The sequence below is a fragment of the Talpa occidentalis genome, unplaced genomic scaffold (assembly GCF_014898055.3).
Source record: "Talpa occidentalis isolate TD23 unplaced genomic scaffold, MPIMG_talOcc4v2.1 talOcc4.8, whole genome shotgun sequence".
NCBI lineage: Eukaryota > Metazoa > Chordata > Mammalia > Eulipotyphla > Talpidae > Talpa > Talpa occidentalis.
The window spans coordinates 109,701,441-109,772,870 of record NW_023605194.1 but is presented as its reverse complement, the minus strand read 5'-3'; the positions used below and the strand labels follow the sequence as shown (position 1 = coordinate 109,772,870).

Here is a 71,430-nt window from a genome sequence, read left to right as displayed (position 1 = left end):
GGGGCAGGAAGGATAGCATCTGGCCCCATGCCAGTCTGTGAGTTCACTCTCTTTTTCTCCCCTCCCTTTTTTTTACTCCTAGTGTAAATAAATTCTGTCACTGTTTCTCTCCATGAGTCTGCTTCTGAATCACGTCCTATGTTCTAAAGTGTGGAGGTGAGGACCCACCAACTGGGTCAACCTATTGCATGGATTTGCTCTGTTTCAGGAACAGGACCGAGAAAAACGAGTCAATGTTTTTCCTTCCAATGTTTTTCCTGGATTATGCCATTTATCATCAACACTTTGTCCAGTTCATTCCTCCTTATCCTCCTACTTTAAATGTCACTTCTTGTATCTTTGGTAATGTCCTTTTCCCTGATACTTTCCCTTTCCCTTGAGCTTTTTACAGTTTATAATTATATATTATCTGAATATTGATTGGATTGATAGTTTTCTCCTAACTAGATTGGGATTTACTTAATCAATAAGTATTCTTTGAACACTTACTATATATTGAGTATCCAAATAATTAGAGATATTTGATGAATAAGTGAGTGAATGCTGTGAGAATTGTATTTCCAGGCCCTCGAGGCTAATGATATCTCCAGAAGAAAAATGAAGATAACGGTATCATGTTTTGTTTTGTTTTGTTTTTTACAAGATGACCTGATATCCCTGGAGAGCAGTTTTGTTTATTAGCTAAAGAGACATTCTTCAAGTGCGTTTAAATGTAGGACCCAAGAAAATCTTAGAAATTGTAGAATAGAAAAAATCTAGATAGGAGTGTGTGGTCTGTAGGTCATATTTGGATGGAACTTATGAAAGAATTGAACAAATTCTTCAGGTCTAAGAGATATTAAGACAATTTAAGTTCTTATTAAGCCTGAAGTCACAGTATTTATAGTTAAAAAATTATTTTCTTATAACCTGGGCTAGACAAGCCAATCTTTATCTTCCATTATTGTGAAGAAATATGAGGGATTTGAGATCTTAGCTTATTTGCAAGATAATGAGTTGGGGCTGCCACAACTTCATGAATGTTGGCAGAAAACATGAGATACTTGGGTCCAAGACAAAAAACTTCATTGCTCTCAGCACTGCAATAAACGTGAACATCACCAAATTGGTGCCAATTATCCTTACTCCCAAGTCTTATGGGACTGCATCATTCATTGCAATAGGCCCAGATAGACATCTACACATGCAGCAGGTTGCATTACGGGGCGGGGGGGTCCCTGGGCTTAGGGAACTTGAACCTTTTATATTAAGTAGTAAGCATGTGCAATCTTTGCTCAGGAGAGAAACACTGTATCATGCAAGGCTGTAAGAAAATCCACATTTGCTCTGGAAGGAGATATATCTTTATCTTCCTCGATTGTTGTACAAACATCCTTGGAAAGACAGTCTGAAATAAAGGCAGTTCATACTTGTTTTCTCATTGCCTAAAGATAGGCAGAAATGCAACAGATCAATAGAGAATTGTCTTTCAACAATACCAACCTCTGGTTTTAGACTCTCTTGGCTTCTAGAGAATTTCCCCATCAGTATGCCACTCTGTTGGCTATTCTGAGTAATCTGACTGACAGATGCTGAGACCGATACACAGAATTTGTCTCATATACCATTTATGAGGCTACTGTGGAGTTACCACAATTGAGGCCACTAATAACAGAATTCCAAGCATCAGTATGAGGTCAATCTACAGGAATGACTTCAGCCCTGCCCACAGAGTTTAGGGCCAATGAACTTAACAAATCTCATAACCCATCAGGGTCTACCTTAAAAAGCCAGGTGACTTTCTCTTTATGTTTTTATATTGACCTTTCCACTTAGCTATGGCATTTCTCCAGATATGGCAGGATGTATTAGTGATTGCACTGACTCCTTCTTGGCCCACAAGAAGGAAGTCTAGGGTAATTCTATCATCCCTAACAATCCTGGCCAGTCACTTGAAGTTGACCTAAGTGCCTTCCAGGCTAGTATCATTGATCATTTCAGTCAAGGTCAAGGGCAAATTTTATATCTTCTTTTCTAATTGGATGTCTCTTATGTCCTATCATAATGATAATGGCCTGCAAAAATGTGCATAAATAATGAGATATCTATCCGGGAAGCAACCTTGAGTAATCAAGGGTAGCCTCACTTTGGAAAGATCTCTGCCATCATCTGAAAGCTACATGGTCTACTCATGACATTTGGGAGTGTTTAACTCCCAAATCTCTTGTAATCACTCCCTCCCAATCCCCCTCATATTTTTGAGAGGGGGAATGCCTGGCCTCCATACAGACAGTACAGTCTTGGGAATGTACATGGTGCTCTGGAAAGAAAATTTTGCTTACAATTGCCAGATACCCCAAGTGGCACTTCACTCAATGGGGAGGGACAGGTTGATGGTGCCTCTAATATGAACTCTTAGCCGTCTGGTAAGCCTTAGAATTCCCAGTTCAGTTAAAATAATTGAGTCCAGTGCTTGTTTTTGGATAAAAGACATCTATATGTTTATATCTGTAGATACACAAATAAATAATCAGTGATAAATATGACCCAGCTAGGCTTGCTTTTTTAAAAATTTAATCTATCAAATACTCTTGAGCATCTGTGGAGATAATCATATGATTTTTAGCCTTCTTTGTAGTAATATGGGAAATCACACTCAAGTTTTCTAAATAATGAAAATTTTTTTCACATTCTTGAAACAAACCTCAGTTGCCTATTGTATATTATTATTTCATCATGCTGCTGGATTCTGTTCAATAAAATTTTATTTAGGATATTTTATTGATATTCATAAATGAATTTTGTCTGTATTTTCTACATGAATCATTATTAGTCTTTGCTGTTATACACCCTTCATTTAAAGGAAACTTTTCTTCTAAATTCTGTGAACAGTCTCAATCTCATAGGAATTGACTTTCTTTAGAAAGTCACATAAATTGGGCCTCCCTGGTGGCACAGGCGGTTGAGCACCACACTGTGAAGCTATCCGCAGCCTCTGCAGCGCTGGCCGGTTCAATCCCGCTGGCCTCCGAGCCACCCACATGGAGAGCAGACCTCTCCTGTCTCGCCCACTGCTCCCCTCAGCAGTGTATTTTGTCAGTCTGCCTGTTCTGTTTCCCGCTCTTTCTCTGGTGAATCCTCTCACCCTCCCGCACATCTGGCCTGTACCCCAGTTCTTGTGTAAATGAATAAATGAATCTTTAAAAAAAAAAGTCACATAAATTGCTCTGTGAAATTATCTGACGACATTGTTTTAAGGTGGGATGAGTTGGTCTTTGACAGTTTTGTCTATATTTTTAATAATAAATTCATCTGGGTAGATATTGTTCCTAGAATTACTTTCAGAAAATATGCTTTTTCTGTGTAACTGTGTGTGTGAACACATATACATATTTTTATAATGCATTATACCACTTAGCCTCAAAAGTGCCCTTCTTTTTATTTGTTTAACCCTTTGTACTCCTAATTCATCATGTCTAATAACAAGATTATGATCCTTACCTTTTCCTTTGCATTTTCATGGCATAATTTTGGCCATCTTTTTATTTTTAGCCTTTGAGTTCTTAAAAGAGTTAGATTTTCATTGTGATCCAATTTGACAATTTTTTCCTTTTACAGATGGATTTAAAATATTTATATGTGTGTCTGGGTTGTTATGATTCCTATTTTTATGACTTTAAACATTTTCCCATTATTTGGATTCTATGTTTCGTTTGCCTCTGTGTTTCTCTAGTTGTTCTAATAATTTGGAAGACTTGTATTTTTATTCTAGTAGTTACCTTAATAAATAAAACTATAAAACACTCTACATCTTATATTTCTTTAGGTGGAAATAAAAATTAAAATAGTATAAAAAAGAATGTGGTCTGTTTATAGTATTTGGAATTTATTAAAGTTTTCTTCCCGGTCTGCTACATAATAAATTAAAAATACTCAATAGGGATTTGGAAAGAATGCATAATTCTGTATGTTGGATTGCTTGTTAATTGTGTGTGATTTAAATTCTCTATAATGTTACCCTTCCTGCCTCTGACTCATATCCCCTCTTTCTTAAGATAGCCAATGTCAACAGTTTCTTCTGCATTCTTCCAGAAAGGTTATATATGGATTTAAGATCATCTACATAAATATCCTTTTAAATATATAAAATTACATTATTTTATAAAACTTGTGTTATTTTAAATTTAATACAATTTTATGGAGAAGTATTCATAGCCACACATGTTGATGGACCTTGTGGTGAATAGTTCTTTATTTTTTAAAAAAAAGAACTATTTAAACAGTCTTTCCCCTCTTTCTTTGTAGTTAGATTTATTTTGGATATATTTTGTCCTTAACAACTAGTTTTCTTGCATAATGATTAGAGAATGTGGCTGTATATAATATCTGGAGTTTATTGAGATTTTCCTCATGGCCTGGTACATAATAAGATGTTTAAATGTTCCAGAGGGAATTGGAAAGAATGTGTAGTTTTTGTATCTTGACTTACTCGTTAATGTTTGTGATTCAAATTCTCTCTATGCTACAGGTTCTGACTACTCCCCCTGCCCAGTGTTGAGAGATGTGTCCCCCACAGTGACTGTGGTTTTGACACCTCTCCTTGCATTTTAAACTTTTTGGCCTTTACATATATTTTGATCACTGTTGTCTAGTAGAGGGTAATTCTTGGATTTTTTTTTAATCTTCTTTGTGTATTGTATTTTAATAATCAATATAAAAATCTCACACCAAACTAATGATTTGGCATTAAAATCTATATTTATGACAAAAATTTTGATGTGCCATTTAGTTTACATTTGATTATCTTTCCTGCTTTCTATTTTCAACCAGTGACAGTTTGCTGTAAATATGTTTCATAGAACTGACATGGAGCTGGAGCTAAACACCATGAGAATTCTATGGCATGTATAATGGAATTTTTGGGGGTCTCCAAGACTCAGACCTAAATCTTGGCTCCAACACCTAGTGGCAATGTGATTAATGATTGTGCAAATGATTAATTTCTCCAAGACTTGGTTTCCTCATCTGTAAAACAGAACAACTAAATAATATCAGCTAATACACTATATTGCAAAATATTGACCCTCAAATGAGAAGGAAAAGTTGTGTGACATCTCACAGGAGGCAATAAACTCAGACCAGGACGAGGGAGGGGCTTGTGTGCCTCATTGTTCTTGTGATGATCCAGCCTCCTCCACTGATGTGTCTCACCTTGAGTTGCTATTTCCAGAAAGACCTGCCTTGAATTGTTCTGTCCCTAAATCTAGAATCGCAGACCTTTTGGAGGGTTTCCGAACCACATCACTAAAGCCGGAGAAGCAGCACATCCTTCGGGAAGGGGGACGAGGTGCCAAGAGACAGCACTGCACTTGCAAGAAGAAGTGAAGACCTGGGAGAAGCCCCGCAAAGCACCGCCCCCACAGGAGTGTTCCATAAATGCCAGCGTTCACTGCTTGAGAGTCTGTGCTTCATGTCATCACTCTTTCACTTAAGTAAGGTGTCTGCTCGGCTAAGAGGACTGTCTTTCCCTAACCTAGTCATGAAGTGGGAAAGGCTGTAATTATAACATTTACTGTCATACTGGATGGCTATCATTTAGCAAGGAGATGATCCTTTAAGAAATAAATCTTTTGATACTTTTTTGAAAAGATATATGGATTTTTATGTTCACTGTAATACTATTCACGGTAGCCAAGCTATAGAAACAATCCAAGTGTCTGATGATGGATGATTGGATAAAGATTTCTCTCTCTCTCTCTCTCTCTCTCTCTCTCACACACACACACACACACACACACACACACACACGAATACTACTCAGCCATAAAAAGATGAAATCTTGCCATTTGTGATAACGTGGATGGATCTTAATGGGATTATGCTAGGCAAAATAAGCCAGGAGGAAGAAAACAAATACTGTATGATTTCACTCGTAATGTGCAATATAAAGATGAAAAAGGAGAAATGAATAAACGAAACCAAGCCACACTCTTAGATTCTGATAATAGAATGGTGGTTCCCAGAGGGAAGGAAGGAGGAGGGAGTGAGCAGGGGGACAGTTGGGGGCTGGATGTGGTGGTGGGCGTGGCGAGATGCATGCACTTGCTGAGGTGAGAAAATGTATCCCCGGAACCGATACAGCTCTCTAATACTGCATCGACAAAAAAAAAAAGCCTTTTGACTTCATTGAGCTTTAAAAACTGGACCCTCAAATCACTTCACCGCATCCAGAAGGACAAAACCCCTGGACCAGTTTGCAAGATCTAAGCTATACCTGAGAGGTCCTGCTGTAAATCTCCCTCCCTCCAAGGACCCTCCTCCCCTTGGCAGAGGGCAGGGCTGATGCTGAGGTTGTGAGCTGGTGTGGGGAGGCTCCTCTATACACATGGCCCCCCATGGGGGTGGTGAGGCTCCTCTCAGCCCCATGTGGGTCTAGGTAGCAGTCCTAGGTGTCTTCTTAGAAAGGAGGGCCATCTGATATTTAGCATGTCCCATGAAACCCTTGAAAGTCAAGCCTCGTCATCTCGTTCTTTGGCGATGACCAGAGCTGTATACAAGTGCTTGGATAAGCTCCAAGTCACCAGAGTTTGGAGACCAGGAACAGTGGGTTGCAGGCATTAGCCTTTAAAAGTGTGAGCATGAAAGCAGAAGCAGCTGAGGTTAAAAGTAGTGAGGGCTGAGGCTTCTATTTATATTAAGTAATGATAATTAGCAATAATATTACCTATGATACCACATTAAACCTTGGTATAAAAATTAGTAGCCAGTCTGCACACTCCCAGACCCACCTGGGACTTGACTCTTGCTAGCCTCAGGGGATGGCTCCTTATATGTTTGTTTTTTTTCTTTCCTTCTATTTATCAGCTTCTCATTCTCACAGAATTGGAGGTTGCATATCTGAGGACTCAGCATTGTGAAGGAAACGCCACTGAATGAGTACATGATGGGGGGCCACCCCCTGGCAGAAATGGGGAGCCTAAGAGGTAAGCAGGGCAGCACCCGATGTCTGAGCAACATTTGGGATGTCAGAAGAAAATGTGAATTAGAATGGAAAGGTTAGGAGGCAGGATCAATGAACAGATTACATGAGGAAAACAGATGCGCGAAATGACCTGCTTCCCCAAACGCTGACCTTTTTCATTAGCCATGAGGAGAAAATGCTTGAGAAATTCCCTGTGTCACTCCCACTCACCCACAACTTTACAAAGCTCCTGTGAATAGGACTGTTGTGTGTCGAGGTCCTCAGTGACCATTTAGAAAGTTGATTGGAAGGATCAAAATGTATGTGGTTTGAATCCATGATAAGGACCCATTCACAGGTATAAGTCATTCTAATGAGCACTACTGGGAATAAGGACACACGTTTTTATGCAAGAAGCTCAGAATACATCCAACACTAGAAGTAGAAGCATTAAACCCAAATGATTTTGCTTACTTTTCAATAGATGCAGCCCAATCAACACACGGCTTCCTGTTCTTTCAGGACCATCTCCAAGTAGGGTACAAAGGGTTTTCTTTGGGTTTTTGTTTCTGAATTCAATGCTTCCCATTTGGTTTTAAGTGAATAATCAGAGCCTTTTGGTTGGAGGAAAATAATTATTTCCAATAATTTAAACTTAGCTGAGGCTAAGAAGCTTTTGGTTTGATTCTCATTATCTTATCCTGATTTTGTTCCTTTTAGGTTGACTTTTTAAAAATACTCTACAAAAAAAGAGGTAGGGAGAAGCTAAAAGTGACTGAGACATGATCCCATTTACTTTGACCATATATAACTCCTCGTCTTGCCCTCCTGACTCAAATGTTAGAAAAACATGAAGCAGTTGACAATGAGCAAGGGAGAAGTGACATAAAATTGGGCTTCAAGCCGGGCTGCTTCCCTTCTATTCCTGTCTATTCCTGTTTCTGGTCTACTCTGCACAGAAGTTCAATTGTTAATAAAATGGAGTCGGTTCCAAAGCTGAGGGAGACTAAACTTCCACGTTCCGGTACAATGTCAATCAATTCAAATGATGAAACAATTCAAACGGTGTTTGAAGTTGTCAAGAAGTACTTTCTTGAAGTTCAACCAAAGGTACTTTATATTGACTTTGTATGTTGTGCTGGACCGATGGCTCCATTGGGTACTGAGTTCCTCTCCCCTGTGGGAGGTCTGTGAGTCTCCACTGAATTCCGCATCTTGAGCACCCAGCATCCCTGTCACTAGTGTATGATTTCTTCCTCTTCCTTTTCTCCTGGGCTGTTTCTCCCCAGGTCACGTGAAGAAAGTCATAGCCAACCGCACAGGGACACCTGGGTCGGCGCATGTGACATGCATCCAGCTCCCTCCTTGAAGACTTCTAATATGGTCAGGCTTCTTGCTGCTGAGCTAAAATCGGTTGTTAGCAAGCTGTCCTTTCAAGAGCGGGATTCTTCTGTTCCAAATAAGGAATTGACAAAAGGCCAGGGGGTGATGCTCCGCTCCCCGTGTCTGGCCTGTGGGGCGAGCTCACCGTGCAGCTAGCTGACCCCACGGGGAGGCTGGACATCGGGGACGAGCAGGAAGAGTCGTCCTCCAGGCAGGGAGTAGTCACCTGCTCCCACCCTCAGCAGCTCTGCTGTGATTAACCTGGGGGCCCTACCACGCTGTGGCTCTGATTTCTGCATCTCCCTGAAGTCCTCAAGTAGAAATTGCTCTAATCAAGGAACTGCTTGGATGAACAAACTTCTTGTACCCCAGTTGGCAGATACTTGCTATTTCATTTGAAAGTCAATAAACTTGCCCCTTCCTGCTCCTTCTCAGACCCACACCTTCCTTGCTTTTTTTCAGTTCTTTGGGACATTTAAAAATAAATCCCACTCTGCACTGCAACGGTGACACTGACATCCTCTGCTCCTTCTCCCTGGCACAGGAACTCAGCACAAGGACTATTTTGATATTTCTGGGCTGAAATCCTTCTCCTACCCAGATCTGATGTGCACCCTGGTTCTCTAGCATGTCTGTACTTATACCCACCAATTAGTGTGGCGGGATGCCCACTTCAACAAGGTGCAGAGCCAATTTCAACAAGGCAACGTGCCAGCCCAATCCCGCTCAGACAGGGGCTGAAGCAGCGTGCCCACGAAGAGCCTTCCTGGTGCACAGTGCTGCCAAAGTCGAGCCTCTTGTTTCACCCCAGGGGACTGTCGCCGTGGCAATCTTTAATCACCAGCCATCATTTTCACTCTGCTTTTCTTGTAGGAAAGAAATTAGTGTTACAGCAGTCTGTGGAATCGGGATTCTTCTTCTCCATGGAAAAATTCCCCCGTACAAAGAGAAGGCACTAACATGGGGATTCGGAGCACGAGGCCCGGCGGGTACAGTGAGCCATGGAAAAAGTCCTTCCTCCACAGACAGGGAAGAGGCCTGCGGAGCAGCCCGCCCTGTGTGCCGGTGTCAGGACCAAGGGGAGGTGACTCTGGAGGTGCTAGAGAAGAGAGGTTCACGACAGGCAAAGCTCACTTTATTGCGCTCTGCTTGACTTGCTTCTCAGGTGCTGTGTCTGGACAAGCTGAAGGTGTGTGGCCACCGGCCTGCAGCAAGCCTGGGCGCCATTTTCCAACAGTGCACGCTCACTCTGTTTCCTCACGCATGGGCCCATTTTATGAAGGAATGCACCTTGTTTCTCTAGATATAATTTAGTGCACACTTAATGGACCATAGTACAGGACCAGCATCACTTGTCTGTGCCCTGGGAATCGAAGCATTGACGTGGCTCATGCACTTCATGGCGGCATGTGGAGCTGAGCTCCCATGAAGCCGGGGGTGTGCCTGTGTTGCAAGAATACCATAGTGTCACCCTTGGCCAAGAACCTTCCCTGTTTAGTTCATGGATAAAGGTCTTTTGTGAATTAAGGAAGGAAGGTGTGAATGATAGGAGCAAAGGGAGAAGTAAAATACAGGAATGGGATGAAGAAGACGACCTCTCCTTAGCTTAAATCCCATATAAATGAAAGAAACCGCGAAGCTTTGCTCTGGATTAAATAAAAATAAATTAAATTAAGCTGCCTATTTAAAAGCTGCCCCCCAGTGCTCTTTGGTGGCAGGTGTGATGTGTTGGTTACAGCTGGTGGGCTGCGCCACTTTTCCTAAATCATAGTGTTATAAACCAATGTTACCTCAATACCAAAGAGTATCTTGTTTTCTTCTATATCTTTAGGCCCTATCACAGTGCCTGATGCTCAATAAATGTTTATTGAATTAATAAATAAATGTTACTGGCCAGAAACTAAAGGGGAAAAAAAAAAAAACAAAAACAGACTGTCCTCAAGGTGAAACGAACTTTTTCAGCAGTGAAAACAATTCAGGGAAGCCTCCTGGGTCCATCTAGATGCAAATAAACAAGGGTAACAATATTCATAGTGTTTTCTTTTAATGGGTAGGTTTGATTTCTGGATATTTTTAAGTTTAATTCTATTTTCCTATTTGTTCCCTAATAAAAGCACCCTAGCTCTGTTTTAATAAGAAAAAATGCAAAAATAAAAACTTCAGTTATAGAAAAATCAGATAGCAAAGTATGAAAACAAAACAAGTCCTAGCCAAAGGTGTCTGGGAGATGTGAGCAAGTTCACTAGGTGTTTTAGCAAAGATAGGCAGTCCAGTAAAAGGACGAGGGGCAAGAAGGAGGAACGGCTGGCGAAATTTTAGAAGACGCTTTGGAGCTTGGCCTGCTGTCCGGTCCTGTCGTCAAGCAGAGATAACGAGCCTCATTCTCAGAGATGAAAGAAAATTGTAGACTTGGGGGAGCCGACCTTCCTCAATGGTATTTTTGGTTGAACTCAGTAAGTGTCAGCTACGGCTACCCTGGTGCCCTAGGAACTGCCAGAGCCACAGTTGTGGGTGTGGCTGGTGCCCCAGGGCCCTGATGGCCTGTGCTCACCCCTGAGTCAAGGGCACTGCCCTGCAAGCAGGCTGCCCAAGGCCGGAGGACGTAGCAGGGATTTTGTCCCTGGTTGTTAAACACAGGCATTATTGAAAAACTGAGCTCATCAACTTGCAATTCAAGAAATGATATAAAAAGCAAAAGCAATAAATACTCAAACCTTATTAGTTCCTAATGATTTCACTGAAGACTTCTTTGCCTCCACTGTGTCTGTCTGGTGAAGCCGTGAGGTGAGAATGTGCTGTCAGCTGTCCCTTCAAGCCTCTGTGTTCAGTGACATCATGTTGCAGCTTGAAATTAGCCATCATGAAAATGTTCACCACAAAAATCAGCACATTCTAGAAATTTTGGGCTTTTATTTCTTTTTTCCCAAAATGCCAGTGGTGAAGAAGCATCAGCACACCACTGTGTGAAATGTCCAAAAGCCAAGTTTCCGTGTTCTGTAATAAAGGGGACAGCAGCCTCTGCATTGTTCTGCTTTTGACATTTTTCTGCTGTGTTTTCCCAAAGGTGAGCTCTACTTTGGAGGTCCAGAGTCTCAGGAAATTTCTAGAGGCGGTGAGAAAGGGCCTTATGGGTCTTTCCCTCTCTCCCAAGGACCAGGGTACAAGTGTGATGTTGGAGGTAGTAATGACAGCAAACATACTAAGAACTCCCTCCCTCTGAGCCTGAGGGGTCTCCGGACCCAGCTCAGGTGCCAGTCTCCTGTCTCAGCACATTTTCCCCATGAGGACCCTCAGTCCCTCAGGTTCAGGGACAGCCTGCAAGAACAGTCTTTTGGGAAACACTTTTTAAATATGTACTCTGAGGGCAGCCCTCATGCTTCAGGATGGTGTTTCTAACTTTGGGATATTCCTTCAGCTTCCCTAGTAATTCAAACTTAGCGCCATCAAAACTGACATCATTTGACCCAAAGCTTCTCCTAAAGCTCTATGTCCCTTCTCTCCTTAATCCCTGCCTCCTGCCATAGCTGTTCCTACAATTGTCCAAGAAAAAGATCCCGAAACCACATAGACTCTTTCTCTCCCCAAATTGTTCCACCTAGGTCTGTCGAATCTGCAGTCTCAGAAAATGTCTCTGTGTTCCCTCCTCCAGGTCTGCAGGCCCTGCCTCAGCTCCTCCCACCATTTTTCTCTTAACCAGGGGTTTTTGTTGTCTCCAAAATGGCCTCAGAACACAGAATGATGGTGTTATGCTCACGCTCAACAACCATCGAGTTGGCTTCTTGTTGCATTCAGGTAAGCTCACCACTCTCATTTTGGATGTGTCGCATTAATTTGAGGTGAATTTAACTTCCCCCTGAGTGATTTAAAGAAAAAGTTCTTATAAGTAATGAATGTGTCTCTTTTGGATTTGAAAAAGCATTTATACTATGAAAGTGAGATTTGGGCAGCAGAAAAGTAGGGGGCCTTGCTGATGTCTTGTTTTTGTGGTTATTTCTTTCTGACCACAGCAAACAGAGTGCTGGGTCTTCAGGGAATCGCTAGATCACATAGCCTGAATCAAGCTCTTGATTGACTAGAGAAGATAGACTCCTTCATGCTGCAACTACAATGAACTCGCCCCCAACTCAGAAAAATTCTGGCTGCTTTTTAAAAAAATTTTAACGTCAAGATGCTGCCATATGCAAAAAAAGCAGGTTTCAACGTAAAAGTTTCACCCTTAATTGGTGTAACGAATATATTTTTCTATGTAAGTGAACAAATATTCTCGATCCACCCCAAACTATTAATAGAGTGTCTCTAGGTAGCGAAAATTGGTCATTTTTATATCCTTCTATCTGCTTCATTGTGTTTTCTAACATGTCTGCAATGAATATGAAACATTTTTGCAAAAAGAAAAAAAAAATGAGGTTTTTAAAAAATTTGGGCAGCTTTTAGACTGACCACTCTCAGTTTACTTATGTCCAGGATGACCTTGATTTACCTCTTTTCCATGTCCCTCAGTTTCATTTTTCCTCTAGAAAAACAGCATGTCCATGCACAAGAGCCCACAGTGTGCCCTGGTGCCCACCCATGTGGTCTGGCATTTAGCATATTTTCCGGGAGATGGCCGTGCCGCCCAGCCAGGTCAGCCCGTCTAAGAAAACCCTCGCTCCTCTGACAGTTTAAAAGTACAAAATTGCAAGCTGGTTTAATCTCAAAATGCGTGAGATGCATCGTGAGATGTGTAAAAGTAATTTAAGGATCTCTTATTTAAGCTAAGCTTACTACTTATTTGGATTTTTATTCCTATACCAACCCATTCTAATGGCTTACGTGTTTTATCAATTCTGCATGGATTCCTCACTCCCCCCTTATTTTTTTTTTTCAATAAACGTTCTCATGGCTGGAGGGCTTAATGATTCACTTCCCTATTGTATTCAACTAGATGTCAAGTTTAAATATCTAATATGTTAGTTTTGCTTGACCTTACAGTGGAGTAAATAGGTTGTGTGCTTTTAGTTATTTATGTCCATGCCTTTAGTTAAGAAGTACTTTTCCTTTGAAGATGTTAAAACTAAAGGGATTCTGAATATTTTACACAAGGCTTGTAAGAGTTTACATTCACCCCAGAATTAATTTCAAAATGAATTCAATTGCTATAATGTTAATTCTAGTATCTATGGGGGGAAACATGCATATTTAATTCAACTAAGGTTACTATGTTCTTTTTTTTAAAAAAATAAAATTTCATTGATTTTTTTCATTGGTTTACAATATTACGTAAGCTTTGGGAGCACAGCTTCACCTCTTGATGTGTCATTTACCACCCTGCACCCATCACCGAATTTCTAGTGCCACCAAACTATAAAATGGGCCCCCTGTACCCAATCCTCCCAGCCCCCGACCCCTTCCCTTCTGGTTAATATGATGGTTAATATATTTCTCAGAGTCCACAGTTATTTTGCTGTTTCATTTGCTCTGTTTGTTTATATTCCACATCTCAATGAAAACATCCAGTCATTGTCTTTTACTGTCGACTTATTTTACTTAGCATAATCCCTCTAGTTCCACCCATAATGTTGCAAAAAAACTAGATTTCATCTTTTTTAATAACTGTGTGATATTCTGTTGAGTATACAGACCACAAGTTCTTTATCCAGCCATCTTTTGACTTGTGTTCCCGTCAAAGTGAGTAATGCTGTAATGAACATAGGGGTGCATATATCTTTTCAAATTAGTGTTTTCCTACTCTTTAAATAAATACTTAGGGGTAAAATTGCTGGATCATATGGCATTCCCATTTTTAGTTACTTAAGGAACCTCCATACCAATTTCTATAAAAGCTGTACCAATTTACATTCCCATCAACAGTACACTGGGGTTCCCTTTTCTCCACACCCTTGTCAACACTTGTTTTTATTCTTTTTTATATAAGCCAGTCTTGCAGGTGAGGAGCGATAACTCATCATGGTTTTGATTTGCATTTCCTTAGCAATAAATGATGTTGAGTATTTTCCCATGTACCTGCTGCTGCCATCGGTATGTCTTTGTTGGAGAATTGAGGGTGATTATCTTCTTATTTTGTTTAATAAATTTAATGAGTTTTAAATGCCTATCAGAAAAATTTCTAAAATATATCATAAAATCTTTTCAGAAGGATCACAATATAGACCTCTTTCACTTCTCTACATAACATACTCACACTTAATATAGTTCTCTGGCATGTGATAATTTAAAGTTCCAAAGTCTCATAAACTTGGTAGTTTGGCAAAATGCAATAAAAAATGGTGGGGTTGGTTCTTAGGAGCAGTGTGGTCCAATACAAGGCTCTTCAGTGATGGAAACTTCTGTATCTGTGTTGTCCAATGCTGTAGCCACTAGTCTCCCATGACTACTGAGCTCTTCCAGTGTGGCTAGCATGACCAAGAAGCTGAAATTTTAATTTTATTTAATTCTAATTAATTCAAGTTTAAATTGCCACATATGGCTAAGTCGCTACTGTAAAATACTTGGTGGAATCATATTCAGATAAAAGCATTCATAGATATTTACCACTTGGTAATGTTCCTTTTGCCTAATAAAATCAATATTGAAACTTGCCTACTTTCCCAGAAAGAGTAAATTAGCCATTTTCATTACCTCTTTACTTCCAATTCTTCCATGGCAGATGGTAGGAAATGAGAACTCCATCTATTTCCCCAGAGAACACATTGGCATTTCACTCCATCCCAGTAATTGTCTACTTGAGCCCTGGAGACTCTCCTGATGAGCATCAGATTGATTAAAAAATGAAGTCCTTTATTTTCTACTTATAGGAGAACAATGAGCCAATAATACAACTTTTATTTTTACATATGACTGAAGAGTATTTACTAGTCATCTATTAACAACTCTTAAGGCTTGTTTTTGTGGATCTAGAAGTGATCGCTAATTACGGTCCTGTCCCCAACTCTATTAGTGAGGACCGCAGCAAACAGAGGCACACTCGTAATTAAAGCGTCTTTAAGAAAGGAGACTTTACAAAAGCGTGGACTGTGTTAAAGGAAACCTCTGAGAGCTGGTGTAGTACCCAGGGTTAGCGACATGGGGGAGCAGTCTGGACCCTTCTAGACCAGATCAGCAAGGGATGGAGGCAGCTTCTGAAACCGTTTGAGAGTTGTAGAGACCTGCGGGGGGGGGGGGGGGGGGGGGGAGCTGAGATCTCTGTTAAGGGGACACAGACGACCCTGGCAACCAGGCCCTGACCTTGTTCTCTGAGCTCTGGGTGTATCTCATTGGCTGAGTCAACTGGTAGCTAGAAAATAGCAAGCCTGTATGGATTCAGGCCATAAAAGCAGCCTTCCAGAGCTCAGACAGCAGATCGGGACTTCTCTCCCAAGCTGGGAGCCATCTCAGCACAGATGGCTCTAAATAAACCGTGAGAGATCACAGATGAATATAAAAGCAGCTGCTTTACTGCTCGTCAAAGCTGGGCTGAATTGCAACTGTCAGATGCACACCTTGGACCGAACTGATGCCTCTCCTCAGGTTGACTGCCCACTGACCCTGTCCCCTAAGCTCACCAGCTCCAGTTTTTAACACCACCAGCTACTTTGATCTTCTCCAGGTTCGGGGCTGGCTCGAGAATGATTCAGCAGGCCTACCAGTGCAAGAGTCCTTGGGCTTTACCACCCAGGCCCGGAGGCTCTGGACCCCCTCACCTGCTTCTTGACGCAGAGGAGGGGCCATGCCATGTGTCATGGACTCTAGCTTCCCAGCAGCTGTGCAGGAAAAGGGGGGCTACAAGAAATAACCCAGAAATGGAGGGGTTGTGACTCTGGTCACAAATTTGATCAATGCCACCACAAGTCAATACGCTAAATATTCTTCTAATCCTTTCCCAGGGTGAGTGGGAACATGAGAAAGCATAAAACCCAGTGTTCGCAGCAACTATTACCTAGAGCACATAGGATGATGGTGATTGGTGGTATCAGGAGGCCAGAAATACCAGCAGAGTCCTCTGGCTAGAGGCATATGGAGACCTGGTCCATCTGCTGGTCGGCTCAGTGGCTTTGGATACCTTTGCCATTATTTCCCTGGTCCCTGAATATAAGAGCGAGACAGATATACTTAGCTTTTGGCAACACCTACTGATCGATTATGTGTCCCGGGGAGCAGCGCCGTTGTGGTGGGAGGGTTAAGTGCAGGGTTTCTCAGCCTCAGCACTATTGACATTTTGAGCCAGACGAGTCTTTGCTGTGTGGGGGTCCTGAGGATTGTAGGATGTTTAATAGGATCCCTGGCCCTCCCCCAGCTGGGTGCCTTCAGATTGTACCTTGGCGTTATCACAACCCAAACATTTCCACCACTTGTCAGATGTCTGCTAATCAAGAAGCTCTGGCCCTGAGGTGAGCAGTCTATGCCTTGCCAACTTCCGGAGTCACATCACAATCCTGGATGAATTACAGAAATTAGCAACATCATCAGTGATGGAGGGCTTCCCATCACACTCCCTTTGGATTCAACTTTCCAGCTTCTGTAAAAAATCAGAGGGATCCTAGAGCAAGACCGAATCACTGCAAACTTAACAAGTGCTGGAGAGACCCAAGCACGGTTACTGTGCCAGATGTGGGTCGCACAGTTACTGTGCCAGATGTGGGTCTGCTCTCACCACCCAGGCTTTAACAGTGAGGATGGGACCATTGGTTTGGCCATGACTTTCTTTTCAGTTGCTATGGCTGCGGGCAGGAGGAGGGGCGCAGCTTGACTTTATGCAGCCTCAAGCACTATGTAGGTCTGAGGTTTTGCCCTATTTGCAAGTGAACAGATTGACCTGCCACAGTTTCTCAGATGTTGGCAAAGGACTTGAGATTCCTGGGTCAGACACAGAGGGCTTTATCATGGAAAAGCGGTAAGGGGAATTTCATATTCATTTGCATCCATACCCCATGACCCCCAAGTCCCACCGGGAGGGAGGGTGATCACAGAGAGTGTTGAGAAGGATGCCTGTTCTCTCGGGGGCTGCCATCCAGGAGAGGCTCTCTGCTTCTATTGCAGGTTCCTCTTCACCTGGGAGTGTTACAGGACAGGGAGTCCTGCTTCTTCCTTCCTCAGTCTCTTCTGCAGCTTCTCTTCTTCCTGCTCAGCTCCACCCTTCCTTGGGTGGGGCAGGGAAACTCCCCCTTTCCTGGGGACCACCCTGTTACAGGAGGAGATGTTGCCTCATCCCTCAAGGCTGCTCATGGTAAGCATAACCCTGAGAAGTGGCTTGGGGGCGGTGGTTTGTGTCTGGTGTTCTGGTCAACAACAAGGAACAGGGACACTGGGGACCACGGTGGGTTACTTCTCCCAACAGTGGCAGGTACAGTCTGGGCTAAGACCCCTGCCGGCTCTTGTCTGCTCTGACATAATCACGAGTGCGTTACATTACATAGAACAGGGAGCGCGTCCTGTGCCAGCCAGGCCATGCTAATTAGACATAATCAATAGATGGCGAACATAGAGGTACCCGGTATGTCACATGCGTGAGGGGGCTGGGAGATTAATTCTGCAGAAATTCGGGGTCTCCACATTGGGTTTTGGGGGTCAAGTGGCTTAAAGCAAGCAGAACAACCCCTCCAAAGTAAAGGAAAAACCGTTGCTCCGTGCACCTCTTGCTGAATTGAAGGAGGTGCCATGCTCTCCGCCTCTATGAGTTCTGGAGACGGCTGTTGCTCTAGATAGTAACTCTGATAAGTTCAGTTTGACCAGATTCATGAGTCATAAAATTGAGCAGAATCATTCTTGGATGGAAATGGTCATATAGGACCAGGCAACAAAAAAGTGCCAATAGGTGGCCCAGAACGTACGCCCTCACCTGTGTTTCACCAGAGACTCTCCTGAACTCTCATTTATGACCTGCTGGGAGGGAGACACAGCAGCCGATGAAAGAAGCAGGGAACTGGGCTGGACAAGACCGCGTCTGCGGGAGCACCTGGGCCTTCCCTCTGCTCCAGGGCACCATCTCTGTGCGGTCCTCGGGGAGTCCCATCCTGCGCCAGGTATCATGGGTTCAGCCATACCCTACAGTGGGAATCCATTCTCTGCAGCAGGGTGAGAGGAGGCAGATATAACAAGATTGACCCCCATACTCTTCAGATTTACATTTGATTGGATGAGAGGTGCGGGGTGCAGGGAAGTTGGGTCCTGGCTCACAGAAAACAGTGAGGCCTCCACTAAACCCTGAGCTGCGACTGCCTCTGGTCACGTTGAGCTGCTCATGCCAGGGGAGCAACAGGCAAAAGAGGAGGAAAAGGAGGGAGGAGGAGCAGGGCAACTCTGAGTTGACGATAGACTCTACCTTGAGTGTGTGAGAAGCTGGGGCTGCTGCTGCACCTGGAAGCATCCTCCCACGTGTCTGACATAGGCCCGCGGCTGCCTATCTTAGGGGCAAACGTGGCTACTCTTCATCTGTCTTCTCCACATCTCCCCTGCCCAGCGCCATATGCCCCAACATGACCTCCATCCGTGTCACAGCGGAAGTCACCACGGTGTTCATGCCTGGAGCCAAACTGATGGGCCCCACCAAGGACTCAGGGATGGAATCTGCTTCCCTATCGTCTGCCCGCAGGGGCAAGTGGAGGCCCAGAAGGTAAGGAGGAAATGCTAAGGGGCCTCCCGGCCAGGGAGCTGCAATGTGCAGAATGTGGCTCTGTGACTTGTTGATTTTCAGTTTGTTCAGCGTTTTTCTTGTGTTTTAGTGCCAGAGTGATGACTTCGAGCTCCTGGCTTGCTGGGTTCAAAATCGAAGGTTGAGACTTTCCTTTGCTTGTCATTTATCAATGAAAATTAATATGTTAATAGAGTTTAATGAAAGTTTTGACTCAATATGTCACTAATAAGGCTGCCTGCCATGTTTCTTGATTGAAATAATCACTGCTGTGAAGTGAATTCAAAGTTTAGTGAAAATGAAATTTATTAAAGAGGTTACTCAGAGGCAAACCGAGGACGCAGGCCCAAGAGTCCAATGTAAGCGACTCGTCCCTGCCCTCAGAGTTCTGGCCTCTGTTTATACAGGTGGGTGCACAGAAAGAACACATAATAGTTTTTTTCTCCTTAACAAATGAGATACCAATTTAATTTCTAACATTTTCAATAAACTGAAGGAGGCTGGTGTCTAACAAACTTATTTCACTGGCAAAGGAGAAGCTTGTTCATAACTTTGAATCCCTGGATCTTCCAGAGCTAATTCAGGGGAGCCATCTGTGTTTGGGAAGCTGGAAGGACCCTCTGAGGCTCTAACCCTAAAAGCAACCACAAAGAAAAATAATCTCCATTAAAACTGTACACATAAAGTAATTTGATATATTTCAAAGTATTGCAAATGAGATTTGAATGCATGACATAAGGCTAATGTGGTATTTATCCGTTTTTAATAACAATGGTAGTGGTGAAAAGGCTAACAGGTATTGAGTGCTTAGCCATGCTGTAGACATGGTGTTAAGTGGTTGTCATTAATTCACTTAAATAGTTCTTCCAGAAAACATGTGAGTTTGGTAAAATGAATATTTGTGTTCCCCTATGATGAAACCGAGAGCTAAAGAAATTAGGCAGCTTTTCTAAATTGTGTAACTTGCAAGTGGCAGAGAGAGAACACAGCCCAGGATGGTCTACCCAAGCTCATAACTGCTGTTTCACTGCAGTAAAATTAATTAGATAATAACATATTTTAAAAAATCATAGTCCTTTGTGATATTGGTCAATTCTGCCCCCTCCCTTTGCTGTTTGGCTCCTTTGCATGATAAATCTTTGATAATTTTGAGTGTCTAGATGGCTGAATGTGCTTACCTTTGATTAAAGAGAAGTGCATTTAATTGCACTGGCAAATTTTAAATGCTTGGCTATGTTCTGAGCTGGCAAAACCTCCCCAAGTTCTTCAGTTAACCCTCCTACTTCCAGAAATTTTGATTAAGGCGTGAGCATTTAAACAGCGAGGCCTCCTAGTTTTTCAGTATTAGGGTTCCCTTCACCAGCCTCCTTCCCCGATGGAGCAGAGGGTGCTTTGGGCATTTCACAGGCTATGTCATCCAGAAAGTGCTTTCTCACCTTCCCAGGTACAGGGGCTTTAGCAATGATCAGTTCCCAGATTGTTTGATAAAATTCCTTCCTGCTTGCTAAAGACTGGGTAGCAGTTTTAATTAGGGGCTCGGCACAAGGACATTTGAATATCAACCTCTGAGAATTTAAAGCTCTTTTCAAAACCAGAACCAATATTTTCTACACAAAATGCTAAACTTGAAGGCCTCATTTGCAAATTAAAGCCTGCAAGTCGCTGGCATTTGCCTCCTGTCATTTCTCGGGAACAATCACTGCACCCACTCACGCAGACCCCTCCATATCACTTTCAAGTGCTGAGACCTATTCAGGGTAGGATAAAGGGGAGAGATGGTCACCTGGCAATCCAGCTTTCACTTTTAACACTCCCGGGAGGATTTTCATTACCTTTTCAGTACCCAGCCTTACGTGTTCCCTCCTCAAGGTCAGCTCTGTCTAGACAGCTCCTGGTTTCAACTTCCTGCCACTAATGCACACCCACCACAGCCTGTGCCCGTGACCGCACACGGTGGCCTTCCACCTGCGTCAGGAGAGGCCCTTCTCGTCTGTCTTCCTGGTGACCTTTCCCTGGGTTAGAAGGTCCCTCTGCAGCCGCCAGGTCGCCTGGCTACGGTGATTGCATTGCGGCAGGCGGCTTCTCCCTTGTTAGAAGTGACATCACTGTACATTAAAGACATCATATCTCCTTTCATATTAAAATGCCTGTCAGCTCTCCTGCTCAAAGGTCGTAAATCTGCCAGGGTAGCCTGAGCTTGGGGAGTTTTCATTATGAAAATATGAAGATAAGCACTCTGTTTTACTGTCAAAGGGAAAGAGGTAGGCTTCTAGTAATGACATTACTTTACAAAATAAATATACATTTTTCTTAGCCGAGTGTTACATAAGCAAAATTTGAAGAGATAGCTGCCCCCACCCTTAAAATTTTTTTTTTTTTTAATTCAGGCTTAAAAAACAGGCTGGCATAGCTCAGAGAGGAAATAGAGTTGCAGTGAGATTTATTAATATGTGTGTTTCCTGCCTGCTCTTCTTGTAAATCATGAGACATTTTCAGTGATTTTAGCCCTTCGAATTTAGTTGTCCAGTCTAGGAAGGAGCAAGAGAATACTTAACCCACGATTCACCTTTAATTCCCGAATGAAGTCGCCTTTGTGTTGGGTTTAAGCCTTTTCTTAACGTTTTAAAAGACTACTATCACCAAATCATCACTTGCTGGTAGAACTCGTCTGACCGGCCTGTCTAGTTCATGAGCACCACTGAGGTGAATTTAAGGAGCCCTGTTTGTGGAAGGTAAGGGCTCCTTTCTATTGAATCACATAAAAATATAGGAAAATTATTGAGGACCCTTTAACTTTTCCAAAACCAATTGCCTTTGTGAGTCTTCAGTCTTTCAAACGAACCCTTTCTGGGCACAGGGACATGCAGATTTTCTGGCAGGTCTTATGAGCAAAGAGATCTGCATTAAATGCTCAAACACCGCTGGATTCAGGGCCACGCGTGTGAACCAGTGGACAACTGTGAAGCAAACTGGTGATTCTCAATTCAGTCTTTGGCTCACCTTGCAACTTTATTCTTATTTGGTGGTTTGTGAAGAGGAGCTTAGATTTCAGACACTGATACTCTGCTCTCTGCAGAGGTGACCACCAAGATCAGTGTGGGGCTGTTCAGGACACCCCATCAAGTGAAAAGAGCAGCCCAGCTGCCTTTGTAGTCTGCTTGCTTTGTGGATTCACCGAGTCTCCAGAGAAGTCAGCTTCTGCAGGCTGACAAACCAAGAACTTCTCATAGGCTGGAACCAACTCCCTCTTTACCGATATACACTAAAATAGAAGCATTTCTGTATTCCTCTGTACTCCTCCCACTGATGAGTTTGGACACATCAGAACTTTCCAAGGTAAGCCGGGGGATAATTTTATGTGTGGGGTTTAGCTGTGATTCACTAAGTCTAGGCTATGTGGCTTGTGGCTTTCTATGGATCAATTCAAATGAGAAAGCTCCACTCACAAAAGACCAGGGAAGACTTGGCTGCGTGACGAACGCTCCAATTATTAGGAGCAAAGAAGGCAAGCCTCTAGGGAGGCGGCTGGAGCCCAGACATCCGGCCGTGACCCTACTTGATGTTTTTTGTGCCTGACGTCCCAACTCCAGCCTGGCTTGCTGGGGCCTGCTCTCTGGCTCTGTCAGTCGGGGGGAGGCTCTGAGGTTAGTCAGCACTCTGTAAATGCCTCGGAATAAATTAAGCCCAGGGACAGGCTCTATTGTCCTTTGTGGCTGTGAATCCACTTGGGCCATGTTGTAAGGGAAGGAATTTGGGGCACTTCATTTTCTGGGGAGATGAAGCCATATTTTAAATTTTCAAGAGAATTCTCAAGGGGCTCTAGGGCCCTCTCCCATCCCCACCCCAAGACAATGTCGACCATGTTACAAAAGCTAACAACTTAAAACTAGTGGCACTGTGTCCAAGCTCCGGTGAGGGCCGCAGGAACAAACCAGCTGCTCAGAAAACATCACCCAAGGGGGGTCTGGGCTCTGGGGAATGGCAGTTACAAAGAAACCAGGATCTTCATGCTAAGAACCAAACCCCAAGGGCATTTAAGGGAATCCCCAACTTAAAGATCCACGCGTTGAAGAAGGAGGGAAGGACTCTTAGAGGGTCAGGACACCCTCCTGCTGGGCACTGTACCACCCAAGGGAGCCCAAGCAGTTGCCAGTCACTTCTGAGTTCCAGTCACCCCCTGTGAAATGAGGCAGGGCCTGCTCTTCTGGCCATAGTCGGGCCCTGGCATCCTCCAGTCCCAGGGCCCCTGGGAGCTCACGAGGCCGTGGCGACTTCTCAGTCAGTCACTAATTTGTCCTGAAACTCCGTGTTCTCAGCCTGCTGGAGCTCGAAACCAATGACCAGTTCTATAAAACAAACAGGAAGAATCCTAGCATGCCCGAGGCCATGAAGGAGTGACTTAATCACTCTGCTGTGGTTTCCGTTCTGGGGACCTTCTTCTTTTTTTTTTTTAAATAGATGATTTTTTTTTTAAAGATTTATTTTATTTATGCATACAAGAGCTGAAGTGTAGGCCAGAGGTGTGGGGGTGAGGGGGTTGAGAGCATTCACCAAAGACAGAGTGGGGAGCAGAACAGGATGGGTATTTACTGAAATACACTGCTGAGGGGAGCAGCAGGAGAGACAGGAGGGGTCTGCTGCATCATGTTGTTACAGGGCAGGGAGAGGGGCAGCCCAAACCCCGCAAACCTGCCTATTCTATATAGGGGTCTGCCATCCGCCGCATTAACACAAAACATGAGACTTCAATGGGAAGGAACTTTAATACCATTAGGAAACAATACAGGAAAGGCAAAGAGTCTAGTTTCTAAATCAAGCACCCAAAGTCACTCATCCCCTCGTGGGTAAAAGTCCATCCAAATGGGATTGGCCCAGAGCAAGGCCCCAAAGCCTGCCACAAGTCTAAAGCATCTTCCAGTGGGGACCCACAGAAAAGGGTCACAAACAACTGGACAAGCCCGGAAGGAAAAGAGCAAAATCAACATCAAGATAAAAGCTGCCATTGTCACCTCCCCACGGTCTCACCCACATCTGTGTCACCCAGTCCACGACCAAAAGACAAGCGCAGTTTCTGCCCATGTCTCTAGGCTCCATGCTCTAGTCTCCTCCAGGTCTCCTTCTGGCTCTCCATCCTGCTTCCTTCCTTCCTCAGTCTCCTCTGCAGCTTCTTCTCTCCCTGCTCAGCTCCACCCTCCCTTGGGTGGGGCAGGAAACCTGGAACCTCCCCCTTTCCTGGAGACCACCCCTTTACGATGTGGATTAACTCCCTGCCTGGGATAGAACTCAAGCTGCAGTACCCGCTGATAGCTTCGTAATGCTGAGACTTAACCCCTTCTGCCGCCAGGGATGCACTCTGGGGATCTTCTTTACCCACAACCAAGATGTAAATAGGATTAAAACCTCCCACAGTCACTGCCTGGCCCCACAAACATCTTCCCAAATCAGCCAAGATTAGCAAGTGGAATCATAGCTGAGAGGGTACAGGCCACTGCAGTGGACATTCCTGCAGGGAAGAAGTCAGCTCGCCTTTGCCCCTCTGCCCTGGTCCTTTGTTGCTGGCCTCCTGCCAGACACAAACCCCACTGGGTGTCAGTGCCCCCACACGTATTCCCCTTACTGGTATAGCAGCATTGGATCTAACCGATGTACAAAATTAAAACTATTTTGCAAAAAAGATGATTTTTTTTTTTTCAGAAGCAGGAAAGGTATATCTCTCTCATTTAATTAAAATTCTGCAGAGTTCTAAAATCCTGGCTATCGAGACCCAGATCCCAGGCTCAATTTATATCAAGGCTCTTCAGTTCACTTTGTTCTGGAGCCATAAACTGAACCTCCAACCTACAAATATCCTCTGCCGATGTGCCATTTTATAAGCATCTTTTATCAATCAGAAGACTCCGTGGCTGACAAACAAGAATGAATCAACCCACACATTATTGCCTCTCTATGAAGTATAAGTTTTAAAACATGTTTTATGGTGTTAGCCAAAGTTAACAAGTGGGTACCCCTTCCTGGGCTCCCAATGAAGGGGTGCAAGTCAAAAGCCAGGAAGCAGCTGGTCCTGTGAAAAGGCTGCCCCCAAGAAAAATGCTGTCTCCGTGAAAAAGCAAACAGCATTTGGAAGCTGCTGCCTCCAGATAAATTAGTGGCTTCAAAGAATGTCGATTTTAAGATTCTCAGTTCCCTGAGATGGCTCAGTTCCCTGTAGACTCTCAATAGATGGAAATAGAGTAAATTTTAATAACTCTCCTTGTTTTCTTCAATGCTGGACAACATCAGATAGTATAGTAGTAGGACCCTTCTCCAGGTGTTCTTTGCAGAAATCGTTGTACTGTCTTATGTAACCTCCTAGTCAGGTGTGCATGCGCTCCTTCAGAAGCTCAGAAATTGGGACGCTTTCCCAGAGCTCTCTGGAGGCTATTCCTGGGCTCAAGTTCTCAGTCTTGAGTCTTCAATAAATTCACCTAGTTTTGCTTGCCTCAATGTTATTGCACTGACAATGGGCCGAAAAATACTTTAGTTATGTGAGAGACTATATTTTCCAAAGAGGGCAGCAACAAGGTGCCCCATCCCACCTCTTCTTACTGTGTGATGTCAACGCTCCACCTGTTGATAAGGGGGGTTTATTGTCCCCTGCAAAGTGGAGGTGTTTTTGATAGTTTTGACCACAGAATATGGTATAAGTAACTTATGTGACTTCTGAGGCTGGGTCTTAATAATCTTCTGCCTTGTTTGTTGGTACATTCACTCAGAATATCTTCAACCATGCTGTGAATTGTCTGACTGCTAAGGCTGCCATGCTTGGGGAAAGAACAACCAGCTCACACGGAGGCCAGGAGTAGTGGGCCCACGGCCACAGAAACAGAGAGCTGCTTTGCCACTGCAATTGTGACTCTGCCCGTCCTCTGACTGCATCCTTGGGAGAAAGACCAAATTCTCACCCACACACACCATGAGAGGTAAGAGGGTTGTTATTTCAATAACTAAGTTTACAATGATTGTTTTTAAGCAATAAATAACTGGGTAAACATTAGGTCTTTTGCCTGGGACTACTGCAATGTACATTGGTGTCTGTGCAATTTAAAGGAAATCAAAGTGGGGTCTTCCTGATGGTGCAGGGTTAAGTCTCAGCACTATCAAGCTATCGCCAGCCACTGCAGCATGAGTTTGATCCCAGCCAGGGAGATGACCCACATGGCGCAGCAGATCTCTCCTGACTCACCCGCTGCTCCCCTCAGCAGTGTATTTCAGTAGATCTGCCTATTCTGCTCCCCATTCTGTATCTGGCGAATCCTCTCACCCCCGCACTTCTGGCTTACACTCCAGTTCTTGTATGCATAAATAAATGAAATAAATCTTAAAAAAAAAAAAAGTAATCAAAGTGGTAAAGACCAGCTGATTTCATTCAAGTCCAAGTACACAACATACTAATCATATGACCTTGGGCAAATTCTTCTGAGCCCCACCAACTCGTTTACAGATTGGAGATGACAACTGTAGTAACTTTGTAGTATTGAATGAGGATTAAATTAATCCATATTTGTAAAATGCATGGCATAGTATGTGGCAAATAGAAAGTGTTAGCAGGAGAATGGCTTGTGATGTAGGCTGGAAGAATACACGAGTTGGTGTCTCAAACACAAGTATGTAAAATTGGAAGTACTAGGACTACTTGGGGTTAGGTGTGTGCTAAAGGTTAGAGACACATAGTAACCCCTGTCTTCCAGGAGCTCATTATCTCCACAAGTGACAAAAAAAATAAGCAGATATTTACAAATCAGTGCCATTATTTTTGAAAACAGCAGGACACTCTCATTCACCCTGAAAGGGGTATACATTGGTCTGCCTGGGGAGAAACATGGCAATAAATATAGCACAATATCCTGAACATGTGGAAATCACTGGAAATGTGCTTCTCCATTGGAAGATTTATCTAAGGGAATACTCAGATAAGCATCCACCCAAACCCCTAAAACACACACACACACACACACACACACAAATATACATTTTGGCCTTGGCAAAGAATTCAAAATAAATACTGATCTGATATAAGGGGATTGACTAGATAATGGCTGAGTATCATGCAGCTATTAAAATGATTTTATTTTTTTAATTTTTTTTTTTTAAAGATTTATTTATTTATTTGTACAAGCACTGGGTACAGTCAGAAGCGCGGGAGGGTGAGAGAATTCACCAGAGCCAGAGCGGGGAGCAGAACAGGCAGAAGGACCGAAGTACACTGCTGAGGGGAGCAGCGGGCAGCAGGAGAGTTCTGCGCACCATGTGGGACCCTGCTCCGGTGGCTGGGGAGGAGCTGGGAATCGAACCGGTGCTGCAGAGGCTGCGGGCAGCTTCGCAACCCAGCGCTCAACCGCTGTGCCACTGGGGAGGCCCTAAAATGATTTTATATTCAATGACATGTAAAGATCTTTACTTAGTATAAGTGAGAAAAAAGGATAATACAACAGTGAGTATCACACTGAGCAGGAGAGAGTGACTGCAATGGAAATGATCTGGAAAGTTCTGTACTCACATGCTATTTTGCTTTGAGTGGTGAGCTAGATATATTTGAGGGTTCCCCCTTCTTTTATCTGCAATTTATCTACAGAAAATATCATATTATTATGGTAAAAAATATTTAAAATGACTACATATCACTCAGTGCTTGTGTTTTTCTTTAAGAGGAATGAACCTGTCTCATTAAATGTCCATATTTGCCCTACTGGGCAAATCTTGGTCCATCTTCAATAAAAACATGTTTAATAAACCATCATTTTTTCCAGACTTGGAATAAGGCTCTGGCTTGGATTTAGAAATGCTGGAGTAGGAGGCGAAATGCCGATTGGTCAGCCAGGACAGGACATGAGCTCAGAGGACACACACCCTTCCTGAGAGACCTGCCACCCTCCAGACCCAGCCCACGGGCGCAGCATCACTCTGCTCTGACCTGCCTTGAGAACCCTCACGGTATTGATAGAAAACAGCACGTCATCTCTGTGCCTTAATTGGATCAATTTTCCTGGAAACAATCAGGCACATTCACCCGGACCATCTCTGGTACCCTGTCTTTGGTGACACCTGCCACTGTTGGGGATGGAGACCCTGCATTTTTCAGGCTTGCATCTTGGGGCTCGCACACTTTCAGAGTGTTCAGGTTGACCAAAATCTATGCACGGCCTCCTCATGTCGGCTTCCTCTCCCCTCCTTTTAGCAGATGGTTGCTGTTTTATTTCTTGATTTAAATGACATGGAGCCCACTCAGTGCCATGTGGTAGGAAGGCTGGTCAGTACAAACCCTAAAAATCTGACTATAGAACTGAGGATACTAGAAGATGGTGTGGGGGAGTGGGGAGCTGAGGTGGAAGGGGGCTCAGTGGACTATGGTGGAGGATTGTGGGTGCTTTGGTGCTGGGTGTGGAATAATAACATACATCTGAAGAGGTGTGAACTTGTATACCCAAATCCCATACAAGACTGTTACTTCAATGAAAAATAATACAACAAACAAACAAATAATTGATACATTAAATAAATAAAGACAGTTGTTAGTTTCCCAGATTTTTTTTGGGATGGATGCCAAAAAGAAAACAGTCCTATATTTTTGAGATCGCCGATCATCCTCCCTGTGTGGGTGACTGCCCCAAAATGTGTCCAGACTTTGTTGCAGGTTTTGTCATAACAGAAACTGCTCCAGCCTTTGCTTCTGAGGACTTTAGGAAACAGCAGATGTGTTTCTTATTGCAATGACTTCCGTGAGGCAGAGAGAGCCACGTCTCTTGACATTAGAAAGAGAAGTAGACAAATGCTTCAGAAAAATAAAATTGAGATGGAGAAGCTGATACTTACATACTGGTAATTTCCAGATACCTTATATTCCCCATCCCAAATTGGGGAAAATCCCTCTCCTGTTAAAGAGAAGTAGTACTTGGTCTTAAATTTTTGCATTCTTTTTGAAAAAAGGCCTGAGATTCTGGAGCTGCTCATGAACCTGACCCTGCTAGTTTATAAAATACTACATTTTAACTACACCACAGACCTGGCGAAAGAAACCTTTACACCAAAAAAGCATGTGGGTTTGATAACCACCCTGGAAAATTAAAGACGTCTGTTGGTTTTGTTTCTTCTTTTTTTTTTGCTCTAAACATTTTTCCTAAGTTTAAATGTAAAACACTGGTCCAATTCAATAATATTTTGGAATGAATTTAGTCATGATATGTCATAAGAGAAATGGATTGTGAGTCTTTTGTAGTTTAAAAAAATCAAAAATTTCACATTATTCATTAAAGCCACACCAGAAAGAAACATTTTGAAGGTGGAATTCATTTAAATTAGTTTGGTAGCAGGTATTCTAGCTGAGAAAATACCTCAAACTTGTAGCAATGCATTTTTAAGAGTTAAGAGACCAGGGGAATCATTGGTTGATATTGAAACAATTCCTAAATTTTTTCCATATTGTACTTTATTGATTTGGACTGGCTATACAATTTTAATTCATCTCACTGTGGTAAAATTAACTTCATTGAAGCTTGTGCTCTCAATGAACAGTACAGCCTTATAGCCTACAAATTTTCAACATCGACTATAATTCATAGAGGCCAACACAACTCTTTTCTTTGTAGCTGGGTAACCATTTATGTTTGAGGTGAAGATGTTAATATGGAAATTTTGTGAGCTAGGAAAGAAGATGAACGCTATCATTCTAATTTATGACCTTTCAGATGAGGCCAAATGTAAAGGCAACTTCAGTTGTTTTATATCTCAGGGCCAGCACATAGCAGATGTATGAAATTTGGAGTGTTAGACATAAACTTTTATTGCCAAATTATAAATAATTTCTCCCACTTATAATGTTCACCTTTCAAGTTCATCTTGATTAAAATACAAGGGCAGCAGCATGGACTTCACGGAATTTTACAGCAGAGGCAGGTTTTCTCGAGTTCACAGTGGAACATTAAGCATCACAGCATATGAAAGACCCTCCTCACTGGGGTGCAAACCCTGAACCCGTCTCTGTCAAAAGTCAAGTAATACCAAAATGATGGCCAACAGAATCAATATCTCAAACATTGTATTTGCAGCCCAGGGCCAAGATGCAGAATTTGGTTTTAAATTTTGTCCTTCTGGGTAAAAACATTATTTTTTGCTAAAAAAAAAGGAAAGCCATCTGCCTTTCTTGAGAACTGTGTCCACTGGTCAGTCAGCTTATCTTACTTCTCAGAAGATATTCAGCCACTACAGAGCCTTTCCTCTCATTTTCTTTAATGAAATATTTTCACATCCCATCAGAAAAGGTAAAGAGTAGATACCTAAAACTAAGATGTGAAGGATTTGGTATTTTTATTGTCTAGTCTGTAAGCCCAGGAAGGTCCAGCGTCAGTGAATGCATTGCTGGAATAAGACCAGTTCTGAGAAGCACGACACTGGTTTTGGTATTAAAATCTGTTTTGGGGGCCTCACTGGTGGCACAAGGGGTTAAGTGTCAGCATTATGAAACTATCGGCAACTATTGCAGCATGAGTTAGAACCCCAGCCAAGGAGCTGACCCACATGGCACAGTAGACCTCTCTTGTCTTCCTGGCTGCTCCCTTCAGCAGTGTATTTCAGTCAGCCCGCCTGTTCTGCTCCCCACTTTGTCTCTGTTGAATTCTCTCCCCCCCACCTCTGCTTTGGACACTATTGGCCTGTCCAGGTCCATGCTTGCATCCACCAGCAGCATCAACATAATACAGTCACCCACGTGTTCAGAGGGTTGTTGGGTATTTTATAAAAGAAGCTGGACATGATACCTTCTCTTAGGAACAGGAACTACTGAAGGACATAGTTTTTAAAAGATATAGGTACAAAGAACTGAAAACGTTTGGAGCAAATCATGAAATGCAAGAGTTCACATTAGTATCCTTTTTTTTTTAAAGATTTATTTATTTATGCATACAAGAGCTGGGGTACAGTCCAGAGAAGCAAGGGTGAGAGGATTCACCAGAGACAGAGTGGGGAACAGAACAGGCAGATCCACTGAAATACACTGCTGAGGGGAGCAGCAGGCAAGACAGGAGAGGTCTGCTGTGCCATGTGGCTTGCTCCCTGCTGAGCCGGGGATGGAACTCGTGCTATGGAGGATGCAGATTGCTTCATAGTGCGGCTTAACTCCTTGCACCACCAGGGAGGTTCCCCCAACCCCCATCCCTCCACCCTCCCACCCTCTTACCCCGCACATTAGTATTCTTATGCCAGCATTTGCCTGTTTTAAGAGTCAGGTTCAAAAGTATGAGGAGATAAGCCACTGACAGGAAGGAAAAATATGCATACCTGATAAAGGACTATTATCCAAAATATACAAAGGATCCTTAAGACTCAACAATCAGAAAACCTGAGCAATCTGATTTAAAAATGAGCAAAAGATCAGAAAAAACCCTCACTGAAGAAGACAGATGGATAACAAATAAGTATATGAAAACATGCTCCACATCATATGTCACCAGAGAATTGCAAATTAAAACAGTGATGTGATTCCATTACACACCTATTAGAATAGCCAAAATTCAAAATACTGGAAACACCAAATACTGGTGAGGATGTGCAGTGACAGACCCTGCTGGAGGAGATGCAGGATGATGTAGTCATTTTGGAAGCTTGAAAATTCTTGTAAAACTAAATATATTCTCATCATATAATTCAGCAACTGCACTCCTTGGTATTTAACTAAGTGAGGTAAAAAATATGTCCACACAAAAATCTACACACAGATGTTTATAGCAGTTTTGTTCATAATTGCCCTAAATTGGAAGCAACCAAGAAGTCCTTTAGTAAACAAAATTGTGGAATATCCTGACAATGGAACATCATCCATGCTAAAAAGAAATGAGTTATGAAGCCATGGAAGGAACTTAATTGCACATTACTAAGTGAAATAAGCCAATTTGAAAAGGCTCTACACTGTATGATTCCAACTTTATGATATTCTGGAAAAGCAAAATGATGGAGACAGTAAAAAGAGCAGTGATTGTCAAGGGTTAGTGGAGAGAGAAGAATGAGTAGGCAGAGCACAGAAGATTTTTACGGCAGTGGAAATACTCTGTATGACACTGTAATGGTGGATCCTGTCATTATGTCTGCTAAAATCCGTAGAATGTATAGCACCCAGGGTGAACCCTAACACAAACTGTGGACACTGGGTGATAAGGATATGTTCATGTGGTTTCATTGAGGGAAAAACTAAGCCAATGTGTGTATGTTCAATTAAATTCTGTCTAATTATTTTTATGACTTTAGGGCTTCTTTAATAAATTAATAAATTATTGTTTGTGTTCAGAGTTTTGAAGACTAGTTCTTGGGGGACTAGTGTTTGGAAAGTCTTGCACATGTTTTATCTCTACAACAAAAGATGCTTTTAAAAAACCCTGTGAAATAGAAAATTGCTTTGTGAGTTGGTACAAGTTAATTTTAAGCTGCTGAGGCAGTTCAGGGCACAACCACATTTTGATAAAATTGTTGGCTTATGAAGTAATTCACGGTGCCTACACCATTTGTCTTGGTGGGCCCTTGCAGAGATGTATGCTTCTTAGAAAATAATCGCAACTGCCGGGCAGACAAACCAAGCCCTTAACATTCCTCAGTGCCCTCTGGCTGCCACACCATCAGGACTCTGAGGTACAGGGAAGAGGCTATGAGTAAAAACTAATATAAGTAATTGTTTAAAATCATTGAATCAACGAATGAGGAATGTGGTACAATTTGATGTATTTTATGAAGAAGGTTTTTAGGGACCAGGTTTTGTAACTCATTATATTTGCTCTTTGCAGCTAATTATTTTGTTTAAATGATGCTTGCTTAAATTTTTCTTGTTTACATCGTATTTTACACTGCAAAAACTTCAAGTACAGTCTTTTCAATAACTCTATAATGCTTTTTTTGTTTTTAACCAACATGAGTTTTTACGGAAGGTTGTGAGGAGGGCTCTCTTTTCTACCAAATCACACCCAGTTGTTCTTTCCACCATTCCAATCCACTGTTCTTTCTTTAAGTGAGGTTTAGAGAGATGAGAGGTTACAGGGGGAGGACACAATGCAGGACACTGGTGGAGAGGTTTGGTGCTGGGAGAGCTAGGTGACCACATCTGGGGGGGGGAAATACTGTCAAAAAATTAATGAGGAGATAAAACAATGGCACTTCATTAAAAAATAATAATACATATATTTTTTAAAAGGGTGGTAACTTTTTTGTTTAAGGATTCTGTGAATTTTAGATTCTGTAATACTTAACAGGGTTGAGGATCCCTTGAGAGATACTATCTATCGCTTTATTTACTGAATTAAATATCACAAATAGAATAAAACAATAAGTTTTAAATTGAGGAAAGTATGTGTGCAGGGAGAAGAAGGAATCAAGTCTTGATATGCCAGTTTGCTTCTTTTTCCTCTCCCTTTCCATTAATAGCCAGAATATTGAGAATTCGTGCAAAATTCCAAAGCAAGTTCCCATAGCAGCACTTACAATAATGTCTGCAACCATTTCCAATTAGAACTAGTTGGTTCGAGTTTGCAACGCAACGCAATTTATGCAATTTCATAATACCAAGTTACTTTAGTGATGATTTTAATTCTTTTTGTGTCAATTAACGTTGCCATGGAAACACTCTTGCGAACAACGACTTCGCCTTCACGTTTTTAATCAAAATCCAAAGGTGGGTTTGAGGATTTGAGCCTGCTCACTTTATTCATTTATTTGCATTAAATTATTCAAGGGCCGGCCAGGGTCCGCACAGGGTTTCCTGCAGCCGTGAATTCCAGTTTCCTTGGCTTCAAGCTGTGTCTTCCACTTCTGACCGAAAGAAATCCCGCGTAACGTCCAGGTTTGGGGCTGGGTGGGAGTGGGGGGACTGTTCAGTTTCCGTTAAAAGCCAGAACTCCGGCGCTTTGCACTTTAAACCCCCTCACCACCCCGCTCCCTGCACCCACATCGCCTCCAGGCAATCCTGCAGCCAGGCGGGCGCGTTCCGGCGAGGCCGCGCAATTTTGGCCCCCGCGGCCGCCGTAGCCAGGTCGGCGGGGATTGGCTGGGACGGGAGGCCCCGCCCCGGCGCTTTCGGTTTCGGTTTCCCGGGTGTCGCGGAGGCCGCGTTCGCGGGGCGCCGGCGGCGGGGGACCTGGAGCCCCGGGCGAGGTGAGGCGGGGCCCCCGCGGGCGGGGTGTGGGGTGTGGGGCGGCCGCGCGCAGGCCCCGGGGGAGCGCGGAGGCGGCGCGGGTGGGTGGCGGGTCCCCGCCGAGCCGCGCGCGCTCTCGGGGCGCTGAGCCCTGGGGTCCCCCTGGGCCCCGGATTAGGGGGCGCGCCCCTGGAACCATCCCCGAGGGGCGCCCTGGCCGCGCGGTGGGGAACGGCGCCGGCCTGGGCACCCCCCGTGGACTTTCGAGGCCGCTTCTGGTTGTCGGGGTTCTGCGGGGCACCCCAACTTTAGCCCGGGGGTGCGGCCGGGAAGCGGCCCCCGAATACGGGCCAGACTTCCCCGGTTCTACAGCTGCGGGGATTGCTGGGCTTTCATGACGTGGGGGGCGCGCCTGCCCCCCAGGAAGCTAGAGCTGGGCAGCCCGGCTGACAGCGGTTGGGTTGGGGGTGCCCGCGTTGGCGGTGTGGGGGCGCCCCGAGCGGGGCCCTTTGTTTAGGGTGTCTGGAATCGGGGTGTTGCAGATGAGCTCTGTGGCGGGGCAGTGTGGCCCCCGCTCGCTGAGCTGCGGTAGGTGGGGTGAGGTGCAGGGTGGGCTGGCGAAGAGGAGGTGCCCCGGGCCCTGCGCCCCGCGCGCTGCTGTGGGTGACCCTGGACCCTGCTGGTTCCCCCCGGGGCCGGGTCATCACTCAGCAGTGCGTTTAGTTTCTCTCTCTCACTTAAAAATTCTTCCTAATGACTTTTTAAAATATTTTATTTCATAGAATTCCTACATCATTTTTCATTTTTGCACGATGTATGCATTTTCATCTTGGTTGTATTCCCCATACAGTTGCACCCCCCTTATTTTGACCCTAATCCCTCCACCCCCCCACTCCCCAGTGTGTCTCTGGTTTATAGTTGCTGGTTGATTTTTTTTCTTTATTATAATTAGTGTTTTTCCTGGTCTCTTATTTGGATTTTCTAAACTCCTGCTATGAGTGAGACCATCCGGTATTTTTTTTTTTTTCCTTTTTCTTTCTGGCTTCTTTCGCTGAGCATGATCCCTTCCAGCGCCATCCATGTTGCTGCAAATTGCATGAGTTCATCTTTTTTGATTGCTGAGTAATATTCCATGGTGTATATGCACCACATTTTCTTGATCCAGTCATCTATTTTCCGGCATTTGGGTTGTTTCCTTAGCTCAGCTATTGTAAACAGTGCTGCTATAAACATGGGGGTGCAGGTGCCCTTTGGAATTAATGTTTCTGTGTCATTTATGTCTTTTCTTGCCGTTGTATCTTGTAGTGATTGGCTGCCTGTGGTTGTGCTGATTCTATAAGCTGGTCAACCATCTCCCCAACCTTGAGACATTTAGGGTGTTGATGAGTTTTTGCTTCGTTTTGGCATCCCAGGTAATGCTTTGATAAACCTTTTTCTTAAAAAGCTGTATTTCAGATTATTTACTTGAATTGGACTCCAAGAAGTGAAATGATGAGAATAAATGCTGTGATCTGGGACGGTCCTTTTCGGGCTTCATACGCCTTGCCAAATAGTTTTGCAAAAAAGTTGTAGTTGGATGACTTTCCTGTTTCACCAAAACTATGGCTCATAATACATGTCTAGACATCAGTAAGTAGGCCTGAGCCTTTCTTATGGTAAATTTTTTTTATTTCTATGATATGTTCTGGCAATTCCATTTGCTTGAATTTGGAGATGGACTCTGCAGAGGAGTGTGTGTGCGCGTGCGTGTGTGTGTTGGACCTCCCGCGGCTGACTGAAAATTAAAGGGAGTTGATGAGGTCATCTCCACATAACCCGCTAATTTGCAGATGAGGAACCTGGGACCTTAAGAGCTGAAATGAGGAGGTCCCCAAGGCACATGGATAATTAAGGAGCAGAGCTGGGATTAGAACTCAGGTTACTGCCTCCCACGTGAGGCATGGGGCGGTCTCTTACCTCAACTGTGAGGTACTCCATTCTGCAACTTAAAAAGTTTACATCCCTTGGATTATTCTATCCTTTTAGATTTGTACCAAGTAATTGGGATTTTCATCCCCTGAGGGTTCTACAGAAAAATGAGGAAGTGACCATTTTCATTTTCAGCCGGCATTAGAATTTGTTATTTAGAAGGACAATTCCTTCAAGATTTTGTGACAGTTGTTTATTAAATATCTAATAAGTTATCATTTATAGCCAACCATCTGGTTAGAATTCCGCTGTTAAGTTCTCATTTGTTGTACCCTCGAAGACTTTTTAAAACTTCTTGTTGCTTTGAGACCAGAGAACATTGGTTTTTTGATTTGGGGCTTATAAGGAGAGTTTCTCACCCTCAGTTGACATTTGCACCTTAGTTGTGGTGAGCTGTCCTTGCTTTGTAAAATGTTAAGCAACATCCCTGGCCTCTGCCTGCCAGAGACCAGTGGCACCACCCTCAGTCAAGATACACAGAATGTCTCCAGACATTTCCGGATGTCCTCAAGGTGGTGGAATTATTTGGAGGACTTTATAAAATTTAAATCACAGTATCCTTGGCTAGAGAGTCTGCTTAGGATTCAGGAGTCTGCATTTGTAACAAGCATCTCTTGGTTCAGATGCAGCCGCTTGGACACCCGTGCTTTCTCTTCTGCATCTCTCTTCCATCTGGTGACAGTAATGGAGGTAGCGGACGTAGCTGCTGAAGTGCTGGGATTATACTGTGCTTGCCACTGTGTCCATTGTCTGGGGGAGGGCAAGGGACAGTGGTTTTCCCTGGCACTGCCCACCGAGGGGTCTCCATAGGTTTGGACAGTGTGCTCGGGCCAGGGACAGTGAAGGGATGCAGCGATCCCCTGTCCCTGAGGATCACTGACAACAAACAGAAAACTAGACACCAGCCTGACTGGTTGGGGGAGCAGGGGTGCCCTGCAGGAGAGCTGGGAGGAAAGTAGCCCCTGCAGCGGGAGGGTGAGGGACTGGCAGCCTTGGGAAGCAGACCAGCTAGCCCACTGCTCAGCGGGAGAGGGAGAGACTTGGCTGCTGCCTCAACACTGACTGTCCAGAGCCGCACGTGGTTGTAATGTACATTTCATAGCAGTTTTTTGCTTTTTAAATTTTTTTCACTCTAAATCATAAGTACTCTTGATAGTTTAGGGGGAAAAACTGTAAAAACTATAAAACTGAAAAAACCTGCTTTTACAGAAACAAGATTTGAGGTCTTTTGCTCAGTGGCACAGCAGAGTCCCATTAGACAGCTTCTCGTGTGAGCGCCGTGTTTCTTCACAGGCTTGTTCACAGGGATTTACACCCCAGGTGTGCCCTCCAGTGCTGCTGCCCACTGGCCGGGTATTTCGTGGTCTGTGGCTGTTCCCAACTTGAACAGGAGAAGCTTGGCATATTCAGAAGAGCAGCTGGGCCTTTGACAGGTCTTGCGCTTTGGGGTCAAGTTCTGCTCAGCGAGCCAGGGAATTACTGTGTGAATTGCTCATGAATCAGCAGGGCCCTGCACATTGTTGAATAGATAAAATTTGGGTTTCCCCCCATTCTTTTACTAAAAAATCTCTGCAAGACCGTCCATAGATGGTCTCTCACTAGTGCTTTCAGTAGCTTCTGACAGAAGATATACTGCCTTTGACTAAATAGCCATTTATGAAAATGGGTCATTTAATCCAAGCCTGAGTAGCAGTTAGGGATAGAACAGATGATTGTGGCTTTAATTTTGAAGAGAAGTTTCATCAAGGTGATCCTGTGGTAAGGAAACTTCTTTCCTCTTAAATGTGTTTATGGTTCAAGAGGCTTTTCTCTTGCTTCAGAAATGGTCGAACTGTTCCTTTTGCTTTATCCAGTTTAAAAGATGAAGACTCAAAATTGTGTGAGCCAAGTGATGGGGAAAATTGGGTTGTGTAGAGCAGTTTACTCAAGAAAATGGACTACGGGCAAGTTATTAAGTAACAGGAAGAACCAGAGAGCCTGATGAAGACCAACAGGAAGGATTCGGTCTCTAAGGTGATGGACAAGATGGGTTGGGAGCAGCCACCCCTTCCCAAATCCAAAAGATTTAACAGACTGTAGATCTTCTAAGAGAGTAAATGAGAATGCTAGCGTCAGTGCCTCCCTTCATGGTCGTGAGGGAGAAAAGAAGCTTGATGCTTCAGGATGCCAGAGCCCAGTGAGGTGCCCCCTCTGCTCTTCCACCTCAAATGGGAACCCCAGTAAATCCCAGCTTAAACCTTCCCCCGGCCCCTGACACATTCTGTCCCAGACTTACCAGTCTGTAAGAATCTCCTAGGCTTGTGCAAGCAGATTCCTGGCCCCCAGCCCGGAGCTACTGAATCTGTCTCCGAGTGACCCATGTTTGGGGACCTGCCCTAGAGGCTCAAGTCCAAGTTCTGTGAGTCTTGCTTGCTGCCCCACCTGCTCCAGCTGTGGCTCCTGGCCCTTGCCTGCGGAGCACCCCCTCACACCTACGCTTCTGCCAGGGCCCCCTCCAGAAACCGTCGTTGGCCCTGCCAGCCCCGGTTAGGTGAGGGCGTGCTGCTCTTTCATAGTTCTCTCCAGAGGCATACAACTTTCAAGGAATTTTCCTTTGACGTGATTTTGGCCCCTTTGGAGCTTGAGCTCTGAGGACTCGAGGCTTTGCCTCACTGGTGTCACCTCCCCCTGTGGGACAGTCTGGAGTGTTCAGCACCTTCAGGAAGAGATGAACATTCTTTCCTGGAAGAAAGATGAGGCTTAATGAGGACTTGTGATCTTTGATGAACTTAGAAGCCTAGAGCTGCTTTTTTTTTTAAAGTGGGGAAAGTGTAAGTAGAACCTTTAAAATAACTGTCAGTCCAACAGCCGATTGTCTGGGTCTGTATACTTTCTTCTGACTATCATTAATTTGACTTCGGACAAGATAGTTAATACCCATGAGAACCAGATTTTCACACCACCGTGCATCTTAGGTTTGTTTTTTCTAAACACAAAATGGCTAGTCTTACAGAATTTTGTACTGGAGGCTGGCATGAGGGCACTTCAACCTAAGGATATCATCAGCCTAAGACTCAAAAATCAAGTCTCTATCAGGCCTTTGGAGTTAATAGTCTCTGGAGGCCTGTTTAACCACAAAACAGCACATGTTCAAGACATAAATAAAGCAGTTTATAGATGAATGGGAAGATTTGTTTGTTTTTATTAAACTCATTAAAGGTGCTGAATCTGTCACAGTATTTACTTTGTAATTTTTTCCCCTTGGGCTCAAAATAGCATAAATAAAATTGCTGTGTGGTCTGAGCCTTGAATGAGTAGTGTTATTCTGAGTAGTAGTTGTAATTTCTGTTATCTGTTGAGACTGTAGAGCTAAAAAAATAAGCTCTCAGTTCACTGGAAAAGTTAAATTAAAATTTGCTGAGCAAAACAGTTGATCTCATTAAAAGTCTTTCTACGCTAGGGAGAGTTGGGAGGTTTGAATGGTTCAAATAACAGCCCCAAATTCAAGAAGAGTTTTTAAAATTTGTATTTACTTTTATTTAACTTAGGAAGTTGACTTTTCTTGGTTAAAGAAAATTTTTCACTTAAGTTATGATCGCTTTTGTTTACTCGTACCCTTTAAACATGAGTTTAAATTCTTCCGGATTCTCCAAGCTCTTCAGGGTCAGACTCTGTGTGTGACATGGTTCTGAATTTACTTGCACGGTGTGTACACACACATATTTGTTGAACAAATGGAAAACCAATAACCCTGCATCTATCTTCGTCAAACTGCTGAGTGCAGGTTGATCCACTCTTGAGAGTCTCCAAACAATGACCCCAGCCTGAATTCAGAGCACTGGCTGACCTCACTGGGGTACAATAGGCAGTGTTACTTATTTTAATGAACATTTTAATTGGGAACCAAACACTCAAGTTCTTGACAAAAGTCCTTAAAATCTTGTATCCATCCTAATTTTTTTTTTACGTTTTAGGAAAAAGAGAAAGGAAAAGAACCGCACCTGCATAGTCACAGGCAAACAGGAGAGTCCATGCTAATTTTTAAGTGACAATGCTTTATGACTGCTACATAGTAGCAATACTGCATTCGACTGAAACAGAAAACTTCATTTCCAAAGTCTTTTTACTGTCAGTTTTTGCTTGAGTAACTACCATTCTGTGATTTTTGTTTGCCAAGATAGCTTGAGAGAGACAACTTACATAATAGGGTGAAAAAGATTGACGGCATCAACAGGTCTGATTCGATAGATCTGGGTGTTTAATGCTACCTCTCTGTGTTAGACTCCTATTATACTTGAATTTGAAGACTTTTTCTTACTTAGAGTGTATATCTACTAAAATTGCAATAGAGTTAAATATTTATCTTTGGCTGCCTGGTTGTCGGCGTTCAGACGAAGGTTGTGTGTGAGGTTGCGGTTGTGAGCGTGGCTGACCACCACAGTCGCTCTGTCACTTGAGCCGGGTGTTTGACCCTTTCAGTGTCTGATTTATTCATCTGTAAAATGAGGGTGAAAACAATACCTGTCTCATTGGGTAGCAAGGTTTAAACGGATTGGCATGTGTGGAGTGCTTAGCTAAGTGCACTCAAATATTAGCTCTTAGTTACGATTATCTTCAGAGGTACCTTTTAGAGCAGATGTTTGTAAAATGTGTCTACTCTGAATGTTCTACCACATTCTGGGGTAAATTATGTACTCTTTCTGTGCCTTTATTTTTATCAGCAAAATGGGGACATTAAAACCTTCTTTCCCGGGTTCTTGCATAGATTAAATTTGATAGTGTTGATAAGGATTTTAGCAGTGCTTGGTGGAAAATAGGCCTTCAGTAAACAGTGGAGGTGGATGGGGCTGTACCCGGCGCACCCCTTACATGCAAGGCGGGCATGACAAGGGGGTGAAACAGGACTCTAGAAACACAGGCCTCTGCTGTGAGGTAGCTCTGCTGGGGGTGGTTGTGGGACTGAGAGAAGAGGAGGTGTGTAAAACTCATCGCTTGGTGTCTGCCTGAGTAAGTACTGAGAATAAGCTACTGTCAAGTTGTTGTAATAATGATGGAGTAATATTGAAGCTTCATACGTGGGTCTTTTGATACTTGACTTCCTATAAATATATTAAGGACTCCAAGGCTTTTCTGTTGAACAGTTAACTTTTGTCTTTACCTTTTATTGCTCCTTTTTAGATTCCTGATCAGGACAGGTAAAATGAGTCTGCGGAAGCAAACCCCCAGTGACTTCTTAAAGCAAATCATCGGCCGACCAGTCGTGGTAAAATTAAATTCTGGAGTGGATTATCGAGGTAATATTTTCATGTTTCCTCCTCAGTGCTAACTAAATAAGTGAATGTGAACTCACTTGTTTTTATTAACCCCTTAAACATACGCAGTAGACCGACATGCATTGGTTGTCGATAGTTTTTATGCACATTTCTTTTTCTCCCTTTGAGCTGATTCCTTTCAGAGACAGCTCTGACCACAGCCTGTGCGCCCCTGACTTCCGGTGAGAACCGTGTGGCTCCCATCTCTGAGATGGCATGTGCCCGAGTTCCCAGGCCCTGGGCTGGGATCCATAGATACCTGGTAATAAGTGGATACAGCCACCACCTCAGCCCAGCAGCACTGGCTCTTGCAGTAGTCGAGATGGGCAAGGCCCTGGAACTGCCCGTTCACATAATATGTGGGGTACCCGGGCCCCTTTCTGTTCTGTGGAGGATGCTCTTTAAGAGACTGTGACGCCCCTGAAACGAACGTAGTGAGAGGTATGGTATCAGATTCCATTTTTAAAAGTTACCAACTCCGGGCCTCCCCGGTGGCGCAGCGGTTGAGCGCTGGGTTGCGAAGCTGCCCGGGGCGTCTGCGGCGCCGGTTCGATCCCCGGCTGCTCCCCGGCCACCGGAGGAGGGTCCCACATGGCGCGCAGACCTCTCCTGCCGCCCGCTGCTCCCCTCAGCAGTGTACTTCTGTCCCTCTGCCTGCTCTGCTCCCCGCTCTGGCCCTGGTGAATTCTCTCACCCTCCCGCGCTTCTGACTGTACCCAGTGCTTGTATAAACAAAAACAAAAAACAAACAAATAAATAAATAAGCATGCCTCTATTAAAAAAAAATAATAATAAAAAAAAAAAATAAAAAAATAAAAGTTACCAACTCCCAGTTTTCCAAAATTAATGTGTTACAGCAGGAGTAAGATTTCGCAGGCACAGGCTCGCCAACAGTGCTTTGTAGCCTTTCCTGCTGTCTTTTCTGTGTAATCATCATGACCTCTTGAGCGTTTTCCTCTTTCCCCACTTGTAAACTTAGCGCTTCGGGAGCTTGCTCTGTGTCCAGAGTGTGCTAATCACTTGGACTTTTACTTTTTCAGCTCACAGCCCCTTTGAGAGCTCTGCTGGGAGTAAGGGAGGAGCTGGGACTCAAACTCAAGTGTGACTCAGAAGTCTTGTTAAGAAGCCTGTCTTTACTGTGCTGCTTTAGTTTTCTCAGCAGTCATTTCATTTTTATCATGGAACAGGCAGATTCATACAGAATATTGAGGTATTCTAAAGTCTCTATGCTGCTTCTTGCCTGGAAGAACCAATGAGCCAAAGAAGGTAGCCTTCTAGGCTAGACATTTTGAGCATACTTGACAATTGATTTGGGTGGGGATATTATTTTCTATATTTTCTCCGAACCCACTTGACTGAAGAGATCAGCTAGTCTGACCTTTTTTCTGTAATATATGTGTTTTTCTTTTTAGAAATTTCAAAACAAATAATGAAAAAAAGTATAAGGAAGAAAACAAAGTCCTCTCAAATTTTCCCATCCAGAGACAATCTGCCTTATTAATTTGGACCTGTCTCCATATAAGTGTGATTTTATATAAATGGGATCAGATCAGCTCTGCATGCACCCTTTCAAAATATTTAACACTTGCCTTCAGTTCCCTGCAATACCGTGGCCGCATAGGAGCACGTGTGGGGGATCAAAATTTTGGTTTTGTTTTTAATCAGTTTCCCATTAATGGACATTTAAGGTGTTTGCTGGGTTCTTGCCATTGTAAGCAGCTCTGACACTTGAGCACTTGTCCTAATAGTTCTTAAATTCCCTGGACTGGGATTTCTGAGCCCCAGAGCAGGTCAACTGGCCATCCACTGGGCACATGGCTTCATTCTGTGCGTTCTCATCAGCCCCGGTTTTAGCCTTTGCTTTTACTTTTCCCATCCTAATTGGCAACAAGTATTATCTCATTTTCCTGACACTTTTGTTTACGAGGGCGATTGAACAGCCTTTCACATGGGTAGTGGCTGTAACTTCTCTGTGTGTATGGATGTCTGTTCATGGCCTCTGTAACTATCAAAGCAGAATCTTGCACACTGTGGAGAGCCTGATTATAAAGAATGCTCTTAGTTTGTGGATGGATAATTCACACACCAACTCTCTGTAGCAGTTTCTCTGGGCCGTTGAAGAAAATGTCTTATTTACCATTATTTATAGTCATTTACCCTTTGGGGAAGAGAAGAGCTACAATTCCATCTTGATTAGAAATGGGCATTGCATTTGGAAATGGTTTCGAGTGATTTTCGAGCAGATTTGCGTGCCACGTCTCCAAAGTTCCTTACTCGTTTATATTTGAAGTATATTTGAAGTAAAATAATGCAGCAATAAACAAACTGTAAAGTCTGTCAGACTTTTCTTTTGATAGGAAATGACTGTTATTAATTGTTCGCACTCCATTCTGATTCTTTGAAAGTTTACAACTTCTCGCGGAATTCTGTTGGATTAATGTCTTGTGCTCTCATTACATGTTTTGAAAAGAAACTTTTTTGTGTGGAGGATAATGGGGCAGAAGGATGGAGTGAGGAGCATATTAATGAAGCTGAGACTTAAAATGAACTATTGACTTGGTTAATTGAATCAAATTTCTTGTATTGTTTTTACTGAATTACTTTTTTCTCCTAGAAGACACCGTTTTAAATTAGAGATTCAGTTGGAGGCGTATGTGTGTTTTCATCTTCTAAAGAAAGGTCAAATTTTGCAAAATGTTTATCTCAACACAATTAAAAAAGATTTGCTTGAACAGTTTCCTTGAAAGCTCCCTCGAATGTTTGGGCCATTTTTCTCCATTAGTTTGGGTTAGAAACTCTCCTGCCTGGAACAGAACAGAAAGGGGCCGTCACCACGCGTGTGTCGCCCGTATTCTCAAGCTGCTCTTCCCTGTGAGTCACAGCTCCAAGATGTTCTCTCAGGAGCACCTGCTGTCTCCTCGTCTATTATTTTAACAGATTGTGGAAGCTTCCTCTTAACCCTCGAGAACATTCATCTGCTGCAATAGATGTTGTGAGAGAGAGAGAGAGAGAGAGAGAGAGAAATCTGCCAGCCCTGCGCACCCCTCCGTGGCTAAGAACTGCCACCAGGGGTGAGGGCCTCAGCCAGTGGTCCCCTGCCCTGCCTGACTGCCCGCTGCTGTGGGAGCTTTCTGAGAATGGTATTTTACGGGCACTATCCTAATTATGTTACTTTTGTCAGTTCTTTATAAGTTGCTGCTGTTGTCACATGTCCTGTAAGGGAAGCGACAGTCGGTCTCTTTCCTGCTAGGGGTCGGTGCGTGGCCACGCGCTGCTGTGTGCGTCCTTGTCTTCGCCGGCGTTGGCATGGAGCGAAGGCTTTGTTTCCGTCTGCTGGGTTTCGTTTACAGTAGGAATTTTCACATTGCGCGTGGAAGAAGTGATGAGCGGAGAGACTGTAACTTTTGACCCTGGCGCGCTTTGCGCCTCTCCTTTGTCTCCAGGGGTCCTGGCCTGCCTGGACGGGTACATGAACATCGCCCTGGAGCAGACGGAGGAATATGTGAACGGACAGCTGAAGAACAAGTACGGGGATGCCTTCATCCGAGGAAACAACGGTAATGTCCCTGCACTGGCTTGGCGGACTCCGCCAGATGTGTGCTTTCCCTGGGTCCCTGCAGGGTTTACGCAAGAATTTAAAAGTTCAGTTTCAGTTTTGCTTTGTCTGTTTTGAAGTGCTTGCATCTCAGATCTTGGGTGTGATCAGTTCTTTTTCAGATGCTTCCAGGGGTTTGGGGGTTAGAAACTCTCCTTCCCTCCTAGGCCCTGAGAGACACTGGCATACTGACCCACAGCCCTCTCACCCGCTCTCTTGAATACGTTTATTATATTCCCCCCAACACTGTCTCTCAGGCCGGAGGTGGAGCTGGAGGAGCGGCCCCTGTTTGCTGCCCTCTTTGGTTTGCATCGTTTGGCAGTTAGCTTGTCCTGTTTGGCCTGCGTCTCTTTAGCGTTCATATGCTTTTTGTGGAGATTTGTAGCCTTTCATTTGGCCAAAAAATGACAAAATAGGAAATATGACTCTGAAGTTAACTTAGCTGATGTATTGCTGTGACTAACTATGTTTTCTTTGGTGTCTTTCTAAAAAAAAAAAAAAAACCACACAATTTCAATACAATAAAGTCATTCTTGAATTTTTTCTGGGGAAGAGGAAAACATCGAAATGGTGGGATTTATTCTTGCTCCATCACCACTGTTTGGTTCCATCCCTCCAATGGAGTCTGGATTCTGGAGTTTGGATTCTGGAGTTTGGAATTTTTTATTTATGTGTGTTCTTTATTTCTGGATAACTTTGTCTGTCTGACTTTACTGTGAGTTAAACATCCTGGCTTCTGTGATCTCTATTCTGTCGCCTGTTGTCATTACCATTATTTCTTCACATTACATCTGTGATTTACTTTTTTTGTCCCTCTGAAATGTAGAAAAATCTTCTGTTTTTCAAATTGTTACTTGACTCTCTGCTTTTACTGAGAGTTGTCCTGCTCTTGCCCTGTCTCGAGGCGGCTGGTCGCCCTAGTCAGCGGCAGGTTCTGAGTGGCGTCGGGGCAGATTGCTCACACGTGGCTGGGCCTCGCCCACATTCCAGGGCTCCCTGTCGTGCTGATGCTCCCCGTCATGGAACATTCTGTGATATAATAAGTGGCAGTTTTCTTTAGACTTCAAAATTTGCATCCTTGCCTTTAAAGAGGATTCTGATTTACTTGATTAACCTGTACTGTGTCCTTTGATAAAGACGTCTTTCTGGGCTCACCTTGAACGAGCCTGTCAGGATCTCAGTAAGAGGGTCCACCTCTTGGCACAGTTTGACCAGTTGTCAGATTTCTGCTGGGTCTGTGCTGACATGTCCAAAGAGTTCAGTTGGGGGGTCACGATGGCCGGCTAGGCGGAACTTTGGATAGTAGCGAAGGCTGAGATTCTTAACAGAGGACTCAGAGTAAGGATGTTGGTCTGTTTCAAAAAAATTGCTTCTCATCTCTTGTCTTATTCTGTTAAAATTAAAAGGAGTTTTAGGGTTTTTATTGGGGTGGTAGATGATGACGTACTTTATTCTTAAACTGGACTATAAGCATAATTACAATTATAAAAGATTTTTTTAAAGATTTATTTATGCATATAAGAACTGGGATACAGGCCAGAGGTGCAGGGGGGTGAGAGGATTCACCAGAGACAGATTGGGGAACAGAACAGGCAGACTGACGAAATACACTGCTGAGGGGAGCAGCGGGTGTGGCAGGAGAGGTCTGCTGCACCATGTGGGTATCTCTCTGGTCGGGGATCAAACTCATGCTGCAGCAGCTGCGGAAAGCCTCATAGGCTGCGTCTTAAACCCTTGTGCCACCAGGGAGGCCCCACAATTATAAAACGTTTTTAGCTTTGGGGGACTTTTACATACATTATTTTATTCTCCTGGTTATGACTTGCGGACTCCATCAGATGGACAGCTAGATGTCAGAATGACGTTCCTATAAGACGTCAAACCCATACCTAGATTCATAAAATTGGGCTCAAAGAGTAGTTCTAGAATACATTGTGCGGTACGATGATTCCTTTGAAATTTTCAGAGGTGGCAGGCCAAAATCTACTTTTAAAATTTGCTGCTATCGGGCCTGCCTGGTGGCTCAAGGAGTTAAGTCTCAGCACTATGAAGCTATCTGCGGCCACTGCAGCATAAGTCTAGTCCTGGCCAGGGAGCAACCCAGAGAGCACAGCAGACCTCTCCTGTCTCACCCGCCGCTCCCCTCAGCAGTGGATTTCAGTAGATCCACCTGTTCTGCTCCCCACTCTGTCACTGGTGAATCCTCTCACCCCTCGCACCACTGGCCTACACCCCAGCTCTTGTATGCAAAAGTAAATAAATCTTTTTTAAAAAAAAATAAAATAAAACTTGCTACTATAATACTTCAGAGCAGTCTTTTTCAACTTAATGTATTTTTTTCTTTTCAGTGTTGTACATAAGTACACAGAAGAGGAGAATGTGAAGATGCCGTGAGAACAAAGCACACAATACTTTTCACACAGGAATATATTTTTTATGAAATTTTTTGGGGTTCTTTTGTGATATGATTTACCCTATTTTTTTAATAGTTGGTGATTTGTGACTGACATGTGAGTAAGATAAATGTATAAAATTGTTGATTTGATTTGTAAAGTGTCTTTTCATATTTAAGTTTCAGGCATTGTCATATGTCAGTGTGCAGAAAGCAAGAAGAATAAAGACTATTTCTCGCTACACAATTTTTAACCTCAGTTTCAAGCAGTGTCACTTGCTTTGCTGTGTTTATTTGGCCGATGGAGCTTGGCGTGTGATAATTAAACCATCTCGGGGATGTCCTTTTTTGGCCTGTCTTCTTCTATTGCAATCAAAACACTTGAGTGAAATTTCTACAAAGGCTTCCTTTGTAGAACAGTTTCAGCTACAAAGGGTCCTTGAGGCCAGTTCAGCTCTGATCCCATCACCTGGGTAGAAAATAGAATTAGGGACCTGGCGGCAGCTTGTCCTCAAGGGGTGGGAATCCAAGTCACCTAGTTGTTGGGGGACGGTCAGCAACATGCCCGGTGAGGCAGCCCTTCCCGGGCCTGGGTGGCGAGGTACTTCTTGAGGTTTATGAACCCATTAGGGGCGGGCTGCCCCCCACCACAGTCTGGCTGTCATTGAGCTGAAAGCAGCGCCTCAAGTTTTTAGATTTGCTTAGATTCCGGTGGCTAGACTGAGTACAGAAGAACTCCTCGCTCTTGCTCCTCGAGGGCCTTTCAGCTGGAGTCCTGCACCGAGCAGCCACGTCTCGGGACACAGGGCGGCCCCTCGGCGTTATTTGACTCCCGCTGAGAGGGTTTTCACAATTTATTAATGAGATTTCCACACCCCTGCTTTATTCTCTGGCTTACGCTGTCTCCAGGAACAACGAATATATTCGGGGCCTGTGGTTGAGTGAACACCAGACAATTGTGTGAACTCTGCCTTGGCCTTCCCTTCCCGCCCGCCCCCTCCAGCAGCATTCCTGCCCCCAGCCCCGTGCACTGGAAACTACCGCCTGCCAGAAGGGCGTGGGGGCAGGACAGGAAAGCGGGGAGCTGGGTGGTGCCTAGAGAGGTGGCATTTTGTCTTGTTTTATTTTAAAGATCACAGAGTAATTGGAAACAATTATTTTTTAATTAATAACTTGGAAAAGGTGAGCAGAAACATTTCACAAGGTTTTACTATAGGCACACCAAAAATAAAACACTTTTTGCTATGCTTCAATAATTTATCACTTCTTGACAGGGGCTCGAAAAGGGCCCAGTCTGTAAGTACAAATCACCAATTTGCTCTTTTATAAATGACTTCTTTTAAGGAGAAAATGGATGTCCCTCCAAGTGGAGCACACACGTTCTCATTTGTTTTGTAGAATATGTGGGGCCGCCAGGGGAGCCCGTCCCTCATTCACACACATCAGCCGCTGCTGAAAGCAATTTCATTGTTATCTGCCGCCAATCTGGAGCATCCTATTTTTGCTAGATTCTTCCCTGACCTCCCTTTCAGTATATAAGTCTTTATTTTCCCCTTGCCATCTTTCTATTTTAATAGCTCTCCGGTGGAGTCGTGTTTTCAAGCATGGAACTACTTTTAATCAAGATCGACTTTGGGAACCGCCATCATTTTTATGGTAATAAAGGCCTGCATTATGCACTGTGCCCACGCAGCTTGTCCCCGAGGTAGGCCTTCACGCAGCAGGGCCGTGAAACAAGGTGTACATGCTAAAATGGCTTTTTTCTTAGTCTCCTAGAGGTCAGGGAGTGATTTCCAATCGCATTGTGGCCGAGGCATTGTTCGAGTTCAGGAATTTCTCACTTGAGTAAATGCATTTTCTGTCTCTGTCCTCAAACCCTGGCTGCCATGTGCTTTCTCTGGGGCTGTGGCAAAACAGAATGTTGAGCGAGAAACAGAAAATTGTGCTTGTTATTTTAGACTATCTGACTTCATGTTCTGTTTTGGTCTTCTGAGCTCTTGCTGGCTAATCTTCCAACAAGTTGAATTGATTCTTACTTCAAAACTGTTTATCCCAAAACAGAGCTGTTGACAAGTACAAATACAGATGGCAGACATGTGGCACGGTTTTCATGTTCTCATCTCCACGCTCAGTGAGGGAGTGTTACTGAGAGATGGTTTACATCTTCAACTTTGTTATTTGGGGCAGTAGGGAGTGCAGGCTACAAGTGCTTAATTGTGTGGCAAACAGCAACAACTGTTTAGGGGATTTCCTTAAGGTCTAAAGACTCAGCAGCCTTGACTTGGGGTATGTGGTGTATCACCCTGGAGGCTGTAATAATCCGCTTTGTAAGAACAGAAGTGACCTCTGGCGGGCAATTGTCTGATAATCACACTGGCTCAAAAGTGACCTCAGTACCACATTCCAGGCCGAGGGGCCACCCTGTCCCCTTACTGGGCACTGGCTGACCTCTGTCCTCTGAGCAAATGATCCTGCAGTATTGGCTAACTCTTCTATTCAGAGGCAAATCCCAGTCCATTCTGACCAGGGCTCTTCTCAGTAGCCAAATTGCATCAACCATTATTTTTCTCTCCATACACAGTAGCTGTTGGTGAAAGGAAGACAAACTACAGTTTTTGTCTCCTGTGACGTTGTTTCTGGAGTCCCTGTGCTCAACAGCATAGCTCTGCCCGCCTTTACTAAGATGGCTCCATCACTGTGGAGCCAAACTCCGCCTCAGCCACAGGCCCGTCCTGACTTCTGGAGCCTGGATCTCCAGCAGCTCCTTGCACTCCAGTAGCTGCCGCCTGTCTGGGCAGTGCAGCCCTGAGTGAGGTGGACTGGCCATCTCTGACTCTCCAGTGGAGTCCCGTCAGCCAAAGTGGGCTGAGGCCACAGAAGCGGACAGACGTGTGTGTCTATAGCCTGAGAGGCCACGGGAGCACCCTCATTGCTGCCCACTCCGCTTCTCTCTTAGCCTGCTCCCCTCAGTTCGGAGGGGTCGGGGCCAGGTGGAAGGAGTGTGAGAGAGTGTAGAGAAGTCATCTAGCATGTATTGAATGATAACTGTAGGCCGGCACTTGGTGGGGAATTGAAAAGTAAGTATGACCCAGTTGTGCTTTCTGAGTTTGCCTACTTAGTGGAGAAAATGGGGCTAGTCATGCTTTTTTCCCATTGGATCAAAATTCTGAGAATCCTTTTAAAAATCTGAATGCTTGTTGGATCTGATCATCTCAACTATATGCTCATATGTTGAAATTCCAGGTAACTTCAGGACTAAGCAATTTCAAAACCTGATTATCTCCACCTAACCTAGTCAGCCTCCAGTGGTCAGCCTCCACCTGTATTCTCCCCCACTCCCCCACATCTAGCAAAAGTGAGATTTTCTTATTAAAAGATTGGGAAGCTATATATAGAGAAAGGTGGACAGAGTCTAGGAACTCCATAAAATCATAAAACACTGGAACTTTTGAGGTCTTGTTTACAGAAATGTTTGAATCCATATGGACTGCATTTATTCCAAGTTTTGAAATGGGATGGAGGCTGGTGGGCTGGATAGAATATTGTGCCAATAACTTGGATTAAAAGAGAGGCCAGTGGAAAGTTTACATTAAATAATTTTAGAGAAATTTTTACTACCATCATGTGCATGCAGTATTCCAGATCACTTTTCAGTGTTTATATCAAATATCAAACTTGTAATAATGAAGAAAATGTTAAAAACTGTGTAATCGGCACATGTACAGTTAGTTGAGTGGCTGTTCCTAGGACAGGACAAATCCCCACCTCTCCCCTGCAGCCCAGTAATGTATCAATCACAACCCTAAATCTCATTGGCTTGAAACAACAAATGATCCTCACCTGTACTCTGTGTCCACTGGGCCAGCAGGTGGGAGGGAAACTGCCTGTTACAGTCACCTGGGGGCCCAGAATGGGCTGGGGCCAGGGGGTGGGGGTGGGCAGCATGAGTTAGAAATACTGAACATGCTTATATCTGTCACAGCACGTATATTAGGGTTCTAGGGAGAAACAGAACGGGCGAAGAAATATACTCTATTGTGTTATCAAGGCCCTGAGAGAGATTTGTGTTAAAGAACTGGCTCATGATCACGAAGGTTGGCATGCCCAGAACTCACAGGGTCAGCTGGTGGCCTGGAGACCCAGGAAGAGCTGCAGTTTGAGTCCAAAGGCAACTGGCTGGCAGGATTTCCCTTTCTGGGAAGGCCAAGCCTGTAAAGTCTTTACCTGGATGATGAAGGCCACCCACACTAGGGAAGCTAGTCTACTTCAAGGCTGCTGATTAAATGTTAATCTCATCTAAACACATACCTTCAGAGAAACATCTAGAATGTTTGGCCAAATGTCTAGATACTGTGGCCTAGCCAAGTTGACACATAAAATTAACCACAGTATGTTGACCAGATCTTTTGCTTTAGGCATTTTTCTTACAGTGAGAAGTATACCAAATCCCAGACTGCCAAGTGTCAGATTTTTATTGCAGTGAAGAAAGAATTCTTTCTCTGTTCAGACTGGGTGGAGTTGAAAGACCTCTGTTCCTCGTTCACCTCTTCATTCGATTTTTAAAAAAATAGTTGTGGTTGGGCCTATCCTTTGTGATCACTGAACAGTAGTCCCCTTTTCCAGATGTGGGAACTGAAGGCAAAGAGTGAAGTGACTCACCCAGGACCCCTGAGTTCTCACTGCTCTTTGATCAGGCTGTTGGGGGCTGAGCTCCAGGGATTCTTCTAGCTGCACTGAGTCAATAGATGAGTTTTCTCTTCTATTCATCCTCCCAGTCGTTGAATAGGAAGGTCTGTGCACAGAGCACTGTCCTGTCCATTCGGGGATGATGTCGCTGACAGTGATTTTGCCGTCACTGCTTAGCTGCGATGTGTGTGATGACAGGTGGCCAGCAGCCCTTTCCTGGGGCGCGGGGGGTTCCTGCTCCACTTGTGTCTGTGGGTGCTGCGTGCAGACCTGTAGTTTTGAAGATGACTGTCTCTTAGCCTTGGTCCCGCTCCCCGCAGTCTCCCTGATCCTAATTAGACCCCAGGCTGCTTCCCCGAGGCTGCTGGCTGCGCCCTCGCCTTGGAAGGGTTGTGAGGTCCCCCAGCACATGTGAGAGGCCAGGGACAGACTGCGTGGGGACCTGACCCCTACCCCTGACCAAGACTGACGGGGGCCACTGTCGTTTGCCCCAGACTTGTTCACTAGAAGATTTGCCACCTGTCCACGCTCTTGCCGTGGGGACTTAGAGCACATTCCCCACCTCGAGACCCTTGTACCCCACCCCTGCTCATGGTTATGCTCTTTAATTCTAAATACAATTTTTGACTAAGTTTTCTTGTGACTTGTTTTCTTATCACTTTATATTTATAAAATATACATTGTAATAATATTACACAATATTTATATAATATCAGTTTATTATAAAACTTTTTAAAGATTTAATTAAAAACTTTTGAAACTGATCACTTTGAAAACTGTGGGTAGCAAGTCCTAGGTGCTGAGAGATTTCGTAGACCTTGACAAAATTTTGCTGGCATTTGGGGGGGAGAAAAAAAGATTTAAAATAGATTGAGAGAGATTAGACTTTCTCCCCAACCCTGGTTTGAATGGAGTTTTGCATGTTCAGATAAAGTGTTGTTTTAATGAAAAGAAAAACCAGATCAAAAAATCAGGCAGTGAATTTAAAAACCGTTCTTTTCATTAAAAACCAGTGCAGACTTTGCATGATTACTATTATTGTTGCTGTTGATTTCCCTTTAATGAAGTGACACTTGCGCCAGACTGACCCACTGTCTTCCTCCCTCCACCTTCCCTGCTCTGTGCGGTGGAGAGACCAGCTCTCCACCCGAGCTGCTCCTCCACGCCCGCCATCCCCCCCAAATGGAACAGGCGTGTTTCTCTCCAAGGTGCCCGTGTTCTGCATTTCAATTCCATTTCCTTATGATCTTAGCAAACTGACTCTCCGCCAGCGTTCTGTGCCGGGCGGGGGATGCCCTCGAGCCACGGCTGACTCGAGCACGGTCGGGTGACTCCCTGACTCTGGATTGGGAGGTGAGGGCCCGGTAGGCCGGGAGCTCCTAGAGGGAAGCCCTCTGCCTGGTTCAGCTTTTTGTCGCCAGTGGCTGACCAGGGGGCGTGATGGGAACCTGCATGGAAACACGGTCCCTGCGGCCGCAAGTGATTGTCCTGGCTCTTCCGCAAGCGTTTCCCTCCCAGACCGAGCTGCCCCCTCCTCAGCATCAGCCCACGGTTGTCCTGGAGTCTGAAAACACTGGCAGAGAGGCCCTCGCCAGTGCATCCGGGACGTTCCGTCTCGACCATCTGCTGGAAGTTCGTCTGCACAAGGAGACCATCTGACACATTTTTGGCTCGCCTGGCTGACAATTTCATCGCTTAGAAATCAGAAGAAAGAGCAGCGAGAGATGACACTGGACCCGGAGGAGGGAGTGCTCGCCAACAGGGAAGTGATGGGAATTTGGGGAAGAAAGTGACTTTGCTTCTTGGCCCGCATAGCAGGGAATAAAATAAACATTAAGTGTGGGCCGACTCGCACCCTGGCTTTTATGAAGTCGGATGTTGAAAAGTGCAGAGAAAACAGCACCTTGCGGGAAGAGACTCTAAGAAGTTTAGAAACCTTTGTAAAGTTTCTTCCTGTCACGGAACTCCAAAGAGAGAGGGAAGGGCTGGCCTGCAGAGCATCCAAGCTGTGGTGACGATGGCAGCTAAGGTGGCCCGAGGCTGCCTCCGTGCTGGCTGCTGTTCTTAACGCTTAGGACTCATTAGTCTTCACGGAGCCCCATGAGGTGACAACATCCTTTTACAGATGAGGAGATGGAAGCCTAAAGAGGTACTTGCTGGTGGTGCTGCGGCGCTGGAGGTGGGATTTGAAGCCAGTTGTCTGGCTCCAGAGACTTGAAACCATCACCTGAATGGCACCTGAACAGGTCACCTGACTAGGTCAAGCAGCCCAAACCCTCAACTGAACTTTTTGGCTTTTTATCATAGAGCCAATAACAAAGGGACGGGGCCCCTGGCTGCCTGCCGCGGCCAGCAAGGCTCGCAGGTGGCCAGAAGCCCAGGCTCTCTAGGCCTCATTTGTTTCTTTATTCCTCAAAAGGAATAATCTCCAAGCTGAAAACATTTCTGGGAGAGAAACAGAGACTGCAGCCCCTTTCAGTAGCTCAAATCTCCAGGGCCCTCCACAGCACCCCGCGGCACCACACAGCTCGCAGGCAGCACTTGGGTGATTCTCAGGAGCCAGCATGGGTTCTCAAAGATGGCGTGGCAGGACCGCGTCCTGTCTTCAGTAGTTTCTAGCCTGCTGGGGGTATAATCAACAGTGTTGTTGCCAGCAAAGGTCATCCCAACTGGTGACCACTGGGCGGTTCTGGGTGTCAGTCATGTCTAGAAAGCATTTGGCAAATACAGGTCAGAACAGCCACCCTCTGTGTCAGCCACGTGTCGCTCAACAGGTGGATGCAGAACGTAAGCGATTTAATATGACTGGAGGATTTGTAAACAACACTTGGAAAAGAAAAGAAATGCATGGCGGTGGGGACAACTTTACTTAAAATGTGTCCTAGTTGTCTCTACATATTTTGCCATTTCCACCAATTACTCAGATAAAGGAATCAAAGACTTTTTACTTGGTGTGGCACAGATGGGGCAGATAATATTAGAAATAGAATCAAAAAGAAAGAGAGAGAGAGAGAGAGAAAGAATCAAGTGAAAAAGCTCAATAAGTTAAAGTTATTGAGAATGAAAACAACAAACCGGAAGCAAAAAGTACTTCAATTTAAGGGCGGAATTTTAATTTTTTTAAAGAAGACTTCGAACACTGGAAAGATGCAGAATGATGGACTCTTTGTTGGAAGGGATTTTGGTCTCTTAGCTCGCGCAAGCAGTCCCCGTAAATAATTCTCTAGCCCAGTGTTCTTCAAGTAGGTGTAAGAGACGAACTCAATTTACTGGATAAAGGTCAGCATTTTTAAAAAAGTAAAACAGGGTGGGGGCAAGAAAATATTGTTTAAAAATATATATAAATAAATAAATAGAAAAATCAAAGTGTGCCATTTTTAGTACTCACTGGAATTATCGTGCTAGTTTTTTTGTTTCATTTTTATTCTCGGTTGTGCAGGCACTTGAGAGGGCCATGAGGTATAGTTTCTGCTCCAGATTGTGGTTGAGAAACTTGAAAGCCGCTGCTGTGGCCAATTCTTAAAAACCTTCCTTTCATGGCTTCATTAATAGCCACTATCTACGGGAAGTCTAGGGATTTAGACTTTGCAGAGACCCGACTCATAGGAAGACAATTTCTTCTCATACTCAACTTAAGTTCGTGTCACTGCCACTTGCACACACCCGCGGCGTTCAGCCCTGCCACATCCCGTCACGTGGTCTTGCTCAAGTCATTTTACATCTTTTATCTAAAATACCCTAATCCGTAAAGCTGGAAATATTAATAATAAAAAGCAGCACTACTCTCCAACCCTATGGTGTGGGTAAAATTGATTTTTTGGAAAAAAAAAATTGATTTTTTGGGAAAAGAAGATACTTTAAAAGCTCTGAAGCTTAAAAAATACTGAAGATTTCACACACGCTCTTCTTATTTATAACCCTTCAGTTTACTACAGTCGAACCTGGCCTTTCCTTGTCAGCCTCCAGCTTGGTGAGGACAGCTGCCGTCAACTCTCTCCTCTCAAGTTGAAGCCCCGGATGTGCTCACCTACTCTTTAGAAATGTAAAGTCCACAAGTCACTCTGGCCTCTCTCTTCCACGGGCACATCCATTTGTATCATTCTCCTGTTTATTTATTTTCTCATGTAGATTTATTGTCAAGTATTTTATGCAACAAGAAACATGACATGCAAGCTATGAAAATAGCATGTTGGGCAGAGGAGCTTCGTAGTGAACACTTTGCCACTTTCAAAATGATCATTAATGTTGCCACACCCTCCCTCCCACAGCAGAGAGCGGGGTACCCAGCATCTGATTTCAGGGGGAATCTAGTGACCTCAAAGTACAATGGGACAACCATATCCCTTTTCAGGAGACAGAATTGCATTTATGTTTTGTTTTGTTTTTCACTGGCATATTTTCATTTGAAAACTCTAAAGGGTTGTTTGTTTGTTGCCTGAAAATTTGTTGTAAGGCCTGCTGCTGAGCCTCAGCCCTGCCATCTTGGGCTGATGCCATTGGTTTTGGGTTGTTGTTTTTTTTTCCTGACCTAAGAAAAGCACTTAACATTTGTCCTTGTTTAATTTCATCTTGTTAGATTCAGCTCATTGCTCTGGCCTGTCAAGATCGTTTTTCATCATTATTTTGTCATGCAGTTGCCTGCCTGCTCCTCCCAGCACTGGGCCCGCAGGTCAGCGCCACAGGCCCGCGGCACCTTCCACCACAGCCCTGGAGGAAGGGTGCCCAGGAAGCTGTTGTACAGGTGACTTGGCAGTGCTGACAGCCCTTTAGGAGAGGTCCTGCAGCTACTTTCAGGTCCTCCCAGTTGTTCTTGTTATTTTAGCCCAATTTTCCCCCTATGGTCCATAAGATAATGAGAAGCAAGCAGCTGATTGTAGTTACCTTATTTACTGAGCTGACAGGAAGCTCAGAGCTTGGACCAATCATCCAGGTTGCAGGGGTCTAACCCACTCAGTAATCCATTGAAATAAAATAATAACACCCATGGTAAGAGAGTTTTAAAATGCTGTACTATGTGAGATATGTAATTTTAAATTATCTGGCTATACAGGCAAATTCTACTTGGGATGATTCTTGCACATTTCAAATTGTGTTACACATATTTGATCATATTACACAGAGAAACACGGCATCTTCAACATGCTGGGGCCGCTGGACATGAGTGTGTTTGAGCTCAAACTTTATTGAAATAATTAATATTTTCTGTTTAACTCAATAGATCCTTCGGTCATACATGTGTGAGTTGGGCTTTGGGAGGGAATGACAGGTTCTTTGGTGGGATTTTCATGCTGATGCTACAAAAACCTGACTGTGAGGTCAGCTCGTGAGTCAGTCCCAGGCTTCGGGAAAGGTGCAGTAAATGCTGTTGCTGTTAGGGCCACGGCAGACCTTCCACGAAACTTCCTGGTGCTGTCTCCTCGTGGCTTTTGCTCAGTTTGCAAAGTTTCTAGTGAAGGAAGAAAGAAGCGTTGGTTTGGACTTGGGGATGGGGAGGTATTTCTTCTTCCAGCTTTCCTAGACTGCTGTATGATCGGAAGAAAACAAGGACATTCAAGTATCTCAAACTCAGGAGCCTGTGGGCCACGTGCTGAGGAGGAGCCCCGGCACCAGGGGTCGCTGTTCTGAGCTCAGACTTGGGCGGTGGGTCATGGAGGGGCCCACCCGGCTGCCTTCTCCTGCTGTTTACCAGGCCACTGAATGCACCTGCTGGTTTTAGGGAAATCGAGTGTGTTTAGTGGGAAAAAGACCATGATAACTTATGGACCCAGCCCTGGGAGTTGAAGGTCATGAGGCCAAAGAAGAAGGAATTGTTTCTGTAGAAATGGTCCATACAAGTGAACCAGAGAATGATTTTTGGAGTTTGGTCTTTGTAGGTGCCTTGAAAAATATTTAAGAAGTAGAAAAAAAAATTTTTAATTTAACGAAAGACTTTCTCATGCAAGGAGGTTATCACTCTCCATGACCTCAGGGGGACAGGGACTAGCCAAACAAGTTTTGCTCCCTCTTAGTGAGAGAAGGTTAAGAGGTTTGGGTCATTTCTTTAAAAAAAGAAACCCAGTTTGCTGGCATGACCTTCATAACGGGAAAGAAAAGGGCAATGAGGGTGAGAAAGTGGAGGCTGGCGTAGAGCACTGGAAGAGACACAGCTCTGCCTTATTTTCAAGAGAGAATTAGAATTTTAAAATGTTCTTTCGTTTGAGATTTTCTGCCATAACCAGAAGGAAGGAAAAACCTGCAATTCAGCTCAACAGTGAGTCCAGGCCACAGCGACTCTGCCCTGCATGCTCTGAAGCTGTGAGTTTGCCTGTTCGCAGCAGGTTTGCAGGCTTAGGATGGTCCTTGCTAGGTTTCTTTCTTAGTGAGCGTGGCCTCCGAGCCCTGGCCTGAGAAGCAGAACACTGTCCTTAATTCACCCTTTGGAACCGTCACGCACCACCGCAGCTGTGCATCTGGCTCCTGACACACCAACGGCCGCTGTAAGACACAGAGGTCACGGGCACAGGTCCAGAGCACCCCGCAGGGGTCTGTGACTCAGCCCCCCACTGATTATCAGTGTGACTTCAACACAGTTTATTCCAGCCTTTCTGTGCCTCAGTTTCCTTCTCTGTAACAAGGGGCGGGTATCAGTGCATATTTTATTGGACCTTGGCGAGGATGAGCTGAGTCCATGCAGGCGCGGCATTCGATGTGCGCTTGGCACATAGTAAGAGCTCAGTAAACGGGAGTATTATTGCTGCTTCCCTGGGATGGTTGGAGGAAGGATGATTAAAATAAACGAAACACATCAAGCTCTCTGTGGCTGGGTCCTCCTCGGCGCGTGCATACGCTACATTATCTCACAGATGGCTCATGATGAGCGTGACTCGGTGCTTTGCAGGAGCTGAGCCATTCTGCGATATCCTTTCCTCCAGGGCTTTGGAGCCGGGTGGGTAGAAAAGGCAGCACTCGAAGCCCATGGGCTGCCGTGCAGCAGCGGGAGGGACCAGGAGCCCATGGGTAACGTGGGCAGGGAGCAGGTGCTTTACAAGATGCCATAAAATATAGAGGTGCTTAGAGCTGCTTCAAGGCTGGCTTTGACACCGGTTTCTGGCAATCACAAGATGGCAATGCTAGAGTTTTGTTTTGTTTTTAAGTGAAAAGGAAGTTTTACATCAGCCCCAGACACACCTTGTCAGTACGGTTGTCACAGGGGACATTGCTCGCTGGCCCTGCAGCAATCCCACCTCCCCGGGATAACCACTGCAGCCACACTGACCACGAAGCAGAGGACGCTGGGTTTTGTTTCAGTTAAACATTCTCCCCCTTGGCAGAGACCAGGATGAAGGCATCTGGCTGAGAGACCGTGGCCAAGTTGTGCAAAACCAATTCCGGTTCCGTCGAGTTCTTCACACAGGCTTGAACACGGTCGGTGTGGAAAGGGCGTGAGCGTGTGTGTGTGCTCTTTGAGAAACCGATGCGATTACGGCTGGCTTTGGGCATGGAGGGACAGCGCTTGTGGGTGCTGAGGATTAGCGGCGACAGCTGCCGTCCCTGCCAGTCCAGGAGACGCCAGGCGGGCAGTGTTTACCGCGTGCGTCTGCACAGCTCGGAGGGGGAGGCATTCCTGGCGCCTCAAGGAAGCCTGCGCCTGGGTAAGTGGGTGTTTTCCTGGGGGCAGGTAGCAAGGAGCTGGTGGGGAAGCAGAGAAGGAGGGATCCGAGGAGGGGAAAGGTGGGCTGCATCTATGGTCTGAGGGGTGTGGGGCTCAGCCCTTCCACCACAGGCGTCTGCATTTGAGCTGCTTTGGGGGTGAGAAGACCACCTTCCACCTGGACAAGGGCTCACGGGGTGTCTTCTTTGTGGCTCTTCTATAAAAGAAATTGGAAATGTCCTGGGTGCCTCTCATCTGAGAACGTCACTCACTCGGGGTTCACCATCTCAGGGGTTCACCATCTCAGTGCACCAGGACGCCGCAGGAGGGGCCCTTGGTGTAGGCTTTTCTCATTTTCATGCCTTGTGGGGAGCAAATCTGGCAGAGGGTGTCGTCTGAAGGACTCTGAGGTGGGTCAAGAGAGCTGATGTACGTACAGCTCCTGTGTCTGGGCCCGGCCAGGGTGGGGCCGGAGAGCTGAGGATGCGTAGGGACCACCTGGCGCGTGATCATCCATTTCTATGGATTATCTCCTCAGTCTATTGCTTTGCTGGCTGGTTTCACTACACTTTTAGTAATTTGGTTTTACCTCTTAAAGCCAACTAGTTCGAGAGGAAGACAATGCCTTGCATTGCTCCTTGGATCAAAAAATTAGCATAATGTACAAGAAATTAAGTTTTTACAGAGAACGTTGATTTATAAAGCTGTCTAGGTCCAGGTGTATCGTCACAGGCCAAGTCTGCACAGACTGTGTCGCGCTCACAAGTCCGCTTTCCATCCATCACTGGCCATGGACTGGACGGCTTTTGCCCAGTTTACCCTCCCCCACCCTCTGGTAACCACCATTTTGTTCTTATAGTTTACGAGTTTTTGTGTTGTCCAGTCATTTGCTTCTTTATCTACCACATAGAAGAGAAATCATACAGTAGTTGTCCTTTTTTGACTTGTTTCACTTACCATGCTGTTGCAAGTGGCAGGATTTCATGTTTTTTTAAATAGTTGCGTGGCATTGCACTGTGAATATACCCTGCGTCTTCCTGTCCACACATCGGTCACGGGCTGTTTCCAACTCCTGGCCTTGTGAACACCGCTGGGGTGAGCAGGGAGGAGCACATACCTCTTTGACTCATGTTTGCATATCTGCAGACAAATACCCAGCAGTGAGGGGTGGGGGAGTAGCAGAACTTTTGAAATAAAGCAAACTATGAAAACAAACACACATAAAACCATGTTTAAAAATGCCCTTGTGTCCTGAATATTTATTCAGGAAGCTTTTCCACCTGTCTTGCTTGTTCTCACTTTATTTTCACCTGTGACCTTCTTTTGCACAGTCAACTTTTCATTCTTTCTGTTGATGAACACTAGTACTGGCCAATAAAGATGGAGTTACATGGTAGTGTTATGTTTTTTAACACTAATTATTTTCTGCTATTCCTGAGCCTATTATTTATTTATTTAGTGAGTATTCTTTTTTTTTAAAAGATTTATTTATTTATACAAGACCCGGAGTACAGGCCAGATGCATGGGAGGGTGAGAGGATTCACCAGAGACAGAGCAGGGAGCAGAACAGGCAGAATGACTGAAATACACTGCTGAGGGGAGCAGTGGGTGAGGCAGAAGAGGTCTGCCGCGCCATGTGGGACCCTTGCCTGCCGGCCGGGATCAAACCCACACCACAGAGGCTGCGAACAGCTTCACAGTGCGGCGCTCAACCGCCTGCGCCACCAGGGAGGCCCTTAGTGAGTATTCTTAACTAGATATGGAATTGGATCACTTGGGTGTAAACTTTTCTGTTCATCTTGTGGGGAAAAGTAGGGACGTAAATAAATCAACTAACAGGATACAGGACAAGGAGCTATCAAAGCTTTGCAAATTCAACAATCGCCTCTAAATAATTAATAGTTGGCCGGAGTTCTGTGGCAGTGAACTTGTAATTGGCAATTTCCAATGGAGGCCCATGTGCCTCTGCCACCATATTGGAATATCAGTGTCTCCTTTGGAGATCAGGTATCTTAGAAGGAGTCATATGATGATACAAACATTTTCTGGTCTTATTTCTTCAACTTTCTTTCTTTCTTTCTTTTTAAAGGGCACTAGTATGCAACGGTCAATAATCTACAGAGCATCCCTTTTTAAAAAAAAAAAAAGATTGATTTATGTATACAAGAGCCAGGGTACAGGCCAGAGGTGTGGGGGGTGAGAGGATTCACCAAAGACAGAGCAGGGAGCAGAACAGGCAGACTGACTGAAATACGCTGCTGAGGGGAGCAGCGGGAGAGTCAGGAGAGGTCTGCTGCGCCATGTGGGCTGCTCCCTGGTAGGCCGGGGATTGAACTCGTGCTGCAGTGGCCGCGGACAGCCTCACAGGTTGCATCTTAACCCCTCATAGTCTGGGCTTGCGCCGCCTTCTCTCTGGAGTCCTGCTCCTCCGCCTTTTCCCAGGGCGCCCACGCGCGCAGGGTCCCAGCCTCAGGACCCCGGGACCCACCCCGTCACCATCCTCCCCAGCAGGTCTCCTGCTCACCAGGTGACACAGTTGCAGGTGCCTGGCGAGACCTTGAGAGACCCCAGAGCCCCAGGTGCAGGCTCCAAGTTGTGCCTGGGCTTGCCCCGTTCAAGTTTGGCTTAATTCTAAGAAACAATCAAGTGTCAGAGCTGGAGGACTTATTTCCTGGTTGTAATTATGCACTTCGAAATTTGTTATGATTGATATACAATAGCATCTCGTTTGTAATTATTTTTTAAATTGTGACTGAATTTGTCTTAATTTTTATTTATGTATTTGGTAATTTAGGGTTTGGTCACTTTTTGTTGATTTACCATAACTCAATTTGTCTGTTTTATAGCTTACAGATACTTTTTTTTTAGTTTATCATTTACCTTCCAATTTCTTCTGTATTCAGAATTTAAACAATCATCTTTTCCTTTGTGGTTATTAGGTTTTCCTTAGAGAGACACTCCTGATGCTAATATATATATATATATATATATATATATATATATGTATGCATGTATGTACATATGTATGTATGTATGTATGTATGTTTTAAATCCCAAAAAACCAAACCATTGTTTCTACTTCTTTTGTATTGCATTTTTATTTTTATTTTTTTATTTATACAAGAACCAGGGTACAGGGCAGAGGTGGGGGGTTGGTGAGAGGATTCACCAGAGACAGAGTGGGGAACAGAACAGGCAGACTGACGAAATACACTGCTGAGGGGAGCAGCGGGCAAGACAAGAGAGGTCTACTCTCCATGTGGGTTGCTCCGAGGCCGGCGGGGATCGAACCGGCACTGCGGAGGCTGCAGACAGCTTCACAGCGCTGCGCTCAACCACCTGTGCCACCAGGGAGGCCCTGTTGCATTTTTACATAACTTTGATAAAAATGGAATTATTTGGGGTTGTGAAAATAACACATCAAATGCCCCACTCTCACCCCCACCCCCATGAACTGTTCACTTCTTAGGGTTGGTCTTAGCTGTCAGTTCACCTTAGTTTAGTTTCTAGGCCTTTATAAAATCACAGCCAGGGTATATCCAGCATCTCACCTGGACGCTGCTTTCTGTTGCAGTGACCATCAGGAGCAGCCTGGATTTCATGGGATTTCTGCTTCAAGCTAGAAGAGTGTCCCATCACCACGTAGCTGGTGCTTTTGTCTTCATTCCTCCTTACTCCAAACTGATGGCTTATTTTGAAGAGGCTGATGCAGTCACCCACTTGGACAAGTCCAGGAAGAGAAACCTATCACTTGTGTGGAAGGCGCCCGCCCAGCCTGGGGGGATGTCAGGTTCCTGTAAGGAGGCTTGAAGTCTGCTCTTAGCGACAAACTTCTCCCCTCCCCGCTCCATGTTTTTTTGTCTCCTTCCTTCTTCCGGCCACTTGATCACAAAGTCAGGGCTCCTGGGTTGCCCCAACGTAGAGATAACTAAGAAACCACTTGCCCCTAGCTCGCCCCTTTGCTGTTATTCCAGTTGCAGGTGTGTGATTTCTGGCCTCCCTAGGAACCCCGGTGAACCTTGACCTACCTTTCCACGAAATTCTGACTGGCACCCGAAGAGCTGGTGGTGGGTGAGTGGGGAGAGAGCCAAGACAGAGAGGGCCCAAGGCACACAGACACGTGGGCATTGCCTGCAGCCCAGGGAGGTCACTGACCTAAGACTCCATGCCGCAGTCTGTTGTCCATCAAATGGATGCAATAAGATAGCAACTACCTTGTAGGGTGTGTAGGCCCCGCTGGCCAGCGTGCGTCAGCTTACATAGTGCTTAGAACATAGTGCTCACGCAGTGCTGAAGACTAAGTGTTAGTGTGGTGCTGAGGACGGAGTGTACATAGTGCTCCCAACAGAGTGCTCGCGTATTGCTTGGAACAACGTGCTTAGGTGGTGCTTGGAACAGCTGCTGGCGGTAGTAAGCAGGACACAAGCGTCATCCGTACTCAGAATGGGACACTTGCTCTGTCATGCTTTCAGACACTCGTGTTTACCAAAAAAGGAGACTTTCACTTGTGCTTTCTGGAAAGGGAGTGTGTCCTCAGTTTCTTCTCCCCACCCTGGTGGATACAGGAGGGAGCTGTGCCTGAGGATTCCCCCCTGCACTGGGGAGCCCCCAGCCCGCTGTGTTCCTCTTCACCCTCCCCCTGACCCCCACCCCACAATCCCCGGGGCCTTCTGTAGCAGCCAGGGCAGCCGGAGGAGGACCCGGCCCTCGCAGTCTGCGCGTTTGGAGAGGCCAGTGCCCCGAGTGTGGGTGACGCTGGGGGCTGCCCTGGGCTATTGGTTCTCTCCAAGGCAGGGGTGTTGTTCTGAGTCCTTAAATTGTGCGGCTCGTTTTACTTCTCAAAGCACCTTCATGTCAATTTTCAGATTTACTGCGCAGCTGACATGATGACAGAAGTAGTTTAGAAACTCGCCACCGTTCCAGAGAACAGAGCGAGCCCTTGACCGGAAGCCCTCCCCAAGCCGCCCTGCGCCCTCTCCTCCTGGGGTCCTCGGCCACCATGGGGTCCCTCGGCTCGAGTCTAGACCGTGAGCCTTATTTAGCCTTAACTCTCTGGTGGCCTGAGCTAAACTAACCCCATTTCTGTGATTCCCTTCTGTGAAAGCAGGATAAAATCATATTTGCCAACAATCTCCGCCTCGATGAAACTTTGGAGACGGTAAATGAGAGGTTTGTGAAGGTGATTTCTACTGAGGAGAGCCATTAAGTATTCAAAATATTATTTTGAGTATTAATGATTTATCTCTAATTTTCCGTTGAATCTGTAATTGCGATAGAATTGTACCATTGTGTACAGGAGCTGTGAAATTGTCAATTAACAGTGGAATTCGATTAACAATGTACTAGTAATGGCTAATCATCAGGTGAAAGATGAAACCTGGCATCTAAACGGTTCAGGAAGGCCCCTTTTCATCCACAGCAGAATTTTAATTTCTCTTTTTTAGCGAGAGGATTGATTTGTACCATCCTTGCCTATTTCCATTTTGTGCTGCACTTGAGTTTTTATTTTTAAGAAAGAAAGAAGTCACTCAAAGGGTAACGCAAGCTTCTAAGCCTGCATTCATTTAGGCCTTGCTTCTTATTTATTTATTTATTTTTTGGGTCTGTTCTCTCCTTCACATTAGGATGCCCCAAGGTATTATCTAAGGGAAACCAAATCCTCCACTCGCTCTGCTTGCTTTTCCCACTGTGTCTGTGGCCCAGTCATATTTTGTTTACTGGCCGAGGAGGACAGAATCATCTCTGGTGTCTCAGCGAACACACAGCAGAGCTGGTCCTGATGGCCGCGGGGAGCAGGGCCCATGGCGCCAGCCTCCGGACTGTGGCCAGAGGGCATGGAAGACCCGGGCCCAGGTACCGACAGCCTCTGTCTTCACAGCCGCCCGGCATCTTTGTTTTTATAGTTGTTCTCACTTCAGTGCTACTGCAGCTTCCACTTGGGTCCACACCCGCAGTGACCACCTGGCCCGGGGGGCTGCGGTGACAGCCGGGAGAAGGAGGGGCCGCTGCTGCAGGTGTGTTGCAGCAACACGCTTGTCCAGCTCAGCCTCACATATTAAGTTGGGCCCTGGGCTGCAGGAGTTAGCTTCAGTTGACCTGAGCTTGGCTGCAACAGTTAGCTCAGCTGCAAGAACCAAAGCCAGCACACCCTCCTCCAGGCCACATACCCCACCTTCCCAGAACCTCAGCTCTTGTCTTCAGGCCCCTCAAGTCACACAGAGAGCACAAGAAAGAAATGATCTTTTCTCACGGTAGGGAAGTGGCTCTTTGCAGCCAGGCTGGAGAGGGATCAGAAGGGAGGCTGTGTTGATTCTGAGCTGCTCCTGGCCCAGGAACTTCTGAAAAAACGAAAACAGGAATAAAACTACCCAGCTAGGGCCTCCCCGGTGGCACAGCGGTTGAGCGCTGGGTTGCGAAGCTGCCCGCGGCCTCTGCGGCGCCGGTTCAATCCCCGGCTGCTCCCCGGCCACTGGAGGAGGTGGAGGAGGGTCCCACATGGCGCGCAGACCTCTCCTGCCGCCCGCTGCTCCCCTCAGCAGTGTACTTCGGTCCTTCTGCCTGTTCTGCTCCCCGCTCTGGCTCTGGTGAATTCTCTCACCCTCCCGCGCTTCTGACTGTACCCAGTGCTTGTATAAACAAAACAAACAAACAAATAAATAAATAAATAAAACATGCCTCTATTAAAAAAAAAAAAAAAAAAAAACTACCCAGCTAGAGAATGTTTGACCCTGGTGACACAAAATCCATTTTCATTATTTATTTCGAGTGAAGTGCTCTCAACAGATCCCACCCCACAGGCACCGGCTCACGCACAGAAGACTTACTCCCCGTCCCTCGACCCCACGTCTCCTTTTTCTCCCTTTATTCCTGGCTAATCTGTTAACACCAGGATCTGACCTGAATCCTGACTTCGCTCAGCGCTGCAGACCCAGCCCAGACCATACTGTGCGCCTGCATCTCCTCCAGCTCCTCAGCACACTGTGGGTCTGCAGAAAATGTCCAGCCACCACTAGAATTCAGGCAGGAGTGGGAAATTGTCAGGTTTTGCCATGCTCTGTGGTTTGTGTTAGAATTCTTGGTTTTTCACTTCAGTCTTGATGTTTTTGAGTGATGAAGGCATTGAAACTAAGTCTCTCTCACACACACACACACGCACACACACGCACACACACATGCATACACACACACACACACACACTTCAGTCTAATCCGGCTGGAGCTCTGGCCAAAGAAACACCCGCCAACCTTTCTTTGTGCCACCCTGGTCATCATCCAGTCGTTGCCATGGAAACCCTCAGCACAGGTGCGCTGTGCCGGGCCCTGTGCTTCCTGCTTCTCCATCAATGCTTTCATTTCACCTCCACTGCAACTCAGCTGTAGGACTGTTATCTGTCCTGTTTTGCAAAAGACGAAACTGTTGCTCCGGGAGGACTTGCCCAGAGCCAGGAATCAGCAGAGTGGAGAACCAAACCCAGCAGTAATCTGACCCTGCGCCGGTGCCTGTTTGGCCACGCCTGCATGTGCCGTCTCTCAGGCTCTGGAGGTCATGTCGGGAGGAGACGTGGCGTGCAGCAGAGGGTGACCATCCTCGTCACAGCAGAGGCTGAGCCATTGTCGTCACTGGGGAACATACAGCGTTACGTGGCAAGACAATCTAGGCTTTTAAAAATCTTTGATTTGTAGGATTGTACTTTTTTCTAGCAAATTCTGGCAGAGATGAGAAAAAGAATACAGTGGTCCCCATGGTTGTTACATCCTGCTTTGTGGCTCTTAAGAATGCACAAGTCCACAGGACCAGAGGCTAACAGTTCAAAAAGATGGGAGAAACCGAGACCGTGGGTGCTCAGTCGGGGGCAGCTGGTTTTAAGGCGGCGCTTTTGAGTGGCTCACACTGAGGGCCTGTCTAGGCCATATCCATCTCCAGGAGGCTGCCTGTTATTGGAGCTGTTGGCGCTTTTCTGTACCCTCAGTGCCCTCACTCCCTTTGCGGTGTCTGCTTAGCTCCCAGGCCCCTGGACCCTGTGACGTGGCTGCATTCAGAGGCGTCCGCAGCGATTCCCACTGGGGCTGCAGAAAAGGGCAGCTCAGACCCTGTGCCAGCCAGGATTGGGGTGACTGTGGTTCCTGAGAGCACACTGAGCTCCAACCATCTTCACATGCAGCTGCTGTGGTCAGCAAAAGCCAGCGACTCAGCGGGGACAGCAGCCCGGCCCTAGAACTGTCTCTGGAAGTTCCGGGGCCGGAGCAGCTCTTGGGCCTCAGAAGATCCTCTTGGGATGGGCTGACTCCCAGCCCCGGTGCCCGGCACAGGTAATGGCTGGGGTGGGCCACTCTGTGCGGGTGTGTAGGCCAAACACAGGGGGGCTGAGTTAACTCGTTAACTTCCAGAATTCTGGCAGAAAAAAGATCCCCACCAGGCTTATTCTAAAGTGCACGAGAAACCCCCATTGTAGAAGGTCAGGATTGGGGTGATACCAGCTGGGGCTTCTCTCTCTGGTGGGGCGAGGTCTCTGACCTACTGCTGTAAATAAAATAGAATAAAAAGAGACCGCTTATGTTCTAGATTTATCCATTTATAATATATATTGTTTTAAAAAATAGTAAGTACAGCTGGGGAGTCTTGGTTGGCATTTGTCCTCTCCCCCCTTCAACCTCCAGGTCCAAACTCAGATTCGTTCCAAGAACATCTGATTTGATCAGTGTACACAGCAGTCGTGGGAAAAGTTCTTTTAGATCCAAACATTTAGTGACCTTTTCCTAGCACTTCTGTTCTTCCTTTGAGGACTCAGAATAATCCAAGTTTCGATTTGTCAGACACTTGCCTGCCCTCAGGGAGGGACGAACAGGTAGCCCGGCAAGGTGCTCGGGTGAAGGGGCGGCTGGTGTTTGGACCCAGGAGTCAGACACTCCAGGCCGGGACACCCACCAGCTGTTGCGGGAGCAGCCGAGCGAGAGAGGAGGAGCCGCACACTGCCTGCCAGACACGTCCAGCTTCTCCACTAGGCTCAGTGGCTCCCACGTTATCAGCAGTTGTAGAAATGGATGGCTTTAGTGATTCGTTTCCCACTTCGCCTCTGCTCCCGCTCCGCGCCTTCCCTTCACAGCAGCGGCCTTCCTGGGAACACCATTTTCAGACCCAGAGGTTAACTCGATGGGCGATAAAAATTATACATCCCCATGACTTATTTTTCCTCTGAAGTCTTAAAAGGAGCAGAAAATAAAGCATGGACACTATTCTTGCTCAAATTTATCAGCACCCACAGCAAGAGGAAGCGGTCTTTAAGGGTGTAGCACAACAAGACGGCAAAGCTCTAAGGACCTAAGTTCATTCTTGCACAGGCCTCCGGGCGCCCTCTGGGGCTTCCATTAGCCACCCTGTCCTGAGGGCATATTCCTCTGCCAGAGTCCTACTCTGAGCTCTTTTTTTTTTAGTGTTTAGTATATTTTATTTTATATAATTCTTACATCATTTTTCATTTTTGCACAATGTACGCATTTTCATTTTGGTTATACTCCCCATACAATTGCACCCCCCTTATTTTAACCCTAATCCCTCCTCTCCCCCACCCCTCAACCCCCCACCCCGTAGTGTGTCTCTGGCTTATAGTTGTTTGTTGATTTTGATTTTCACTTTCTTATAGTCATTCATTTTCCTGGTCCCTTATTTAAGTTTTCTAGATTCCTGCTATGAGTGAGACCATCCGGTATTTTTCTTTTTCTTTCTGGCTTATTTTGCTGAGCATGATCCCTTCCAGCGCCATCCATGTGAGTGTTTTGTTTTTTTTTTAAAACAGTTTATTTTTATTTGCAGCGACGAGACAGGAGGGGTCTGCTGCGCCATGTGGGATTCTCCCTGACCGGCTGGGATCGAACTTGCGCCGCAGAGGCTGCGGACAGCTTCACAGCGTGGCGCTCAACCCGCTGCACCACCGGGGAGGCCCCATGTGAGCTCTTTTAAGAGCAGGTACAAGGCTGGGTTTTCAGCTGCTGCCTGGAGTTGTTTAAAGAACACAGGTTAACTGCAAAGTTCTGGGGCGCCTTGGTGGGGGAGAACAGCCCCTTTGACTTCTCTTTTTCCCTTTGCTTTTCCAGAACAAGATGGAGGTCGGGGCTGATTCCTCCTCTGTACGCAGCCCATCCTGCCCAGCGCCAGGTCTCTGAAGAGCGCACCCCAGGAGATGGGGAGGGGCAGCCAGCCCAGCTCCTGTCTCCACCCCTCTGTCACCTTTGGGCCACCCACTGCAGGAGGCCGGTCAGTGCACAGGGGCTGAGAGTGGGACAGGGAAGCTGGGAGGGTGGGACAGGGTACTCCCACCCCCCAAAGCCCAAACCCAGGCCTGAGCCTGGGCAACAGGTGCGCCTTTGGGCATCCAGCTTGCTAGTCCCCAGCTGGGCGTACTGCTTTGCCTTGCGGCCACCTTGGGCACAGCCCTGACCGCTGGCCTGTGCTCCCTTACACCCAGCACTGCACAGGTGCAGAGGAGCGTCAGGCCCACCTGCCTGAGATGCTGACCCAGTGGCCCAGGGGGCCAGAGGGTGCTGGCCAGAAACTGGGGGAGAAGAGGTTTGTTTGGGTTGAAGCGGAATCCAACTGGATCCCTCCCTCTGTGGGTATTAAGAAAGCCATCCTCTGAGGGGACGGGGTACCTGCGGCCCTGGGGAGGCTCGGGCAGCACAGGCTGATGAATCGCTGATGAGAACAGGGGCGCACTGTGTCCCCCCTAGGAGTGGCAGCAGGAGGAAGCGGGGAAAGGATGGTTTTATCAACAGAGGGAGTTCTTCCCCCACTTTGTTGTCTTAACATCTGAAATGTAGCTGTTTTCTTTTTTCTTTTAGCAATTAGACGTTCTGTTTGAAGAGTTAAACCCAACACAATGAATATTGTATAACCTGCTCATTAATTAGACTCCCGTGGCCGCTAAGCTTCCTCCTTTGCCTTAAGGAACCCACAGAAATAGAAACTCTGTCCCTCCTCACCGTGTCAGCTCATCTCCTCTAAGTCTGAAAAAAAAAAGGCACGTTGAGGTGGTGTCTCTTGCAAGAAAAAGAGCCACGCTCTCTCTCTCCACATTGCCTCAAAAGGAGTTTTGTTTTCAAACCGAGAATTCAAAAGTGCTTCTGGTTCAGCAGACCAGGTAATGTAGGAAGCCTGGCAGATCAGCAAATGGGTCCGAACAAGGGTGTATTAGAGACCCAGTGAACACAGTTGTGGCGACCACAGCACCAGCACCAGACCTCAAGCACCAGAGTGGGGGAGTGAGCCCCTCATGGGGAATGAATAGGCCTGGCGTTTGCCCTGTAGGAGGCGTCTGGTCCCTGCAGCCAGCAGCCATTTTGCCTTTTGCCAAAGTTCAGGCTGCAGAAACAAATGTTACCACAGCTGGAAGAGCAGCCCCTGCTTGACTTTTCAGGGGATGGCAGGAAGATGCACCATGGATGAGCCAGTAGACTCCAGTGACTTGAGGAACACCCCTTTGATTCAGAACCCCAGGGTTGGCTCTAACTCTTGTATCTGTTAACCTAACACAACACTGGAATGAGCTGCCTTTTCAGAGGTGAACCTATTACAGAGACATGGTCCATGTTAGGGCAGAAACAAAATCCACTATAAATTGTGAGGTGATAATTTATTGGACGCCTAAATCGTGCAAGCACTCGCTCTTTTGGGCTCTTTGAAGATCACATGCATGTTCAATAGTTAGCTGTAACTCACAACTAGCTAGCTGACGTGCCGTTGCTACTTACCTCATCCTGCAGCTGCAACATTATCTTTAATTTTTATTTTTCACCTATGGC

At 45.3% G+C, this 71,430-nt stretch overlaps 2 protein-coding genes across 2 annotated transcripts; both read left to right on the top strand.

Annotated features, from left to right (window-relative positions):
- The first annotated feature begins 35,376 nt into the window (after nucleotides 1–35,376).
- LSM6 (LSM6 homolog, U6 small nuclear RNA and mRNA degradation associated) lies at nucleotides 35,377–47,686 on the top strand. Its single transcript, XM_037496638.2, has 4 exons — nucleotides 35,377–35,483; nucleotides 41,197–41,312; nucleotides 44,774–44,887; nucleotides 47,274–47,686. The coding sequence occupies exons 2-4, from the start codon at nucleotides 41,219–41,221 to the stop codon at nucleotides 47,306–47,308; spliced, it is 243 nt and encodes an 80-aa protein (XP_037352535.1). The 5' UTR covers nucleotides 35,377–35,483; nucleotides 41,197–41,218; the 3' UTR covers nucleotides 47,309–47,686.
- Nucleotides 47,687–48,326: 640 nt separating this feature from the next.
- REELD1 (reeler domain containing 1) lies at nucleotides 48,327–70,268 on the top strand. Its single transcript, XM_037497767.2, is given in 9 exon segments — nucleotides 48,327–48,973; nucleotides 63,209–63,409; nucleotides 63,412–63,432; nucleotides 65,324–65,487; nucleotides 67,605–67,775; nucleotides 67,778–67,944; nucleotides 69,727–69,986; nucleotides 69,989–70,119; nucleotides 70,170–70,268. Coding segments are annotated over 9 exon segments (1,266 nt in total). The 5' UTR covers nucleotides 48,327–48,921.
- The last annotated feature ends 1,162 nt before the right edge of the window (nucleotides 70,269–71,430 follow it).

Bases quoted from the DNA above. Each gene is read 5' to 3' on its own strand.
- LSM6 (XM_037496638.2), top strand. From the start codon at position 41,219: ATGAGTCTGCGGAAGCAAACCCCCAGTGACTTCTTAAAGCAAATCATC. The intron at 41,313-44,773 runs GTAATATTTTCA...CTTTGTCTCCAG, and splicing joins TTCTGGAGTGGATTATCGAG to GGGTCCTGGCCTGCCTGGAC. The intron at 44,888-47,273 runs GTAATGTCCCTG...TTTTCTTTTCAG, and splicing joins CTTCATCCGAGGAAACAACG to TGTTGTACATAAGTACACAG.